Source organism: Cervus canadensis, chromosome 5 (genome assembly GCF_019320065.1).
Source record: "Cervus canadensis isolate Bull #8, Minnesota chromosome 5, ASM1932006v1, whole genome shotgun sequence".
Lineage (NCBI taxonomy): Eukaryota > Metazoa > Chordata > Mammalia > Artiodactyla > Cervidae > Cervus > Cervus canadensis.
The window spans coordinates 76580516-76652604 of NC_057390.1; the positions used below are offsets into that span (position 1 = coordinate 76580516).

At 45.1% G+C, this 72089-nt stretch overlaps 1 protein-coding gene across 1 annotated transcript; it reads right to left on the bottom strand.

Moving 5' to 3' along the window:
- Window positions 1-3450: 3450 nt before the first annotated feature.
- On the bottom strand, window positions 3451-41367 carry KCNS3 (potassium voltage-gated channel modifier subfamily S member 3). Its single transcript, XM_043469316.1, has 4 exons — window positions 41269-41367; window positions 29362-29462; window positions 19294-19477; window positions 3451-5449 (listed from the first exon to the last, which is right to left on the bottom strand). Exon 4 carries the CDS (start codon window positions 5388-5390, stop codon window positions 3915-3917), a length of 1476 nt encoding a protein of 491 aa, XP_043325251.1. The 5' UTR covers window positions 5391-5449; window positions 19294-19477; window positions 29362-29462; window positions 41269-41367; the 3' UTR covers window positions 3451-3914.
- Window positions 41368-72089: the final 30722 nt, after the last annotated feature.

A 72089-nucleotide genomic window follows, 5' to 3' on the forward strand; every position in this document is an offset into this window, starting at 1 on the left:
CTCATCAGCCTTTTAAAGACTCCCTGAGGCCAATGACTGTGTCTTATTCTTGTATTCTCAGTGCCTGCCCTGAGCACACACCCCAGTAAGCACTCAGGTCATGCTGAGTGGAGACACAAGAAACTAATAAAACTATTTCCAAAGGAGAAGGACTGGCAGGGAGGAAACCATGCTTGATGGGATATGTCCTTGGGTGCTCCAAGGACATTCCAAAGCAACATAGGAAATGCTATTGAGAATGATACAACAAATCCAAGGAAATGGAGGAAGTGGCCACAGGGTAGGGACAGGAGTCTGAAAGAACGAGAAGACAAAATTTCACGAGGTGGTCTGATCCCACTAGAACGAATGAACCCCAGTCGCTGGGATTGATCAACTCAGGGACAGGCAGTCTGAAAGAACTAGAAGACCAAATTCTGTGAGGTTGTCTGGTCCCACTGGAACGAATGAACCCCAGTGGCTGGGACTGATCGAGCCATGCCGCTTAGGGCAGGTTGCCTGGCTTCGTCCTCTGCCCTCAGCACCCACTCCACCTCCAGAATCCCTATGCAGTGGGCATTCAGCCACTGACTCAGCTCCTCCCTCAAGAAGGAACCCCCTTCTCACCACGTGGGGAGGACCAACAGGTGACCTGCGTGCATCGTGGGAAAGCGGGGAGAGGCATAAACACAAGAAGTCTGCAGCTCTGTGGCTACAGCCTTAACGACGCGGCACAAATGTCACCTGAAGCGCACGGCAGGGACTGAGGTGAGGCTCTGGGAGAGACAGTTCCAGCTGGCAGAGCCCACCGCTCACTCCACAAGCCATCACGTGCTCTGGCCAGCCACCCCAAGGAATCAACGCATGATACCAGTGGAGATGGCTGGATAGTGTCACCGATTCAATGGACATGAACTTGGGCAAACTCCGGGAGATGGTAGGGGGCAGGGAGGCTTGGCAAGCTGCAGTCCATGGAGTCGCAGAGTCAGACATGACCAAGCGACTGAACAACAGGCAGAAACACAAGTCCTTTACAGCTTGTAAGAACTCAAGAGTAAAAGGATCCAGAAAGCTCTTCCTAAGGACCCACTAATTGGGAGATGCTCTGGATTCTTGTAGAACCATAAGTTTCCCACTGCGTCCGCCACTCAGGATCAGGGAAGGACCCTCAGAGGCTGCTCCAGCTTCTAGAAAACCCTGCTCTGTCAACAACTGTGTCAGCTTTGTGAGTCGGCAGGAGGAAGGTACATGTGCCAGTATTTTCCCTTTCTACTCACGTACTGGAAAAATCAACATCTGACAGAGTTTGTTGCTTTCTGCCTCTTCAGATGCACATGGCCCTGACGCATCCTTAAATCCACTCCTGAACCCAGCGCAGCAGGAGGCAGTGCAGTGCAGGGTTCAAGGGACAGGCTCTGGAATCTGGCTCCCAGGGTTCTGAGCCCAAGCCTGTTACTTGCCATGAGAACTAGAGCCATTTTCCTACGACCTGTGTCCTCATTTTTTGTGGTAAAAGTCTCATAACAGAAAATATACTATTTTAACCACATTTAACTGTACAGTAGCACTAAACACATTCACATGGTTGTGTAATTGTCACCATCATCCATCTCCTGAACTTTTCCTACACTGAAATTCTGTCCCTATTAAAACACTCATTCCCTAACCCCTCCCTGCTCTCCCCCATCCCCCAGACCCAACATTAATCAAACCTTGCTGCTAGGGATGTTGTAAGGAAGAAATGAGATTATACAGGTAAAGCCTTTACATAGTAGCTTATTACTATTATTGCCATTGCTGTTTATTACCATTACTATTGCTATTACTATGACTACTGCCATTACTTGGAGAAGGAAATGGCAACCCACTCAAGTATTCTTGCCTGGAAAATCCCATGGACAGAGGAGCCTCTTAGGCTGCAATCCATGGGGTCGCAAAGAGTCAGACATGACTGAACAACTTCACTTTCACTTTCCCTGCTATTACTATTACTATTTAAGCAGTCTTCAATTACTTCATTACTATTTGGGAAGTCTTAAATAAAACTAGGTTTCAAATCCTATTGCCATGCCTCAAAGTCAACATAATTATGCCAACATAAACGGCATCTGGGGAAAAAGAAACATTTCTTCAAATGGCAGGCCCCATGGACCCACCAGGCTCCTCTGTGCATGGAATTCTCCAGGCAAGAACACTGGAGTGAGTAGCCTTTCTTTTCTCCAGGGGATCTTCCCAACCCAGGGATCAAACCCGGGTCTTCTGCATTGCAGGTGGATTCTTTATCAATTAAGCCACCAGGGAAGTCCCAGGAGATGATACACATACATGTAATAAGCCTCCAGATTTAAAAGTGATTATAAACCCTGTTAGTTGTAACCATCTCAAAAGTCAAGGAAACAGCAGGAGTGTGAGTCAAAAAAATTACCTTCATCAGATAACCTAGAGAGAACAACCTTCTTTCAACAAAACGCATCTGCAAACCTGAAAAGCTGGATCATAAATCCATGCAGCTCCTCCGTTTAGAAGATCTCATGGAAAGAACCCAGTCTGACAGCATGAGTTAGAGTCGCCACTGGTGGTGCTTACTCACTCAGTTGTGTCTGACTTTGCAACCGCATATGGACTGTAGCCCACCAGGCCCCTTTGTCCATGGGGATTCTCCAGGCAAGAATACTGGAGTGGGTTGCCATGCCCTCCTCCAGGGGATCTTCCCAACCCAGGGATCGAACCCAGGTCTCCCTCATTGCAGGCAGATTCTTTACCATCTGAGCCGCCAGGGAAGCCATACATCTCCAAAATTAAGATTTTAGCTACATTCACTCCACGTTGGATAGAACTGATGTCACTGCTATGGAAATGAGTATGTATTAATATGTCTTCTCCCATTAGGAAGAGTAGAAACATAAGAGGTGGACATGACTGCCTCTCAGGCTATTTTTAAATGTTGGCTCATTTCACAGCTGCTGGCATAGCCATGTTCAGTGAGTTAAGTCTCACGCCTCTGGCCACAGTGAGTCACATCTGTCAGTTTGTACAGCATTTCTCTTTCCTTCCAGTCACTGAATGTTATCTCTGTCTGTGAGTGTGTAAGTTTACTCTGCTCCATAATTTTCAGGTGATGAGGTTTTATTCTAGCAGTTAAAAATTAGAAAATAAATACGGGAAACAGATCTGTAGGGGCACATGTTTCATGCACATATACCAATTTGAGTATGTCCTAAACGTGTACATGCATAATCAGGTTACACTGCAAAGTGTGGTTTAATCATGAACATGACCCTTCCACCTGCCAACCTCCACCAACTCTACTGAATAGAAGAACTAGCCCACTGATGATGTATAGCCAAAATTCAAAAATATACAGAAAGGGCTCTTGATGTGCTAAAAAGAGCATTTTCCCTCCCACGTGGATTGTGAATGTATTGAAATATAGTTATTTTACATAAAAACATACCACCAAGACATTCTCTGTACTGAATTAGGCAATTTATTAGGCTCCTATTGTCCACGTCTAGAACGTGAACATGGATTGACATGCATTGTCTCATTTTGTGGATCTTACATGCATGTAGCCTCCAGCTGGGCCTTTGATTCTACTTGTTAGTTAGCTCAATGTGAGTAAATGATAAACACAGAATGATACAGAAGCCGCAGCAAGAAATCCCACCCAATACCATATACCATAATATTTTTTTGCAAAATCAAAATCATATCACAACTCTCTTGTAAAAAATAAATTTCAGAGCAAGGCATTTCATTCGCCTCACTGAGAAAAATAAAGACGTTTCTATCATTTCAGAGCAATGAAATGTCCAACTATGGCTGAAGAGTACACCCTGAGAAGTAAATGATTTTAACGAACCCATTAAGGTTGATAAAGCTGTGTTAACCTAACATCGGGAAGGGACACAAGGTCCAGGCACAAAGGTCCCTGCTCACGTTGGGGGGCAATTCTCCAAGGATGCTGTGTTATAAACATCCTCGTTGTCTTCAATGCTTGAAGCGTCTGTGGAGTCAGGGTCGCTCACCACAATTCCCACCGAAGAGAGACTGGTGATGAAGGCGTGCATCCGCTGGGCATAAATGTCTCTAATGTTAAAGTAAGGGAGCTCCTGACACTTCTCTGGTGGGTCCTCACTACACTGGTCCACATCGATGTCCTTTTGCTTCTGGTAGTACTTGGAGAACTTGTTGAAGATAATGGTGATGGGAAGGGCCACCACCAAGATGCCACAGATGATGCATGTGCTGGCGATCAGCTTTCCCACCAAGGTGACCGGGTGGGTGTCTCCATAGCCCACGGTCGTCATGCTTATGGTGGCCCACCACCAGCAGACGGGGATGCTGGTGAGGCTGGAGGTGTGGTCGTCTTTCTCCACGGAGTAGATAAGCACAGAAAAGATAGAGATGCCCACCGACAGGAAGAGAAGCAGCAGGCCAACTTCATGGTAGCTATGCCTCAGTGTGGCACCGAGAGACCGAAGTCCCACCGAGTGCCGGGCAAGCTTGAGAATTCGGAAAATCCTCATGAGCCTGAGGATCTGGACCACTTTGCCCATGTTCTCTATGTCCTCACTCTCTTCCTCCTTGGTGTCTACAGCCAATGTGGCATAAAAGGGAACGATGGACACGAAGTCAATTATGTTCAGAGGGTTCTTCCAGAATTTCTTTTGACAGGGAGCGGTAACCAGCCGGATGGCCAGCTCACCCGTGAACCAGGCGATGCACGCGATCTCCACACCTTCCAGCACGGGGTCGTCCACCTCCCCATCCTCGTTCTGGAACTCCGACATGCTGTGGATGCACATGGCCACGATGGAGGCCAGCACCACGCTCAGGGAGGAGATGGCGATGAGCTTGGCCGACAGGCAGTAGGCTGGGTTCTCCATCCGAATCCAAATCTTCTTCCGGAGCTGGCCGAATCGCAGCTTGTCAAACTTCTCCAGCTCCTTCTCAAACAGAGACGACTCTTCGAAGGAAGAGTCGGTACTCACGTCGTTGCTCTTCTGGTCCCAGTCCTTCTCGTGGTTCTCCTCCTTGCGCTCCTGGTAGCGATTACTGCAGCAGGAATCCAGGAAGAGCTCGTTGATGCCCCAGTACTCGATCTCCTGGCAGAATGAGAACACACACAGCTCCTCCATGACGTGCAGCTTCCCCGTGTAATAGAAGTTCAAGACGTATCTGAACAGCGAGGGGTTGCGATCAAAGTAGTACTCCTTATCGGCCACGCTGTAGTCATCGCACAGTTCCAGGATGGCCTCTTCCGAGTGGCAGCTGAGCAGCTTCCCGAGTCTGGTGTGAGGGAAGCGCAGGAGGGTGCTCTGGTCGACCGTCTGCTTAAAGCCCCCCACGTTCAAGTTGACAAGTTCCTCGTCTGGTCCAGGGCGATGGAAAAACTCACCAAACACCATGGTGGATCCAGGCGGTGGAGAGCTGGCTGGGAAGGGAGACGAGGGAGTTCACGCTGGCCCTGGAAGGAACACAAGACGGCATGAGCCCTGTTCCGAGCAGCCGTGCCAAGCTTATTTTTAATCTGCCCTTTCCAGGATGATGGGCTACATTAAAAGCAAAAACAGAGGGACTTTCCTGGCGGTCCAGGGGTTGGGACGCCACGCCTCCAACGCAGGGGGTGTGGATTAGATCCCTGGTTGGGGAACTGAGATCCCACATGACTCAACCAGAAAAAATAAATAAATGAAACAGAAGTAATCTTATTAAAAAAGAAAGACTACATACCATTAAAAAAAAAAAAAAGAAAGCAAAACAGAAAACAGAATAAAAAAGAATACACTATCCCCTTTTGACTAGAAGAAATTCAACATAAAATAGGTTTTGGGTTTTTTAAAAATGGGTTTATATATCCATTTTTTTGGAAAAGACTGCCATATAATTTTTATGAATTTCCAATTCCTATTTCTCTATTTTTGAAGCATTCATAATATCATGCCATACCCTAAAAGCAATGCATTTGAGATCACTTACGCAATACAAGCATCTCCAGCCTCAAGCACGAGGCTTCTTCATTTGGAAATGCTCAGTTCAGACATGGCAGGCTATTTGCTGCCTGGCTTGTAGCTCATCTCTCCTGGTCCCTAGGGCTCGGTCAAGCACCCTTAGGAACAGCTCTCTGCTCTGCACCTCGTACACAAGCCACACATCATTGGGGCTCAGATCAGCTCTTACAAAAGATGCAGGTTTCCTCTTACACTCCCATGTTTCACTCATTTTAGGGAAAGCTCTATTCCCCATATTTGGATGTGGGCAATCAAGAGGATATAATTACCTCCTTGTCCCATTAGTATCTTAAAGATACAGTTACACTTCCTGGGATGGGGTTTCAGGTACATCCACGAGGGAAGAAAGTGACTTAGGGAAACCTTTTTAAGTTAATTGCAGTATCAGTTTCCTGATACAACTATGCTCCTCTGCCATCTCCTTCCTCCCTTCACAAACAGTCTCCTACACACTCCCAATCTTTGATACTCAAGTCTATACTGGCCCAGCATATACAGGCTATTTTAGTCTTGACTCTAACCAAGATGTACCAAAACTGTTTCTCAGAGAGAAAATAATAGGTTTTGACCATCATCCAATACAATGCTGATTCCTCAGAGCTGATGATGCAAATAAAAGAAAAGTAGGAGACTGTCGTGTACTGAGTTCCAACCAAGTACTAATAAATTTCTGCATATATCATGTGATTTCATCCTTTCAATACTACACAGTAGGCATAGAGGAAAATAAACACTCAGAGAAGTTAAGTCCAAGATCACAAGATAAGCGAATGGTAAAGTCATGATTTAAACACAGGTTGATAAACTCCAAAGCCCATGCTATGTCCACTACACACATATCCCTCCCACCCCTTTCTGGTTTTTTTCCTTATTATAATCCAATAACCCAATGTAGGTAGTATTATGACCGAAGTGAGTCAAGCATCCTTGGGGTAACCGGGAAAACACCAATGACCTCTGTCTGGAGAAGCTTCATAGCAGAGGTTCTATTCAAGTAAATGTTAAAGGTTTAATCTGAGCTGAGCAATGAGAGCAAAGGACATTCCCAACATTGGGCATCAAAAGGTGGGGATAAGTCAGACTGTGAGGAAAATTGTGAATCAATCTAAAGAGTCTAGACATGGGACTTCCCTGGTGGTCCAGTGACTAAGACTTCTCCTTCTGATGCAGGTTGTGCAGGCTGGATCCCTGGTTGAGGAGCTAAGATCCCACATGCCTTGTGGCAAGAAAAAACAAAACATGAAAGAGAAGCAATACTGTAACAAAATTCACGTACTTTAAAAATGGTCCACATCAAAAAAAATATATTTAAAAAAAAATAAAATAAAGAGTCTGGACTTGATCCTGTAGATAAGATTGCTAAATCACCTTAATCAATAAGTAGACATGGCTGTATTTGTGACTATAACTTAGAAAGACCCCACTGACAGCAAGATAGAAGACTGTTGGCAGAAATGACTGGGGCTAAGGAGGTAGGGTTACAACAGAACAGGTGAGAGGGTGCAAACTTAGACAGCAGTGGTGTGTACAAAGAGGAGGTGACAAATTTAAGAAGTTTATAGCTGTGAAAGGGCTCCACTCAATATGCCAGCAAATTTGGAAAACTCAGCAGTGGCCACAGAACTGGAAAAAGGTCAGTTTTCATTCCAATCCCAAAGAAAGGCAATGCCAAAGAATGTTCAAATTACCATGAACTGCACTCATTTTACATGCTAGCAAGGTAATGCTCAAAATTCTCCAAGCTAGGCTTCAGCAGTATGTGAACATAGAACTTCCAGATGTTCAAGCAGGATTAGAAAAGGCAAGAGGAATCAGAGATCAAATTGCCAACATCCACTGGATCATAGAAAAAGCAAGGGAATCCCAAAAAAACATCTACTTCTGCTTCATTTACTATGCTAAAGCCTTTGACTGTGTGGATCACAACAAACTGTGGAAAATTCTTAAAGAGATGGGAATACCAGATCACCTTACCTGCCCTCCTGCGAAACCTGCATGCAGGACAAGAAGGAACAGTTAGAACTGGACAAGGAACAATGGACTAGTTCAAAATTGGGAAAGCAGCATATGAATGCTGTATATTGTCACTCTGCTTATTTAACTTATATACAGCATGCATCATACAAGATGATAGGCTGGATGACTCACAAACTGGAATCAAGACTGCCAAGGGAAATATCAATAACCACAGACATGCAGACGATACCACTTTAATGGCAGAAAGTGAAGAGGAACTAAAGAGCCTCTTGATGAAGGTGAAAGAGGAGAGTAAAAAAACTGACTTAAAGCTCAACATTCAAAAAACTAAGATCATAACATTCAGTCCCATCACTTCATGGCAAATAGAAAGGTAAAAAGTGGAAACAGTGACAGATTTTATTTTCCTAGGCTACAAAATCACTGCAGATGGTGACCATAGCCACAAAATTAAAAGACACTTGCTTCTTTCAAGAAAAGCAATGATAAACCTAGACAGGGTATTAAGAAGCAGAGATATCACTTTGCCAACAAAGGGCCATATAGTCAAAGCTAAAGTTTTTCCAGTAATCATGTATGGATGTGAGAGCTGGACCATAAAGAAAGCTGATTGCCAAAGAATTGATGCTTTTGAACTGTGGTGCTGGAGAAAATTGGAGAGTCCCTTGGACAGCAAGGAGATCAAACCCGTCAATCTTAAAGGAAATCAAACCTGAATATTCATTGGAAGGACTGATGCTGAAGCTGAAGCTCCAATACTTTGGCAATCTGATGTGAAGGGCTGACTCACTGGAAAAGACCTTGATGATGAGAAAGACTGAAGGCAGGAGGAGAAGGCGGTGACAGAGAATGACATGGTTGGATGGCATCACTGACACAATGGATATGAGTTTGAGCAAGCTCCGGGAGACAGTGAAGGACAGGGAAGGCTGGTATGCTGAAGTTCATGGGGTTGCAAAGAGTCGAACACGACTTAGTGACTGAACAAAAAATAAAGTAGAATCAAGAGGACTTGGTCATTGACTGGAAGAAAAAGATAAGGAAGAAGAAAGACTAAAGGAAGATGTGTTTTCAACTCTGCACAACCGGATGACATCATTAGAGGAAACATAAAGGTCAGGTAGGAATTTCTTGTCCTTATGTTTACAAAGAGACAAAGCTGTCAGCGAGACAAGAGATTCCACCTCTGAAAAGGACACTCCAGAGAACACAGTCTGAAAACTCAGCCCTCTGCCATCCACCCTAGGAGGAAGCTCACTGTGAGAGAGAATACAAGGCTATTTGCTCCATTTGCTCTGGACTCACCAGCACTGACAATGTTCCCGTGAAACCAGAGACCACAGCCTGGCATAGCAAAACACTTCACAGATGTGCTGACCTCTCTGAAAGACATGATTTTTTCCTGCCTCAGCTTTCTATTTTTAGTTAGAGATCTTCTTTGAAAGGCCTAAATCAGAGCTCATGGTGTGGTCCAAATATTTATGGAACCTCAGATCTCTGAAAGCAAGCTTATGTTCATGGCAAGTACAAGAGTAAAATGTTCCAAGGAACGAGTTTTAGCTAAGCTAGCATTAAAGGTTTCATGGACATTTTCTTCTGGTGGATTATTTTTTATCTCCTTGGCTTTCCCGGAACCCCACAATGGTTGAAAGCCACAGTCTCCCTTCATGATACAACCTGCTGAAGTCAGTCTCATAATCAGAGAGTGTGCCATCCATTTCCCAACTGTTCCAAAATCACTTTTCAAAAGAACATTGTTATCAACCATAATAGCTGTCTTCCTGTTCTGTCCTCCTTGCTTTGTATTCATCCTATGCCAATAAAAAGGAGCCTGTTCTGACGTCCACGCATTCCACAAAAAGTGTTAGTCGCTCAGTCATGTCCAACTCTTTTTGACCCCATGGACTACAGCCTGCCAGACTCCTCTGTCCATGAAATTCTCTAGGCAAGAATACTGGAGTGGGTTGCCATTCCCTCCTCCAAGGGAATCTTCCCAACCCAGGGATCAAACCTGGGTCTCCTGCTTGGCAGGCAGATTCTTTACCACCTGAGCCACCAGGGAAGCCCTCATTCCACAAAGCCTAATCACAATAGCAACACTTATCATAAAACCAGGGATCTCTCATTATGGGATTTTAGAGGAGAGAAAAAAGAAAGCATCTCTATATCAGATCAAATGCTTCAGCTCAGAGGACAAGATGAGATTCTCTACATCATGGCTGCCAGAGTACATTGTTGGTTTCCTTGGCTGCGTCTGGCCCACAGCAGCCTATGGAGAGCAGGGAAGAAGAAGACCTCACCTTTATAAACCATAGCAAGTTTCCCTTACATGAAGCTAGTCCCTGGCCAATTAAAATCAGTCCTTGTATCATCTGCTCCTCACAATTACCTTGAGATTTTGCAGGTGAGGAAGCAGGATTAGAAGAGATGGGCATCACACAGCTATTAAGGGTTAGAGCAAAACTCAAGCCAGGGCTCCCTGCTCGGCAGTGTGCTGGTTCACCCACTCGAAGAGGTAAGTAAGGAAAGCAGATGATGAACATTTGCAAGACTGCTATATTCACACCAGCATTTAACAGCATTGTTCACCCCCATTCAGAAAATACTGTGTCAAAGGTATATTTATACATCCATATATATATTTAATATATACTTATAGTATACCTTATATATAGTTATATATATTTTATACATGAAGCCATACATAAATGTACCTATAAAGGAATGTATATAATATACATATAGTGTGAACCATAGTTAGAGAATTATACACGTACTAAATAAAGATTTGGGTCAATTCCTCTATAAGTGAGACAAATCTCTTTAATTTTGACTAAAAACACACAAAAAAAGTTTTGATTATATAAAAGTAAAATTTTGGTATAGAAAACCATGCCATATGCAATGTTAAAAAAATATTTGCCACTTATATCACAGACAAGTGGTTAATATACCTAGCATATAAAAGGCTTTAGACAGAGAAGAAAAAGAGAAAAACAATATAGAAAAATGGGCCAGATATGAAGACAGTTTACCAAAAAAATGTCAATGGGTCTTAAAACAGGAAAACAATGTTCTACCTTGCTCATAGCAAGATAAATGCACATTAAAATTACGGAGCAGTATCATATCTAACAGGCTTCCCAGGTAGTTCAGTGGTAAAGAATTTACCTGCCAAGCAGGAGACGTGAGTTCAATCCCTGGGTCAGGAAGATCCCTACCTGCCAAGCAGGAGACGTGAGTTCAATCCCTGGGTCAGGAAGATCCCCTGACGAATGCAATGGCAACCCACTCCGTTTCTTGCCTGGGAAAAGGTGCCATGGATCAGAGGAGCCTGGAGGGCTTCGACCATGGGGTCACAAAAGAGTCGAACCATGACTTAAGCGACTATCAACACCAAATCATATCTAATACCCAAATTGGAAAAAAAATCAAAAAATTGAGGGCTACATACTCTCTTAGTAAGGTATGTGGGGAAGCAAGTTACTTTTGCATACTGCAATACGGAACACAAAAAATTGGAGGGAACTCTTATGAAAGGGGAATTTGGACTACTGAGCAAACTGCCCACAAATTAGGAGGAAAATATTTGTGCAAGTATATTGGGCTTCACCGGGGCTCACTCAGATGGTAAGAATCTGTGCCTTCAATGCAGGAGCACGAGTTTGGCAATCCTGGGTCAGGAAGATCCCCTGGAGAAGGGAATGGCAACCCACTTCAGAATTCTTAGCCTGGAGAATTCCATGGACAGAGACCTGGTGGTCCAAGAGGTCGCAAAGAGTCAGACACAACTAGTGACTAACACTTGACTTGACTCGATAGATCGTAATAGAGTCTAGATCTCCAGATAGATTTTAAAATTTTAAAACTTCTTTAAAACAGTAAAAAGAAATCGGGTCAAAAGGATCTTAATAGATATTTCTTCAAAGATATATATGGCAAAAAAATAACATGAAAAGATGTTCACATCATTGTTCACTAGGAAACAGATCACAAGTCAGAAATCCACAGTGGAGATACCATTCACAAAACTAGGATGGATATAATCAAAAAGTAATAATAATAGCAGTCTTATTGTTATAACACAGTAAGTGTTTGTGAACGATGCAGAGAAATCAGAATCTTCGAAGGTATAATGAGTTGTAGTGGAAAATGGGTGACCAATTTGGAAAACAGTGAAGGAATGATAGAATTAAAATCTCACCATTGTGCAACTCATAATAAAATAACAGATCTGCGTGTGCTCATAAACGGCTGCTAAAACCCAGTTAAAAACCGAATAGGGAACTCCACAATGGTTAGTTCAGAGGAACAATACCTGAACTCACTGCTCAAGCCAGTGTAACAAAAAGAGACAGGACAGAATGTGCCTCCTGATGCAAATGCATACACAATTCTAAACTATCCCAGCCAAAAAATAAAATAAGACATAAATTTGATCTAGCTCTAGGTCTAACAGTTAAAATCAAATAGGACATTTCAGAGGAACACGTTCAAAGACACTATAGGGATGCAATCAGCAAAAACCAGACTGTGGGAAATTATACAGGACAAATGATGGATCAAATAAATGACACATCAAATAGATTCAGTGTGTGGCTTTGTGTGGATACTGATTCAAGCTAGCCAAATGCTTTCAAAAACATATATATGAAAATCAGGAGTATCTGAACGCTAAACTAGACACTTGATAATGTAAAACTATAATTGTTCAATTTTTCAATGTGTTAATGGTATTGTAATTGTGCCAAAAGATAAAAATACCTTTATCTTTTGGAAATATATGCTAAGATTTTATGGATAAATTTTTACTGCACTGAGAATTTACTTCAAAATAATTCATTGGTGTGGGGATGGGAGGAGAGGGAGGAGTCACTGATCATACAGGATGGCTATGAATTAATAATTATGACAATTATTTTAGCTGAGTGACAGGTATAGAGGAATTTAACAAATTAGTCTCTCTTTTTTTGTACATATTAAAATTCTCCATCAAAAAAATGTTTTAAGAAAAATCTACTAAGTACCTTGTGTGGCTATGCACTGTGATACATGTTTTCAGATACATTATTGTGCACCCTTTAATTTCCAGCAACTCACGTAGTACCTCAGTATAAGCAATGAGTAATTATCATTGAATGAATGACTTCATTTACTTCTCCCGCAGTCCTAGCGGTAGATCTTATACCCCATGTCACAAATAGCGAAACCTGAGGCTCAGGATTTAGCCAACATTATACAGATTTATAGGGCAAACTTTTTCCACTATGCTTCAAACATTTAACTTTTTTAACTGGAAGGAGGAAGGTCTTTAACTGATTGGTCTTCAATTTTATATATTTTATCAGTCAGCCTCAATAAAGAATGCTATATACTCTGGTAAGGGATTTGGTACTAGCATGTCAAGGATACATGCGGTCTCTGATCAGGCACATCTATGTGTACCAAAGGCATCTGGCCACGAGGTAGAAAACTCAAGTGCTATTTTCACTTTCTTCCTCAAGAGCTTCATTTCATTACATCAATCCTCCTGTCTACTATCAATACAAATTACTCAGGGTGATTGTAAGATTGAAAAGAAAGAAAAAAGATGTCGAAAATCCAAGATATTTTCTGGCAGCTTAAACTAAACACCACGTTGATCTACTTCTCTCCAAGTGGCATCTATAAAGCCTTTCCAAAGCCATTAACCTCTTACCACTCTCTCTGCTTCATGCTCTCAAACTCACTTTATAAATGCTCTCAAAACTATGTCTTTTAAAGGTTGACACATGTCCATGCACAATGTGCATAGGTGGCTTTGATAACACACTTGATTTGCTCAAAAAAGTAAGAAAGGCATAATAAATACAAGCCATTTCTACTTGCTTTATTGGGCAGAACCATTCTTTAAAATCAATTCCATAAAAGTAAACAAACAAACAAACAAACAAAAAAAAACCCTAGATTCTTCTGTCCTTCCCACTTGTCCAAAATCTACATTAGTTCTATCATCGAGGGAGAAGGGGGGGGGGCATTTTTCTGCATAATTAATGTCATCTTTATGGAATAATCATCTGGAAAAGCTGTATTTCATTCTATTAACTTTCAAAGAAAAATCATATATGTTTTTTAAAAGGGTGCTGAAACAGGCGACCTTGGCCTTGGAGCTGGAGAGGTCAGCGCTGCTGCAGACGGTGGAGCAGCTCCAGAGGCAGATGGCGGAACTGAGCAGCTGGGAGTCTGACCCCACACTGCCCGAGCCCTCGGTTGACTGATGGCCTGGGGCCCAGCTCCTGCCAGCCCACAGCTCCAGAACAGGTGTGGCCACCGCCCTGACACTGTCCAGGCCTTAACTGAGAGAGACGAACATGCCGGAGGAGAACGGAGAACGAAGCGTGCTTCTCAGGGAGGAGACTGGCGTGCCAGCACACAGATTCTTCTGAACTGACTCCCAGTGCAAGGGACGGACGTCCCAGTGTTTTTGTTTTTATTTAGGTTTAATTCTTCCCTTTTCCAGTCCTGATTACTGTATTCAGTAGATTAGATGGCATGGATGCGAATAAATGCACCTTTATGTTTCAAAAAAAAAAAAAAAAAAGGGTGCTGTGCTGTGCTTAGTCGATCAGTCATGTCCGACTCTGTGTGACCTCATGGACTCTAGCCCACCAGGTTCTTCTGTCCATGGGAATCCTCTAGGCAAGAATACTGGAGTGGGTTGCCATGCCCTCCTCCAGGGGATCTTCCCAACCCAGGGATCAAACCCTGGTCTCCTGCACTGTGGGCAGATTCTTTACCATCATGCTAAATTCTATTTCCAGCCATGCTGTGTGGGAATATTCCAAATAAAATGAAACAAATGTAAACAGAAGTGAAAACCTAAATTCCATCCACACCCAAGTATTGAGCATCCTCTCAGCAGGAGCCTTCCCTGGTGAGGACCTTCTCCCAGAGCAAGCTCCCCATGCACTGGGGTGGGTAGCATGTAAGGAAAAGAAAATCAGAAGTCAGTGTTGGGTCACAGAGGAGCAGAAAGTATAATGAAATGTCAGAGGCATTGCATGGTCCACCTTGACTGTGGATTTGGAAATGGAGATGCTAGTGGTCCTTGATTCAGATCTTTGTGGATCAGAGTGTCTTTTTACAGCACAATCCTGAGAAAGAAATAACTCTTTAAGAGACACCTAGAAAGACATGCCCAGAGCCAATGTGCAGGCCATATAAAGCCTCAAAGAGCCTTCTAGATTTAAGTCTTTGTTTGCAGGGATCAGCATTTCCTGGGTTTCCTGAGGCTTCTAAGTGGAGCCAATCCCCCCAGTAGTCTTCCAAATGGTTCTTCCCAGCCTATGAGGAAGCCTGGATGTAAAGTCAGTCCCACTGGCCAAGCAGAGCAAGGAAACTCCCTCCTGGTCTCTTCCACATCCGTGTTCCAACAGCATTACGTGCAGCTGACAACACACCAGTGGCATAGGTCCCCGGTCACCCTAATTCAGAAGATTCATAACCCAAACCCAACTTTTAATTGTTGCACTGAAAGAAATCAACCCACCAGGTCCCCTTATCCAGGCTGAACTATCAGAAGCACCTAAAGAAAAGAAGACAAGGTTAAGACTCTAAAAACTTGTGCCTGAAGTGCCACTTCCCAGGTCTGTGACCTTGGATGGGAGGTTCTTGATCAATAAAAGATGATGGACACACTTTGATGATATGATAACAAACACAAAAGTCTTCTGAAAACACAAAGCATAAGATACATGTAAAACCTTATTTCAAAAATAAGAGAGTAAAATAAGAGTCCCCTGGAGATAGTAAAGTAATGCTCAAAATTCTCCAAGCCAGGCTTCAGCAATACATGAACCGAGAACTTACAGATGTTCAAGCTGGTTTTAGAAAAGGCAGAGGAACCAGAGATCAAGTTGTCAATATCCGCTGGATCATTCAAAAAGCAAGAGAGTTCCAGAAAAACATCTATTTCCGCTTTATTGACTACGCCAGAGTCTTCGACTGTGTGGATCACAATAAACTGTGGAAAATTCTGAAAGAGATGGGAATATCAGACCACCTGACCTGCCTCTTGAGAAACCTGTATGCAGGTCAGGAAGCAACAGTTAGAACTGGACATGGAACAACAGACTGGTTCCAAATAGGAAAAGGAGTACGTCAAGGCTGTATATTTGTCACCCTGCTTATTTAACTTATATGCAGAGTACATCATGAGAAATGCTGGGCTGGAAGAAGCACAAGCTGGAATCAAGATTGCCAGGAGAAATATCAATAACCTCAGATATGAAGATGACATCACCCTTATGGCAGAGAGTGAAGAGAAACTAAAAAGCCTCTTGATGAAAGTGAAAGAGGAGAGTGAAAAAGTTGGCTTAAAGCTTAACATTCAGAAAACTAAGATCATGACATCTGGTCCCATCACCTCATGGGAAATAGATGGGGAGACAGTAGAAACAGTGTCAGACTTTATTTTTTTGAGCTCCAAAATCACTGCGGATGCTGACTGCAGCCATGAAATTAAAAGATGCTTACTCCTTGGAAGGAAAGTGATGACCAACCTAGATAGCATATTAAAAAGCAGAGACATTACTTTGCCAACAAAGGTCCGTCTGGTCAAGGCTATGGTTTTTCCAGTGGTCATGTATGGATGTGAGAGTTGGACTGTGAAGAAAGCTGAGCGCCGAAAAATTGATGCTTTTGAACTGTGGTGTTGGAGAAGACTCTTGAGAGTCCCTTGGACTGCAAGGAGATTCAACCAGTCCATTCTGAAGGAGATCAGTCCTGGGTGTTCATTGGAAGGACTGATGCTGTAGCTGAAACTCCAATACTTTGGCCACCTCACGCCAAGAGTTGACTCATTGGAAAAGACCCTGATGCTGGGAGGGATTGGGGGCAGGAGGAGACGGGGACGACAGAGGATGAGATGGCTGGATGGCATCACCAACTCGATGGGCATGAGTTTGAGTAAACTGTAGGAGTTGGTGATGGACAGGGAGGCCTGGCGTGCTGCGATTCATGGGATCTCAAAGAGTCGGACACGACTGAGTGACTGAACTGAACCGAACTGAACTAGAGAAGGAAACGGCAACCCAGTCCAGTATCCTTGCCTGCAAAATTCCATGGACAGAAGAGCCTGGTAGGGCTGTAGTCCATGCAGTCACAAGACTGAGCACACATGCATTTTGAGGGGGATGGAGGGAGATGGGTTGGTAGCAATAAATAGGTAGAACTAACAAAAAAAAAAGGTGAGTCCCCCTACCTCCTTGTTCCTGCCCCTACTTACTCCTTTCTCTCTCTTGCCACCTTCATCTGGACAGTCATACTAGAGAGGTGCTCATTTCCTCCAGATTCCATTTAGAATGGCTGACTCCCTCTGCAAACTCCAGGGATCCCTGTAACTCACCCAGCTCATATCCAAGCGGGAGAGCTGCTTTAGAAGGCTAATTCAGTGAACCCAAAAGCCATAAATCTGTCCTATTTGTAAAAAGGAAAGAACTAGAGGTGAAAGATATTCAACCAGAAAGTGGAAAAATGTGGACTTTGCCACAAAACGGGAGACTTAACTCTCCAGTAGCTACTTCATTACATCTCCAACTGAGTCACATTACATAGAGGAACCCTCATGCAGACAGTTGGCCACCTGATGTGAAGAGCCAACTCACTGGAGAAGACCCTAAAGACCACTGTCAGGGTGACGTGGTGAGGTCCAGAGGTGGTGTGCTGGAGCACTGAATGCATCTGCACCACAGGAATCATTCCCCCTGCCCTTAATTCCCAGCTCTGTTCCCCTTCTTCCATAGCCTTTCAGGTGCACTTTTATCTGCACTGCCCCACCCCCAAGGGATTACAGTGCCTTTATAGATCTCTTTATCCTTAGTTATCTTTATATCCTTATAGTTATCTTTACCCTCTTTATCCTTCTCTTTATTGCCTTTATAGTTCTCTTTATCCTCCACAACTCTGACCATTACTGTCACCAGACTCCAAGCTTTTCCATGCAGGGGACCATGTCTTGTCATCACCACAGCCCCAGCCCCTTATGCTAAGTACTGCCCGTGGTCTAGTGAAAGATACTCATTTTGATCTGGAAGAATCAATAAAAACTATCACTGTGAACAGATTGAGCACAGAGCATTTGGGGACAGTGAAACTATCCTATATGATGCTGTGATGGTCCATACATGCCACTATATGTTTGTCAAAACCCATAGACAGTTCCACACCAAGAGTGAACCCTAATATGCACTATGGACTTAAGTCAATAATAATATGTCAGTATTGGTTATCAATTGTAATAAACACTGCACCAAGGCAAGATGTTAAAAGTAGGATGAACTGTGTGGATAAGAGGAGGGCATACATGGGAACTCAGCAATTTCTGCACAATTTTTCTGTAAACTGTTTTTAAAAAAACAAAACAACAACAACAACAAAAAAAAAACACTGTTTTTGTGAAAGAGCTAGCAGAAGGCTGTAGATCAGGCATGGTGAAATGACATGCCTCCAGTGACCAAACAACCGAACAAGTTACACAAATGAAGTGGGCTGGTTGGGACTGTGGTGAACCACCCAGGCTTATCTCAGAGACAAAGGCTACTCGGCATGAGTCCTTCTTGAGGACAGAAGGCCAAACTGGGTGTATCTTACAGTGTTCCTGGAAAACCCAGAAATCTTAATTTTCATGTGGGATATCTCAACATTAATCAGAATTGATCCAAAAAGCTTTTAACACTATAGGAAGTGTCAGTTGTGCAGTTGTGTCCAATTCTTTGGGACCCCATAAACTGCAGCCCACCAAGATCCTCTGTCCATGGGATTTCCCAGTCAAGAATACTGGAGAGGGTTGCCATTTCTTTCTCCAGTGGATCCTCTCAACCCAGGGATCAAACTCTGGTCTCCTGAACTGGAGGCAGATTCTTTTACCGTCTGAGCCACCAATATAGCTCAAGCAAAAATGTGTCTCCGGGCCCAGTACTGCCAATAAGTCCTCAATCTGGGACCAGAGTGAGATTCTTCTCAGCTCCAGCACCATAGCCCTCATTTCAGGCCAGGCTAACTCAAATGGACACAAATGGAGCCTTGTCACAGTAAGGAGTGTCACTTCTTCAAATCTGAACTACAAACCACAAAAGAAGGTGGGCCACGTGGACAACAGGATCTTCCACTCCTTCCAGGCCTGCCCTCTCCCCTCCTTCCTCATCATCTACCCCAACTGCCCCATGGATTTTTACAAACAGAAGAGTCTCCTGGATGTTTAACCCTCATTTCTGTCACTAGGTTTTTCTCCTCTTCCTTTGGTAAATGCTGACATCAGAGAAATCACCAGACAGCCAGCTCTTACCCTTGTGGTGTTGATGTCACACACTCTGCCCTCATCCTGCCCAGCGGAATGTCCATCATCATCCAAGAAGCTCCGGCCTTCTCCCCTCACCGGAAAGTGTGGGGTACAGAGGCATTTAGCGGCCAAAAAGAATCCTGTTCTCTGGTTGTACCAGCCGAAGCAATCGCTGGGAAATCACTCTCACCTGCAGAAGAAAGTATTGGTCATGTTGTAACTCCAAGGAGAAAACACATCCAAGAAGTTTTATCTCAGACTCAATCCCCTGGGCATTGATCTCCTATCGTAGAGCCCAGTGAAATTCCCAGGGACCCATCACTCCCCTTGGTCACATAGCTACAGAGACATCACAAAGTGATTCACAACCACTTTCAGGCTCCAGGACTCAGATCTTGACTGGAGTGGACACCTGGGGCATCTCCACTGACCCCAAGGCCAACAAAACATCCATAACATGAGGTCCTAGAATTAGGACATTAGTCACTCACCTCCCACACTGTTTCTTCCAGGAGCATCATTTTCCTAGCTAATTCATCAAGGATATACTTATAAAAAAACCCTGATGTTGGGAAAGATTGAGGGCAGGAGAAGGGGGTGACAGGGGATGAGATGGTGGGAAGGCATCACCAGCTCAGTGGACATGAGTCTGAGCAAACTCCCGGAGATAGTGAAGGACAAGGAAGCCTGGCTTGTTGCAGTTCATGGTGTCACAAAGAGTCAGACATGACTTGGCAACTGAACAACAACAACATTTATAAACTTATAATTGAATACCTTTAATCCATATTAGAGACCAAGTTTTGAGTGTGACTGCAGTAACAGAATGAATACTGCTTCTCTAATTTGAAATCAATAGGTTTCAAAGGCTGGCCAAATTCAATGTTGCTTCACTGGTCACTGTCATCTTTTGCAGATCAGAAATGACTATACATGCTAGATCAAAGTTCTCTAGTTAATGCGTGTGTGAGTGTGTGTGTTATGTATGAGGGAGAGTTAATATGAAAATAAGAGGATAAACTTCATTTTTTCTCTCTGAATAAATTAAAGAAAGCCAAAAAAAAAAAAAACTTTACTTACCAACAAGGTAAGCCTTGCCTCATGGTGGTGCCTTCCCATGGTAGTATCTAAGCATCTACCTATTGATTTTCATGTTTTCCAATCAATGCTAAGTTCAAAGGGGAAATGGGGAAGATAAAGAAGAAAGGATTGATCCTGAGCTTCAGAAAGAAGTGAAAGACACGCTTCCAGCTGTGTCAGTCACTGCAAACTTTCATTATAGCCGAAGCGCTGCCTGATGTTATCCAGGCATTGGGATTACAGACAAGATGCAGCGCCTGCCCTCTCCCCCATCTCGGAGCCCACAGGACCCAAACCAAAGAACAAACACGTGGAGGTGTCCTACCAACATCCAGGGGGCAACGGGGTGGGAAGCAAAGCAGGAACCACAAGCCGGTCCCAACAAGGGCCAAAGCAACCCTGCAGCAAATTTCCACCTCTAATAGAGATGACAACGAGGAAGGATACAGAAAAAGTGCAGCTCTACCCACACTGAACTTCTGTGATTGGGACCTTTGGCAAAGAGGTAGAGAAATTTCAACACGGATAAATAAAATTCAGGAGCTAGCCTCCTCCTCCTTTCCTTCCGCCCTTCACCTCCTCCCCCCCTCATCTCCCCCTCCACCTCCTCCTAACTCTCCCCCTCCTCCCCCTCACGGTCCTCCCCCTCCCCCTTCTCCTCCTTTCCCCCCTCCCCCTCCACCTTCTCCTCTTCCTTATTCTCCCCCTCCTCCCCCTTACCATCCTCCCCTTCCTCCTTCTCATCTTTCTCTTCCTCCTCCTCCTTCCTCTCCCCCTTCTCCTCCTCTCCCCCTCTCCATCTCCCCCTCTATCTACTCCTTATTCACCCCCTCCTCCTCCTTACAGTCCTCCCCCTCCTCCTTACAGTCCTCCCCCTCCTCCTCATCTTCCTCTTCTTCCTCCTCCTTCCCCTCCCCTTCCCCTCTCCATCTCCACCTCCTCCTCTTCCTTATTCTCCCTCTCCTCCCCCTTACCATCCTCCCCTTCCTCCTTCTCATCTTTCTCTTCCTCCTCCTCCTTCCTCTCCCCCTTCTCCTCCTCTCCCCCTCTCCATCTCCCCCTCTATCTACTCCTTATTCACCCCCTCCTCCTCCTTACAGTCCTCCCCCTCGTCCTTACAGTCCTCCCCCTCCTCCTCATCTTCCTCTTCTTCCTCCTCCTTCCCCTCCCCCTTCCCCTCCCCCTCTCCATCTCCACCTCCTCCTCCTCATCTTCGTCTTCCTCTTCCTCCTCCTCCTCCTCCTCCACGGCCTCCCAGCAGCACCTCAAAGGGTTAGTCTCAGATATTTGTGTTCCACATGAAATGTAGAAATGTCATGCCTTTTTTAAAGGGTACAGCACACAAATATAGGCTTGCTTTCCCTAACAGACACCTTTCCAAAAGTAGCACATTTTAAAGGAAGGTAAGATTAATCTGGCTAGGAGATAATTAACTAACTACAAACAGCTTTGATACGACTACATTAATTACTGAAGAAAAAAAATCAACAAAGCCCTTAGGCTATTCAGCACTTCTGAGAAACCTCAGCACTGCTGGGCACTGGCTCATCACCTTCTCAGGATGGAGCTGGTCCAGAGACAGATTGTGACCTTACCCAAATGTATCATTTTTACAGAAACTGGTGCCCAGTGGGCATCAATGTCTGCTGCATGAACAACATCCTAGCCTGTCTTTTTCTCTCTTCTTTCCCTGAAAATCAGAATTCTTGTACCTTGCCTCATTTCCCCTCACCATGATTACTGTCCAAAAGACTAGGTTTTTGGAAAACACGTAAAATCAGTCAATTCTTCTCTATATGAATTTATGTAAGTTCTGGCAGCTCTATACTGGGGTTAATGGCGACCTCGTCCAAGAGGACTTATGCCATACCCACACCCAGAGCCCCTGTCCCTGCGGCAGACCACTGCCGACCCGTACCTCCACAGGAGATGCTCAAACATAGTTCTGTCTCAGTCTTATTTGAATGCAGAGTTTCAAAGAATAGCAAGGAGGGATAAGAAAGCCTTCCTCAGTGATCAGTGCAAAGAAATAGAAGAAAACAATAGAATGGGAAAGACTAGAAACTTCTTCAAGAAAATTAGAGATACCAAAGGAACATTTCATGCAGAGATGGGCTCAATAAAGAACAGAAATGGTATGGACCTAACAGAAGCAGAAGATATTAAGAAGAGGTGGCAAGAATACACAAAAGAACTATACAAAAAAAATCTTCACGATGATCTTCCCAGATAATCGCAGTGGTGTGATCACTCACCTAGAGCCAGACATCCTGGAATGTGAAGTCAGGTGGGCCTTAGGAAGCATCACTATGAACAAAGCTAGTGGAGATGATGGAATTCCAGTTGAGCTATTTCAAAGCCTAAAAGATGATGCTGTGAAAGTGCTGCACTCAACATGCCAGCAAATTTGGAAAGCTCAGCAGTGGCCACAGGACTGGAAAAGGTCAGTTTTCATTCTAATCCCAAAGAAAGGCAATGCCAAAGAATGCTCAAACTACCACACAGTTGCACTCATCTAGCAAAGTAATGCTCAAAATTCTCTAAGCCAGGCTTCAGCAATACATGAACCGTGAACTTACAGATGTTCAAGCTGGTTTTAGAAAAGGCAGAGGAATTGCCAACATCTGATGGATCATCAAAAAAGCAAGAGAGTTCCAGAAAAACATTTATTTCTGCTTTATTGACTATGCCAAAGCCTTTGACTGTGTGGATAACAACAAGCTGTGGAAAACTCTGAAAGAGATAGGAATACCAGACCACCTGACCTGCCTCTTGAGAAATCTGTATGCGGTTCAGGAAGCAACAGTTAGAACCAGACATGGAACAACAGACTGGTTCCAAATAGGAAAGGAGTACATCAAGGCTGCATATTGTCACCATGCTTATTTAATTTATAGGCAGAGGACATCATGAGAAACACTGGGCTGGATGAAGCACAAGCTGGAATCAAGACTGCTGGGAGAAATTCAATAACCTCAGATATACAGATGATACCACCCTTATGGCAGAAAGTGAAGAAGAACTAAAGAGCCTCTTGATGAAAGTGAAAGAGGAGAGTGAAAAAGTTGGCTTAAAGCTCAACATTCAGAAAACTAAGATCATGGCATCCAGGCCCATCACTTCATGGTAAATAGATGGGGAAACAGTGGAAACAGTGGCAGATTTTATTTTCTTGGGCTCCAAAATCACTGCAGATGGTGACTGCAGCCATGAAATTAAAAGACACTTGTTCCTTGGAAGAAAAGTTATGACCAACCTAGAGAGCATGTTAAAAAGCAGAAACATTACTTTGCCAACAAAGGTTCATCTAGTCAAGGCTATGTTTTTTCCAGTGGCCATGTATGGATGTGAGAACTGGACACTGAAAGAAAGCTGAGTGCCAAAGAATTGATGCTTTTGAACTTTGGTGTTGGAGAAGACTTCAGAGTCCCTTGGACTGCAAGGAGATCCAACCAGTCAATCCTCAAGGAAATCAGTCCTGAATAGTCATTGGAAGGACTGATGTTGAAGCTGAAACTCCAATACTTTGGCCACCTGATGTGAGGAACTGACTCACTGGAAAAGACCCTGATGCTGGGAAAGATTGAAGGCAGGAGGAGAAGGGGACGACAGGGGATGAGATGGTTGGATGGCATCACCAACTCAATGGACATGAGTTTGAGTAAACTCCGGGAATTGGTGATGGACAGGGAGTCCTGGTGTGCTGCAGTCCATAGAGTCGAAAAGAGTCAGACACTACTTAGTGACTGACCTGAACTGAACTGATGTGAATTTATGTCAGTTCACCCCCTGCTTACGGCATTCATACACTAGGTGTGACCTCTCCATGTAAAATGATAACTAGCATTTTCCGAGTCCCTAAAACACACCAGGAACCTTCCCATTTTACTGGTGGAACACTGAGGCTCAAAGACACTGTTTGCCCAAAGCTCCACACCTGTGAGTACCAGAGATGGGATTCAAGCTCAGGTAGGTCTGCCTGATTTCAGTGAGTATAGAAAATCAAGATCCTCTTCTAGCCTTTGGGGAAAATTAAGGAAGGATTGGGAGAGAGGGCAGACATGGCCCAAACCAGCAGGTTTGAGGGGAAGAAAAATGTGTACATCTGACACATTCCCCTCTTCCTGCTGAACAATCCCACTAAAGGTTCTGTTTCTATGTTCCCATCATCCCTATCTGTGTGCAACTGTTCAAAAAAAAGAAGACTGGAGCATTCGTGATTTTGCACTTATGCTGGTTTCTGACTTTGTTGAGTGATTCAGTAGGATCCTGGCAAAACACATCAAGCTCATTCAAGTATCTCCAGCCTCCGCAGAATTCCTCTCTTCACAGGACGAAGGGAGACCCTTAGTGGCATCCTTGGGCTCCCGTCCAGCCTGGCTGTATTTCCTGCTGGTTTGACTACAGCTTTCAAAAATGAACACGATGACCGCCTCCAATACTGAGAGGGGAAAGGTGAAGATTAAGTGGCAGATCAGACTCTTTCATCACCCGGAGGCCTGACATCCAATCTTGGAACAGAACGAGGAGCATCAAACGGACGAGCAGACGGTACACAAGACTGATAACAATGCCCTGCGTCATTCTCCCAGAGAATCACAGGAATAATGTTGCTCTCCCAAAATTAAACTTTAAAACCAGTGCCTAAGAACTTAAAGCAGACACTCCAAGTGATATTGCAGCCTAGGTCTGTGTCCTCTGCGTTTTTAGAGAATGCTGAGAGCACCTGTCACTGCCCTGCTCACATTCTTCTGAAATGTTGTCACTTCAGCACCACCCACAAGATTGAGAAGCCTGCAGTTAGGGACAGTATCCTAATATCAATCTTCAAATTAATTGTCTCTGTTATACAATGACACCTGACAGGTTTTTGTTTTTGTTTTTAGCCAATTCCTCTCCCCCAAACCAACAAGACTAAAGAGTAAATTAATTAAAAGAATCAATATGGATAATGAAAGGCAGAGGATCAGCAATGGAAGCAGAGAAAGAAATTTTCAAAAATCAAAATTGGTTGCCAAGACCCATTCCAGGACTTTCTACAGGAGAAGAGTTTTATCCTGAAGACACAGCATCTCCAACACTGATATGATGTATCTTGAGTGGGGTTTTAAGTCTCCAGAGCTCAGAGTCTCAGATATCATTGAAAGTGAAAAAGTGAAAGTGAAATCGCTCAGTCGTGTCGGACTCTTTGCGACCCGTGGACTGTGGCCTACCAGGCTCCTCCATCCACGGGATTCTCCAGACAATGATACTGGAGTGGGTTGCCATTTTACATACCCCCAAATCTCCCCTTGTTCTGACTCTCAGCTCCTTGAGGCACCTGCTGGTGATTTCAGTTCCCAGGTTCCTTGTCAACACAGAGCAAATAAGCTATGCAGCTGACACAAGTGTCCACTCTGTCCACCACTTCTATTTAAAGAGTGGAACTTAGTAAAGCAAACAGAAGTTTATTTACTCAGCTCTGGGACACCTGAGTTTCTGAAGTCGCAAGTCTGAGACAGAGCTGACTCCAATCCGTGATAAGGTTACCAGGTAAATGACACCCTGAAGCACCCTCCTAGCAACCTGCCAATTTCCCTGGACACATGCTGACCTTGCAAACTTCTATAGCAGGGACTCTTAGCCTCAGCACTAATTACATTTTGAGGCCAGATAATTCTTTTTTCCTGGGGGATGTCCTATGCTCTACAGGACATTTAGCAGCATCTCTGATCTCTACCCGAAGGCTTCCCAGGTGGCTCGGTCATAAAGAATCCACCTGCCAATGCAGGCAACACAGGTGTGATCCCTGGGTAGGGAAAATGCCCTGGAGGAGCAAGATCCTTCCTGGAGAAGGGAATGGAAACCCACTCCAGTATTCTTGCCTGGGAAATTCCATGGACAGAGGAGCCTGGTGGGCTACAGACCATGGGGTCACAGGAGTCAGGCATGACTGAGCGACTGAGTATGCACACAGGCACTGGACTCTACCTGCTAGATGCCAGCAGTATACCTCCTTCCTGCCCCCCAGGGTGTGACAATCACAGTGTCTCCAGATGCTGCCAAATGTCCCCTTGAGAGCAAAATCAACAAGCAGAGTGAAAAATACCTCAGACTCCTACCTATATGGGAGCTGGAAGTTCAGAAAGGTCAGAACCACAGATTGTACTAATACTTCATCTGCTGACAGGGGCTGGGGAAATTTCCCCCAAACACTTATTCCTTTAGAATTCAGTCCTGGCATTTCTGGTGTCAGACAAGCAAAATTTTGCAAATGAGGAAAGATAAAAGCAAGGTTAACCTTTTGTTGAAAGTCAAAGCATGCGTCACACAACTTGAATCTTGAGTCTAGTGTAAAGATTAGTGATTTTCTCTGTGAGTCGGTCTTCTGTTTGCTAACATTTTCAGCGCTAGGATAACACCCAGGGCCACACATTCATACAGTTTCAAAGATGTGGCCTACTTCCTGTGGGGGGCGGCTCCTGCTGGCCACACCCACTCCTAATCAGATCTGCCAAAATTGTGGAAACGCTGATCTTCCACAAAATCAGTTTGGTAGTCTTGCCCCTATTCATCATCTACAGACCAATTCCCAATAAAATCTAACAGTAATGATGCAATACGAGTACAAAGAAAAGGTAAAAGTTGACCCTACCTCTAACTTGCTTCATTAGTAAGAACTGTGGTCAAGGGTTTTGCTTAAATAAAGCTAAAATAAGGCAATCAGGCCACCATAGTAGAATTTAATGTGCCAGCAAAATCATATTTAAATCCCATAATCCAAAGCAATCAGAATAATACAACCCTGTCTAGTTAATTCAGAAAGTAGTTTACTAAGAATATCCCCAAATGACTTATTTTTTCCAAATTATCAAATTTCAGTGGAGAATGAACATGTGGAAGGGAAGGGTGGGACAAACTGGGAGATTAGAACTGACATATATAGACTACTATGTGTAAACCAGCTAGTGGCAAGCTGCTGAATAGCACAGGAAGCTCAGTTGGTGCTCTGTAATGAGCTGGAGGGGTGGGATGGGGGAAGCAAGAAGGAGGCTCAAGAGGGAAGGGATATATGTATCCACATAAATGACTCACTTTGTCATACAACAGAAACTAATACAACATTATAAAGCAATTATACTTCAATAATAAAATAATAAATAAATAAAATATGAAAGTGATAGTGAAAGTCGCTCAGTCGTGTCTGACTCTTTGTGACCCCACGGACTATACAGGCCATGGAATTCTCCAGGCCAGAATACTGGAGTGGGTAGCCTTTCCTTTCTCCAGGGGATCTTTCCAACCCAGGGATCAAACCCAGGTCTCCCACATTGCAGGTGGCTACTTCACCACCTGAGCCACAAGGGAAGCCCAAAATATAAAATATAGAAGCCATTAAAAAAGAAATCCCTTAAGTCAATAGGAAAAAATCTTTAAATTAACAAAGTTTTTTTTTCTTCCTTTTGCTCTGTCTCAAGAAGAAAATGAAAGCTTCCCAGGGTCTAAAATATTCAGGAATTAAAAATAAATTGATAGGGATTCTGGTATTCAGAGAGAAAACCAGTAAGTGCTTGCTAAAGTAAGGCCTCTAAATGATATCTGAAAGGTTAATACAAATTATACTTCTCTTGGCCATCCAGAATGAGTGAATGCAATTCCATCCCCAGAAACCCCAAGGGCTACAAGCGTGGTAACTGAACACCACTGTCCTCCCCCGGGGTTCTGTTCCTAGACGACCTCCCCTGGGGAGCAGTAAAAGGCAGCAGGCCGCTGCTGAGTCATCTTCAAACACAACCCACAGACAGGAAGGTAAGGAGGGTCCTGTGGAAGGCTGTGCACCTCATAAGGAAAAGCAAAACCACACGGCCACTGACCCCAGTGCGGTCCTCCTCCACGACTGCCACCATCCCACTGGCCCCAGGGAGGAACGCCCTGGCTCCCTCCACATTGCAGGAGTCCCCCAGCTTCATAGCTGACAAGCAGGGGTTCAGCCTGCAGCCAGGAAACAGGAAAATCATCCCACCTGGGGACTTTAGACTTTGAGTTCAGTCTTTTCTGTCCCCACGTTTGCAATGACATGACTGATGCATCCAACATGTGGGTACGGGGCGGGGCGGCGGGGAGGGAATCTATCATGCAATGACAGTAGCGGTGTCAACTGATTAAAGGAAATCTTCTGGAGGACACTAGTAATGTATATCACAAAATACCACAGTTTCACCTTTTGGAATGTATCCTGAGGAAATAAATCAGACACATGTCCAAGGATGTAGATACAAGGATGTCACTGCATCATTAATTATTCATAAGAGTAAAAAGGCAACCTAAAAGTCCATCGATAGGGGAATGATGAAATAAGACTAGGAGGTGGCCATGCCAAAGAATACTCTGTGGCCATTAAAAATGCTGACATGATCGTAACAGCTCTGCATAGCAGGTCAGGTTCCTCTCTAAGTGTTCTCACCTGAACCCATTTAATCCTCACAACACTTGGACTAGTGGTATCTCCATTGGGTTCATTTTACAGAGGGAGCAGCTGGCAAACAGAGAAGTTAAACTAACTCTCCAGAGTCAGTAGCTCCTAAATGATGGTTTGACAGTTTAAATTCAAACAGTAATGCTCTAAAGCCCTATTCATCCACTGAACTCCACTGCCCAGAGATTCATGGAAAGTAAGTCACAAAATGGTAAGCAGGAGAAGAAAATAGTTATAATACAACAGCATCATGATCTGATCTTTATAAACTATGTCTGCCTTTATGAAATGGAAAAAAGAAAAAAAACTATACAAATATGCCCCAAAATGTTAAACACATTCTCTCTGAATGATGGAATTTGGGGTGATTTTTGCCTTCTATTCTGTACCTCTCAGCATTCTGTGAATTTCTTTAAAGTATTACAAAAACACTGAAGAAAACAATTATTTCTGGTTGGGAAAATAAAAGGTCATAAGCAGCCTTGGTCAGTATTTGGGAAGGGAGGAGAGACAGAAGGGCAGACATTAAGTTAACTCACAGGTCCGGGTGAGACAGAGCCCTCCACCGACATGCTCTGGCATCATGTGTAGGATTAAAAGCTTCTGCTGTTCATGCCGTCTGCTTTAAGGAAGGCCTGTCCTGGAAATAAAGGAAGACAAAACACAACATGGCTCTTGCCCTCCACGCTTAAGGAGCTTAGAAAATGTTAGAGGAGAGTAAATAGGTAAATAAACAACTGCAACCCAAGGCAGAATATCAACACAAGAGGAGATGCTGAGAAGGTGCTGCAGTTGACAGGAGGTAAAGGGTCCCCTGGGATGGGGAAGCAGGGACACTACCTGATCAGGTGTATCAGAGCTGAGCCCGAAGAGTTGGGTCAAATATGAACAAGTAAAGAACAGGGGAGAGAAAGGCTGCTCTCCAAGTAGAGGAAAGAACTCGTGTAATATGCAGGGACTAAAACACCTATAGTAGGTAGAGAGCAGAAAATGGCTGGACTCACCCAAGATGTAGCCATATGACCTAGACTAATTGATTTTACTTTCTTTTTTTTTTTTTTTGGCTGTGCCTTGCAACTTGTGGGATCTTAGTTCCCCAACCAGGGATTCCCCAGTAGTGGAAACTCAGAGTTCTAACCATTGGACTGCCAGGAAAGTTCCTGGACATATTTAAATAGATTCTTTCTTCTCAGAATATGAAGAAATTGTACTGTCCACATCTTGGTGAGCTGGGAGTTACCCAGGTGAGAGAAGTCTCTATGGAAGCAAAATGGATTGCATGTGGCCATACAGAGAATCTGCTGAAACATGAAACCACACCCCAAGTCTCCCGAAGTATTCAGCCACAAGGAACAGCCGGAGAAATTTAGTTTTCAGTTCAGTCGCTTAGTCATGTCCGACTCTTTGTGACCCCATGGACTGCAGCACACCAGGCTTCCCTGTCCATCACTAACTCCTGGAGTTTGCTCAAACTCATGTCCATTGAGTTGGTGATGCCATCCAACCATCCCATCCTCTGTCGTCCCCTTCTGCTCCCGCCTTCAATCTTTCCCAGCATCAGAGTCTTTTCAAATGAGTCAATTCTTTGAATCAGGTGGCCAAGTATTAGAGTTTCAGCTTTAGCATCAGTCCTTCCAATGAATATTAAGGACGATGTCCTTTAGGATGGACTGGTAGGATCTCCTTGCAGTCCAAAGGACTCTCAAGAGTCTTCTTCAACACCACAGTTCAAAAGCATCAATTTTTCAGCACTCAGTTTTCTTTATAGTCCAACTCTCAAATCCATACGTGACTACCGGAAAAACCATAGCTTTGACTACGCCAAAGCCTTTGACTGTGTGAATCACAACAAGCTGTGGAAAATTGTTAAAGAGATAGGAATACCAGACTACCTTCCCTGCCTCCTAAGAAATCTGTGTGCAGGTCAAAAAGCAACAGTTAGAACCAGACATGGAACAACAGACTGGATCCAAATAGGAAAAGGAGTATGTCAAGGCTGTATATTGTCACCCTGTTTGAGTACATTATGAGGATGAACGAAGCACAAGCTGGAATCAAGAGTGCCGGGAGAAATTCAATAACCTCAGATATGCAGATGACACCACCCTTATGGCAGAAAGTGAAGAAGAACTAAAGAGCCTCTTAAGGAAAGTCAAAGAGGAGAGTGAAAAAGTTGGCTTAAAGCTCAACATTCAGAAAACTAAGACCACGGCATCCAGTCCCATCACTTCATGGCAAATAGATGGGGAAACAGTGGAAACAGTGACAGACTTTATTTGGGGGGGGGCTCCAAAGTCACTGCAGATAGTGACTGCAGCCACGAAATTAAAAGATGCTTGCTCCTTGGAAATAAAGTTAAGACCAACCTAGACAGCTTATTAAAAAGCAGAGATATTACTTTGCCAACAAAGGTGCATCTAGTCAAAGCTTTGGTCAGAGAAATTAAAACAAAACAAAAAAACCTTTGGCATTATCACTGTTCTAGAATATCTGAAAAAATTAGAAGCTACCACTGGGTAGAACAGTGCACCAGAAACATGTGATCCAAAATGGCTAGATCATTTTTAATGAATTAATAGAGAAGAACATATATTGCTAAGTTATAAATTGGTTTTAATATTCTGGTAACTATATTTCCATACAGTTGGATTGTTTTATATTCTGTGGCTTTTTTTTTTTGACATTTAAAAATGCTATTCTAAAAAGTGGTCCACAGATGTCCCAGGACTGCCAAAGGATTCCATGGCACAAAAAAAGTTAAGAATGTAAAATTGTAAATCACTTCATGTTACACCAGTAGTAACTTCCATCTTACTCAGAGTAAAATTTCCCTTCCCTGACCTGACTTATCTGATTTCATCTCCTACTCCTCTCACTCTCTTTCACTGCCATCTGGCACACTGGTCTCTGTTTGCGTGCTCACTCAGCTGTGTCCAACTCTGCGACCCATGGACTGTAGCCCGCCAGGCTCCTCTGTGAGTGGGATTTTCCAGGCAAGGATACTGAAGCGGCTTGACATTTCCTTCTCCAAGGGATCTTCCCAATGCAGGGACTGGTCTCTGCAACAGTCCTTAATCCTACCTCAGGACCTTTGCACTGGTTGATCTTTGTGCCTCAAATGCTCTGCATTCAGGTGATTGAATCCCACACCCTTCTTCCTCACATCCTTCAGGTCTTTACTCAAATGACAGCTTCTCAATGACGCTTTCCTTGTTTACCCTATCTAAAATATCCCTCGATGAAACTCCCAGCTCCCATGCTTACTGTATTTTTTTCTCCTTAGCATTTGTTAATCCCTAAAATACATAGAGACATATGCTTTGTCTCTTTATCTTATTTATAGTTTGTTTCCCCACTTGGATATGAGCCCCATAAAGGCAGAAAGTTTTATCTTGTGCTTCACTGTATCCCCAGCACCTTGAACCTCACATGACACATATGAGGTTCTCAAAAATTACATACTGAATTGATTGATGAATCAATTAGTTGGTTGACATTTATCACATATCTTGGCTACTGGCTGCTTCCACACCGTGTCAAATTTGAAAGTCTCTGTTGCCCACTGGGAGGAAAGAAAAATCACACAAAATGTGCTTTTGAAACTGTGGTCACCACAGATGAAAAGGAGCTTACTTATCGGCCACTGCAGATGGGAGATACATTTTATTCCTTAATAAAAAGGGTTTTACATCAAAGACAAAACAGATAAGTTCTAACACACACAAGTTATGGATCAAGTTATAGCATAACAAATACAGAAAAGTAAATAGAAAAATTGGCATGTGGCATACAACCAATAAAAGCACACTAACTCAGAATGTAGTAGAAGTGATGCTGGTTGATATGATCATCATACAGATTTCACCTGGCAAATGATTTTAAAAAGGAAGTGGACAGCTTACAAAGGCATGAGTAAATACACGTAAGAAATCACTACATGGGTACTGCTTGACTTAACCTGCTGCTTTTAAAATGCAGAATTACCCATTTGAAGGCTTTGCTGCTTACCTATTAAAATAGCAAAGCTGCCTTTAATATTGATAAAGTCTGAAGCTCACAGCACTATCTTCATAGATATATAAAACACCTCACTCCATGCTACACACCAGGAGCATGTGGTTTTAATAAGAACAACCTTCTTCAGGTAGGATAATCTGCCAACCAGGCAAAGTAGGACTGGACTTCTTGTAATTATAAAAGGTAAGTCAAGGACAAATAAAGGAAGTACTATTTTTTATCACATACATCCTTATACAGACATGCTCAAGTCACTCACATATTAAAAATTTACACAAAATAGGGACTTCCCTGGTGGTCCAGTGGGTAAGACTCCACCCTCCCAAAGCAGGGGGCCCGGATTCAATCCCTGGTCAGGGAACTAGATCCCCTGTGACTAAGACCAGGAGCAGTCAAATAAATAAATAAATAAAATACAAAAAAATCTTCCAAATTCCTCCTTGCAACACAGCTTCTAGAAAACAGTTTTTACACTCATCCTTCCTTCTCCTACAATACTTGTCCTAATGCTAAGTGTTTTGCTAAACACACCTCCAGACAACCAAAGCCGAAGTTCACGTCCCATCTCTGCGTGACTTGCTTGTTTAAGGCATTTGTCACTGCCCACCTCCCGGCCCTTGCAGTTCACTGACGCCACATCTCTGGCTACTTATTCTTGGTTTCCTATGAGACTCTGCTTCCTCTTCCCGAACCTTAAATCTGAGTTCACAAAATAACATAGCTGCAGGGACTAGGTAAGATGAGAAAGGAGGTCATCTGGCCACTGTGACAACCTGGAGAGCACCAGTCCTGCCAGAAAAGGATCACTGCCCCTCATCTGCGAGCATCAGGTGGCCAGATGACCCCACACTGTCAAGGATATCCATTAATCTTATTTTTACGGGAACTTTCCCAACTTTTTCAATGTCATCAATTTCATGGTTAATGTTTTAGTACCATAAGCCAAATCAACAGATCTATAGCCTGGATACAGCCTATGGACCTCAAATTTGTGTCATTTCCCCCATCCTGTGGGTTTCTCATCTTGCTTCAGGTTCTTCTCCCTGAAAATTTAACTCGACTCAAGAGCCCAGGTGTGGATCTCCAGCCCAGAGCCCCCTCTACCTGGTGGATTAACGGAAATGCCTCCTGGATATATCCATTCGAATGTCCTAATGGGCCCTTGAAATAAAACACGTGTACACTTTCCCTTCATCCTCTGTTCCCAAACATCTCTCAAGTCCCTTTCCTTCCCCTCTCTCTTCTGCCTCCGCTTCAATTCAGACACACAGTGTTCCCCATGGTTTACTCAATGGACCTCTGACTGCCCTCCCCACCCCAGGCCTGTCCACATTCTCTACTCTCAAATTCACTCTCCCATCCAAGCTAAAGCCACCTTCTAAAAGGCACAGCCTTGTATAACACAGGGAACTCAGACTGGTGCTCTGTGACAAGCTAAGGGGGTGGGATATGGGAGGGAGGGGAGGGGAGTTCAAGAGGGAGGGGACATATGTACACTTACAGCTGATTCACGTGTAGCAGAAACCAACACAACATCGTGAAGCAATTATCCTCCAATTTAAATTAAAAAAAAAAAAAACAGGAAAAAAGATAGATAAATAAATAAAATGCACAACCTTAACACGCTCTGATGGCTCCCTTGGCCTTCAGGATAAACTCTGGATCCACACTGCTTGAGTCTGAATCTGCCCAAAACTTAATCTAAGACCAAGGCCATGCATGCTCAGTCATGTCTGACTCTTTCATGACCCCATGGGCTGCAGCCCACCAGGCACCTCTGTCCAGGGATTTTTCAGGCCAGAATACTGGAGTGGGCTGCCATTTCCTTCTCCAGGGGATCTTGCCCACCCAGGGATCAAACCCATATCTCCTGCATTGACAGGTGTATTCTTTACCATTGCACCACCTAAGAACAGCACTATATAAATACTTATTATTCTAGCATTAAGCATTGCCAGAGCCCTGAGTGTCATCTGAGTAAGACCTGGAATTCTAAGTACACGGGGACTGACCCATCTCTTTGATGCTACTTTGACCCCCACCCCAGCCCCCCAGGTAGACACACCTGCATCAGGTTCACTCACAGCAACAATGAAAGATCAGCAAAACTCACCGGCAGGCCTTTAGTCTCCTGTGTCTCTTTCAGTACACCCCTCACTCACTTCCAGCCAACACCGTTCTTGCATTTGCCCTGTTCCCCTTTCAAAACCAGTAGGAAATGCTGTGAGGTTAGTCTTCGTGCTCAGGTATGAAGTGAGGCCTCTAGACACTTCTCACAACACCAAGGGCTCTTTGGATACAAACAACAATAACTGGGGTGGCTCACTAATAAATCCAATCTGTGTCCGTCAGAAGGCTCTCTGAAGCTCTCTGGGCCAAAGAGAAGCCTGAAGATCCACACGTGGCAACAGATAGGAGCCGGGGCACTTCTGAAGGACATGGAGACAGAAACAGCTGACAGAAGAGGTCTGGTCAGGGAGAGCAAGGAGTACACCAGTGGAATCCTCCACCCTTCAGTCCCTCCACTGACAGACGCCTGACAAGCTGGGCGAACTGTCTGTCCATCCCATGGCTGGACTGGGGCAGAAGGAATCTCAGGGGAATCCTTAACACCCACCATCCCACCAAGACAACAACCACACAGGGAGGAATAATTACCCAAAGGAAATTAGAGGGCTGCAGGAAGAGGAAAGTGATGTGTGGCTGAAAATTCCATTCAACTTTCCCCCAGAGTTCTCTATTCTTGACCTTAGAACATAAATACGAGGATGAAAAATGTTCAGGCTTCCCTGGTGTCTCAGTGGTAAAGAAGCTACCTGCCAATGCAGGAGACTTGGGTTCAATCCCTGGGGTGGGAAGATCCCCTGGAGGAGGAAATGACAACCCCCTCCAGTATTCTTGCCTGGGAAATCCCATGGACAGAGAAGCCTGGTGGGCTACAGTCCATAGGGTCACAAAGAGTGGGACAGGACTGAGAGACTAAACAACAATGACATGAATACTGTAGAAGTCTAAGGGATTTCAGGTCTCAAGGAACAGGTCAGATTACCTCTGTGGGTGACTGAGGTCCCTCTCTAATGCCCCAAATTCCACTTGTAGTCAAGTCAGTGACATCATCTCTCCCCTACTTCTCACTAACACCCCTTCCCTCTCCACAGGCAGCCAGAGACTTTTCAAAACTAAGGGTCAGAACGTGTCTACACTTTCCATAAACCTACAGTAGCTCCTCAGTGTGATGTTCGGGACAGAGTTCAAATTCCTTTCCACAGATGTCAAAGCCAGAACATTCCCGCCTGTATCTCTGACCACTGTCTCTACCCATCTACTTCCAACCCTCTTCCTGGGCCAAGACATATTCCTTCCCATCCCCAGCCATGCGGTATACTCTCTTTCCCAAATCTCACTGAAGTTACCCCCTTGGTTCCCTCCTTTTTCAATTAATTCCTGTTTGGCCTTCCAGAAACGAGCTCCAGAGTCATCTCTTCAGGACACTCTCTTGTGAGGACTGCACACACGTGCACGCACACATCTCTAGCTACACAGGCACCATGCTCGGGGCTTACAGGTCTGTACTTCTCAGCAATATCACCGACACACAGTGATATCATCACCCAAAACACGGCAGGCAAGTGGGAGAAGTCTGGTGGGATCCTGACTAACGAATGTTCCACCTAACGGTAAAAAAACAAGGATTTTCCTGCTCAAGAGTGGAGAAGCCTGCTTGGAGGGTGCCTTCACACCATACAGTCTTCCCTGGAGGCTCCAGGATATGGGATGAGAATGTTTGACCAAACTATCATTTCTGCCTAGTCTGTGCCCCTGATACATCAAGGTCTTTCCAAAGTATTGTAGAAAAGCACCTATTGCTGCTAGGAGTCACAGATTTTGCTAAATCATAAATCCTCAACATATTTACAACAAAACTCTCTGAGACAGCCAAATGTCTGTTGCTGTAGTAAGCTGTCACAGAGACTATTTATTTCATGGAGTGAAAAAAGAAGTTTCACTTAACATTTTAAATATGATGGTTTATGTAACATCTAATCCATTATTTGGAAGGGAGAAAAAATGTTTTTATGTTTCACAAATATCCACATCCAGCTCCTGGAAACCAAGCTGGGAGGACTTTTTTTTTTTAACGCTTTGCCCAGAACTATCCACTATGACTCACTCCAAACTTTATCAATATAAAAAAATTATAAAATAATGAGATCCCCAGGGGATGCGAGTCAGAATCACGTGACTGAGTGGGAGCTGCAGCTGGCTCCCACTGCCCAACATCATGAGAAAGAATCTAATGGCATATCCTGAGCCTAGAAAAAAGACAGAATTCAAAATTCAAAGTATAGTTTCTATTGAGTGTGTATTGCTTTCACACCATCATCAAGTTGAAAAACAGTAAATCAAAATATCATGTCAGGACCACTTATAGATATAACCAAAAATGCACGGTCCTCAAATTCTAAAATACTACTATCATGCCCTTCATAGAAAATATTTGCCAACCCTTGAGTAAATACTTAACACTCAAATAACAAAAATGCCAACAACATAGAGATCCCCATATTTGATTATAAACTCTTCCCTTTGATCATATGCATTCATGCTAAGTCACTTCAGTCATGTCCAACTCTGTGTGACCCTATGGACTATAGCCTGCCAGACTCATCTGTCCACAGGATTCGCCAGGCAAGAATACTATAGAGGGTTGCCATTCCTGCTCCAGGGGAATGTCCCAACGCACTGATCAAATCTGCGTCTCTTACATCTCCTGCATTGGCATATGGGTTCTTTACCACTAGGGCCACCTGGGAAGCCCCAGTTTGGAATTCTCCAAGCAAGAATCCTGAAGAGGGTTGCCATTCCCTTCTCCAAGGGATCTTCCCAACCCAGGGATTAAAACTGTGTTTCCTACATTTCAGGCAGATTCTTTACTATCTGAGTCACCGGGGAAGCCCTATGATCATGTATACCTGTCACAAATTCAAACTGTAGACTAGCATAGAAATTAAAAATTCCTAAAATGCCCTAGAATTTCTTTTGTCAGATATGGGTAGAGCAAATATTGTCTCCAATCCTGTGGTTGCTTTCATCAATTGTTATTGTTACTGTTGCATTAAAAAGTGAGTTAAAAAAGAGTTTTCAATTTGACTTATTAAAATTAATTTGCACACCTCTCCTTTCTCCAGTCTATATCCTAAGGGTGCTCATTTCTCTCTGAGTTTCAAAGTTTTCCATACAAGGAAGAACAAGGTGGGGTAGAACAGGATGGAAGAAAAGGAGAGACCCCAAGCCCTCCGGCAAGCACAGCAGTGATGTGGACAGAGCCCCAGAGATGGCTTTCAGCACCATCTCTGGACCAGTGCAGACTTTCTTCCTGACCTTCTAAGCAGAAGTCCTCACTCCACAGTAAACAGGAATGCACGCTTGAAAACAACGAATGATATGATACTTCTCTTTTTCAGGAGCCACCTAGTTTTTTCACTTGAAATCATAGATAAACAATACAGGGAATTGTGGAGGTCCTAAATCAGACAGTATGACACGAAAAGAAACAAAAACATATAACATAACCAAAAGTTAATTGGCTGTGGATTTATTCTGTAGCAGTAGTTCTCAAGTGATTCCCCGATGGCTCAGTGGTAAAGAATCCACCTGCCAGTGCAGGAGATGTGAGTTCGATCCTCAGGTCAGGAAGATCCTTGGAGGAGGAAATGGCAACTCACTCCATTACTCTTGCCTGGGAAATTCCATGGACAGAGGAGCCTGGCGGGCTATACAGTCCATGAGGTTGCAAAGAGTTGGACATGACTGAGCATGCACGCAAGCCAGCCAAGTAGTTCTCAAAGTGTCGTCAGGGACCTCTGGGGTTCCTAAGATTCTTTAAAGGGTTCATGAGGTCAAAACTATTTTCATAATAAACTAAGATGTTATTTTCCTATTTCCTTCTCATTCTCTCGCAAGTGTCCTATGTTTTCAGATGATATATGATATTTAAGAACATAACAGAGAAACAAATCTAAGCATTCCATTGTGTTCTATTAATCTAGACAAATCAATTTGTAAAAGTGAAAGACAATGTCACTTATAATTTTGTTAATTAAAAAAGGTAGTTATTTTTCATAAAAATATGCCATTTGTGTTAACATGTTATGAGATTATCATTACTTTAAATGAATTAATAATTAATTTGAAATGTATCTATTTTCATTTCTAATATAAACATTACCTGGTAGCTCAATTGGTAAAGAATCCACCTGCAATGCAGGAGACCCCAGTTCAACTCCTGGGTTGGGAAGATCTGTTGGAGAAGGGATAGGCTACCCAGGCCAGTATTCTTGGGCTTCCCTGGTGGCTCAGCTGGTAAAGAATCTGCCTGCAAAGTGGGAGACCTGGGTTCGATCCCTGGGTTGGGAAGCTATGCTGGAGAAGGGAAGGGCTACCCACCCCAGTACTCTGGCCTGAAGAATTCCATGGACTACATAGTCCACGGGGTTGCAAAGAGTTCAACACGACTGAGCACCTTTCACATTAACAAAAGCTTAAAACAAAACCTTTTAAGCATATAAAGGTCCTGAGACCGAAACATTTGAAAACGCAATTTCACAGCAATGCAATCTCAATTTTTTTTTCTAATTTTTTATTGTGGTAAAATATACATGACCTAAAATTTACCCTCTCAACCATTCTGAAGTATACAGCTCAACAGTATTAAAAGCATTCATAATACTGTGCAAACCTCATCTGAAACTCCAGAACTCTTTTCATGTTTAAAACTGGAACTCTCTACCCGATACTGTACTTTTTGTGGATCTGTCTACTTTGTCCAATCAGCTAATCAGCCCACACTAATGGGACCCTTCCTCCTCTAGAGTGTGTAGGGTGTGTGTCTGTGTAGATTGATGTGTGGGGCAGGACCCTGTACCCTGGAGAGACAACTCCATCCCCTCCTGCTTACACCACACTGTCCCAGATGTCCACGGCTCAAAACCACCTCCAGTTCCACTCCTTATGATTTAACTCTGCCTTCATGGGGCATTCTGAACCTTAACCCCAACATCTAATAGCATTTCAGTTCAGTTCAGTTGCTCAGTTGTGTCAAACTCTTTGCGACTGCAGCATGCACGCCTGGCCTACAGGCATGGACTGAAGCATGCCAGGCCTCCCTGTCCATCACCAACCCCCAGAGTTTACTCAAACTCCTGTCCATTGAGTCGGTGATGCCATCCAACCATCTCATCCTCTGTCGTCCCCTTCTCCTCTAGCCTTCAATCTTTCCCAGCATCAGGATCTTTTCAAACGAGTCAGTTCTTCGAATTAGGTGGCCAAAGTATTGGAGCTTCAGCTTCAGCATCAGTCCTTCCAATGAATATTCAGGACTGATTTCTTTTAGGATTGACTGGTTGGATCTCCTTGCAGTCCAAGGGACTCTCAAGAGTTTTCTCCAACACCACAGTTCAAAAGCATCAATTCTTTGGTGCTCAGCTTTCTTTATGGTCCAATTCTCACACCCATACATAAGTACTGGAAAAACCATAGCTTTGACTAGATGGACCTTTGTTGACAAAGTAATGTCTCTGCTTTTTAATAAGCTGTCTAGGTTGGTCATAGCTTTTCTTCCAAGGAGCAAGCTCTTTTAATTTCATGGCTGCAGTCACCATCTGCAGTGATTTTGGAGACCAAAAAAAAAAAATAAAGTCTGTCACTGTTTCCACTGTTTTCCCATCTATTTGCCATGAAGTGATGGGACCAGATGCCATGATCTTAGTTTTCTGAATGTTGAACTTTAAGCCAACTTTTTCACTCTCCTCTTTCACTTTCATCAAGAGGCTCTAGGGGCTTCCCAGCTGGCTCAGCAGTAAAGAATCTGCCTGTGATGCAGGAGCCTTAAGAGATCTGGGTTCGATCCCTGAGTCAGGAAGATCGCCTGGAGCAGGGCATGGCAACCCACTCCAGTATTCTTGCCTGGAGAAGCCCATGGACAGAGGAGCCTGGTGGGCTACAGTCCATGGGGTAGCAAAGAAGTCAGACATGACAAGCCACTGAGCACCAGAGGCTCTTTAGTTCTTCTTCACTTTCTGCCATAAGGGTGGTGTTATCTGCATATCTGAGGTTTTTCATATTTCTCCGGGCAATCTTGATTCCAGCTTCCACAGAGACTGAGACAGAACTGTTTTTTTTGTTTGTTTGTTTGTTTGGGTGTCTCCTGAGGAGGTACAGGTCAGCAGTGGACCGCTGTGGGGGTAGGGGTTCTGGGTGCAGTAGAGCTGGGTATGGCATAAGCCCTCTTGGAGGAGGTCACCATTAACTCACCATAGAGCCACTAGAACTTACACAAGACTGGGGAACAGACTCTTGGAGGGCACAAATAGAACCTTGTGTGCACCAGGACCCAGGAGAAAGGAGCGATGACCCCACAAGAGACTGACCCAGACTTGCCCGTGAGTGTCCAGGAGTCTCAGGCAGAGACGTGGGTCAGTGGTGGCCTAGTGCAGGGTCGGGGGCGCAGAGTGTAGCAGTGCGTGCATGAAGGAGGTCGCCATTATCTTCCTTACCTCCACCATAGTTTGCCCTCCGGTCAAATAACAGGGAGGGAACACAGCCCCGTCCTGCAACAGAAATAGCATTTAAGTGGGGATTATTTCCAAGTTGCTGATACTAACTTACAAATGAAGGGTTTGCTGGTGAGCTCTTATCTGCTGATGTGGGTGAGAGAAGCAACTGGTAAAAAAGCAAGTAAAAGCTAACTCAGGAGCTGTGAGGGTCACGTTACATAACTGTACATCCTACTGGATACTCTCTACTTCAAAGCCCCGAATAAAAGACGTGAGATGAAAAGACAAAGTGTGCTGCAGCTTCCACATTTTAAGTCTGGAGGAGCTGGAAGAAGGGAATTCAGGGCTCATCACCAAAAAGAGGCACCACGCTGACATTTGATTTCTAATTAGATCCAGAAGCTTGGGGAAACGGCTTAAAGGTAAAGCTCTCAGGCACCATATGAACTTTCATGAGATTCCTATTTTTGCATATCCAGAGCGCCTACACCGTAGGAAGTATGACTTAAGGAGGTGATGAGAAGGTATGAGGATACTGATACCTTTTTATACTTCCGCAAAGATAGATAAACACTCTTACATGATGACACTTTTTATTTACACATTTAGGGATGAGGAGACAAGCTTCACCAAGAAGCTTCAACCCTGAAACAGCCGAGGGGCTAAGTCTTAACCAGGCAAGAGCTCATCACCAAGAGGAGGAGGGTGGGCAGGGTCCTCATGAGCTGGTGCTATTGTTTAGTCGCTAAGCTGTGTCCTACTCTCTGCGACCCCGTGAACTGTTGCCCACCAGGATCCTGGGTCCATGTATTCTCCAGGCAAGAATACTGGAATGGGTTGCCATTTCCTTCTCCAGGGAATCTTCCCAACCCAGGGATCCACCCCGCATCTCCTGCATTGGCAGGTGGATTCTCATGACACCCCCTCATGAGGGTACCACACTTAAAAACTGGGATCTTAAGAACCCACAAGAAAAACACTACCCAGAAGGTATGATTTATTGACCTCAAAGACCAAAACGCAGAAATACCTTTGCCAGAATCCAGGCATCTCTTCTCAGTCCAAATCTGCAAACTACAGTCTTTAACCCTGGAGTTCTCCCATCTCTTTAGCCAATAAATTTGTTAAAAAATCTTAAGTAAACCATAAGTGTTAACTGTTAGTTACTCAGTTGTGTCCGACTCTTTGCGACCCCATGGACTGTAGTCCTCCAGGCTCCTCCATCTATGGGAGAATACTGGAGTGGGTAGCCCCTCCCTTCTCCAGAGGATCTTCCCAACCCAGGAACTGAACTGGGGTCTCCTGCATTGCAGGCAGATTCTTTACCACCTGAGCCACCAGGAAAGCCCAAGCACGTGATTTTAGGTTCACCTTGGCAGGCCAATCAAGACTTAGGAAAGCCAAACCAGATGACAGAAGAATGAAAGCAAAAAAAAAAAAAATGCAAACATGTTCAAGCCCAAAATGTTAGTCTGCTGGCATTCTTTCATCTGAACACACTAATGATTTGTCAGGATATAAGTCAGCACCACTGAAAGCAGCCTTCAAGAGGCAGATGCCTCTTCACTGATCTTTGGAGGAATTTTCAATTCCATGGTCCTGTTTATACTGTCATTCCCTTCAATGATTGATTGGTCACTGGGTAGTCCATCACTTCTTCAAGACTCCATCAGGCTCCCTGTGATGTTCCTTGTTGATCTTCAGGCCAGCATATTCTGCTACATGTGGGTTCCCAGATGATAGACCATATGTCACTCTCTTGCATCTTTTTACGGGATCCCCATGGGTACAGAGGAAGAGTCCCATGTGATGAGGAAGACCCGGTAAAGAAGGATTCCACTGAGATGCAAAAAGTTGGCTTCTAGCCATGCCTGACGCTCCCCATCGGGCCTCGCCCCCATACATCTTGGGAGAGGCTCCGCATCTCCCCGGCAGCACGCTGATCACGGATGTCTTTCCATTTAAGTCAATTTGAAAGCAGCTTGCTGGTGATCATCAAAGAGCAAATGCTTAGAATCTCACCACAAATGTTCCCACATACCCACTCACAGTTCTCCTAATTCAATTTATAAAAATGATCCAAATTAACACATCTAAATGACTCTATGGAAGAAGAATATTTGTAGAAAGATCATCTATTTTTTTTAATCATAAAATTGCCAGGTTGTGGGGAGAAAAGCAGGGAAGGACAAGTAACACACTCAAACTTACTCAGTGACTGGAGACAAAGCCAGAGGAACGTCTAATCTTCTAGAAGTGCTAAGTAAGTAAGTGAAGTTGCTCAGTCGTGTCCGACTGTTTGCAACCCTGTGGACTATAGCCCACCAGGCTTTTCCGTCCATGGGATTCTTCAGGCAAGAATACTGGAGTGGGTTGCCATTTCCTTCTCCAGGGGATCTTCCCGACCCAGGGATCAAACCCAGGTATCCCACATTGCAGGCAGACACTTTAACCTCTGAGCCACCAGAGAAGCTAGTATTGTGTAACTCCCCATTCAGAGATGTGTGCGCGCTGGTTTACAGAGGAGCTGGATTCAGCTCCCTAACCTCAGCTACAGTCGCCTTCCACACAGACAGACATAGACGCCAGGCCTCCCCTGCCCTCACCCCATGTCTGTTCCCTTTCATAACTGACCTACACCTGTACGATCTCTATTTCCTCACTCCCTATTCATTCTCGCTCAGTCCCAGCTGGCTTGAAGTCTCACCTCTCCAACATGCCTCTAACCAGCCTCCCAATGGCCATGCTATTGAACCTCTCCAGTCTCTTCATCTCTAATCTCATTTTCACAGCCTTCACAGGTGATCTTCTAGAACCATAAACTGGCTCCTGACACTCCCCTGCCACAAATCCATGAACTCCTCCCCCAGAGCCCTGGTGATAAACTCTTAAGATCCTGAACTTGGCCCTAAGTGCACAGCGTGACCTGGCCCCTGCTTTCCTCTCTGAACACCCCCCCCCACCACCACCACCACCTTGGCTGATTCTCCTAGAGTACCTCCAACTGTCCAGGTTCATTCCTGTCTTAGAATCTTCACACCCTCCACAGCCCGGAAATCTCTCTCTCTGCCTTTTCAATGTGATAAAGTCCTCTTCACCTCTCAGAAAGAAAAGTCTCTTCCTCAGTAAGGTCTTCCCAGCTCCCCCACCTAAACTAGCGCCCGCACCCCCATCCCTGCTCCTCTCCCAGATGCAGTTCTTTAGAACTCTTGCCACTACGTAAGTCTTGCATTCATTTGTCTAACATCTGTCTCCTCACCAGCCCCAGCCTAGTACATAACACAGGGTAGATACTCAAACACCTGTTGAATAAATGCTTGTGCAAATTTGTGTATGTAAAGAGGATAGATACACGACCACAGAAGCTAATCATTAAGTCAACATGGGTGAGCATCTGCTGGGTGCTCAGTTGGGCTCAGGTGATCCGCTCAGGACATCAGCAGGATGCTTCATTTGTTGGGGACTTCAGCAAGCACACTGAAGCCAGCTGCTATAGCACTAACTGCTTATCTATACTGCTAAGTCGTGTCCAACTCTTTGGGATCCCACGGACTGTAGCCCGCCAGGCTGCTCTGTGCATGAGATTCTCCAGGCGAGAATATTGAAGTGCATTGCTTACCTGTAGTGTTACTGGCTAAAAGGAGGTCTTGGGTCATTATCATCCAACATGTGTGCAATTAAAGACAATTTTATAAGGTATCTACTCCAAACAAACCATGGTGCAAAAAGGAACTCTGCTCAATATTATGTAACAACCTAAACAGAAAAAGAATTTTTAAAAAAAGAATAGATACATATATATGTATAACTGAATCACTTTGCTGTACACCTAAAACTAACACAACATTGTTAATCAACTATACAACAGTTAAAAAGCTTAATAATTATATTTAATTTTTTAATAAAAGGTTGCTTTCTTTCTCTGCCTCTTACACAATTCTGGCCAATAGGATGTAAGCAGAAACGTTCTGGAGAAACTTTTGAAAGAAAAAACAAACATCAAGCAAGGCTCTGCAGGATCCCAAGGAGAGCAAGACCCCCTTGTCTACAAACAAAATAATACTACACACTAATCTAGGAACTACTTAGAACTTTGCAAGAGGAGTTAACTTTTATAGCACATAGATGTATGTTGCAAAGTTGCAAAGGCTGATCTTCAGAAATGATAAAGGAAGACAAGGATGGACTTTTTCTAAACCAGCTTCTACACTGGACAGCACACTCCAAATATTGTTGTTGTGTTCATCACAATTGTGATTTCTCTCCAAGTTTCACCTACGAGGTCACTGAAAGCAAAAATAAAACAACAACAGTAAAAGGTTCTTTCTTCTTCTCCCCTGCCCCAACTAAGCATTCTAGCTAGCCAAGAGTAACAGCCAAATTCCAGCTCCAGGATGAAATTCAAACTCCACCTCCTCCAAGACCCTCCCCACCCACTGTCCTTATGAGACACAAAAATGATGGCCTAGAGTCAGAAGACTCCTGTGTGTGTTGCTAGCTCAGGCGTGTCCAATTCTTTGCAGCCCCATGGAGCCTGCCAGGCTCCTCTGTCCATGAGATTTCCCGGGCAAGAATACTGGACTGGGATGCCATTTCCTAGAAATGGCCAAATCCAAGTCTCACTCACTTTGCCTTATTTTTTTCATCTGTAAGTTGGACTTCCTAACCTTCCCTCAGCCTGTCACTTATTGCACTCGATTACTGTGAGAAGTGAAATGAGATAACCGTGTGCCGCTGCTGCTGCTAAGTCGCTTCAGTCGAGTCCAACTCTGTGCGACCCCATAGACTGCAGCCCACCAGGCTCCTCTGTCCCTGGGATGCTCCAGGCAAGAATACTGGAGTGGGTTGCCATTTCCTTCTCCAGATAACCTTGTGAGGTTTCTGCAAACTGCAATAGGCTAGACAAGATGACAAAGTCAATGTGATTTTTATCAGGACTCATATTTAGCATCTTGTGTGGTTCTGTCTTATCCGTGCTAATCTTGAGTCTCCAAGTCCGCTGTAAGTTCAAGCTTGCAGAATATATCTTAGATTCTGCCTGTCCTTAGTGCCTGCAGTACTGGGCACAAGGTGGTTATTGTTGTTGTTGAGTCACTAAGTCATGTACTCAGTGATTCTTTGTGAAATGGACTGTAGCTCATCATGCTCCTCTGTCCTCCACCATCTCACAGAGAGTTTGCTCAAATTCACATCCATTGAGTCGGTGATGCTATCTCACCATCTCATCCTCTGCTGCTTGCTTCTCCTTTTGCCTTCAATCTTTTCCAGCATCAGGTAATCACACAATAACTTTTTGTGACTTGGTTACTGGCTGGCTTTTTTAATGGATTTGACAGAAAGTGCAATGTCCTGTGATTTTCCTGGATTTCTCACTGATAATAAACATCCTTTCTGGAAATAGCCATAATGTTTACCTACCCCATGACCTTTATGGTCTGTTTCCCTTTTTCCCTACCAGCTGGGCAGAGTTCCATTGGAGAGAGGATAACACTGGCTAAAGAAAAAAGGATATTTTTTCTAGCATAGTTTTCAAGTTTCTTTTCAAGGGGATATGGGGAGAAAGGGGAAGGGGAGATGGGGAGTTCAAGGGGAGAAGCAACCAAAGAGTTGCTTCGTAACAGCAAGCCACCTCTCAAGGTCACCATCCAACAAGCCCAGCCTGAGTCCTACTAAGCGCAGGGCACAGGGTCAGGGCGACAGTGATACACAAAAAGGGATAGAGCAGTGGCTCCAGCTCCACAGCCAGACTGCCAGGGACAGAATTCTAGCTTCCCATCATCCTCACTATGTGACTTTGCACATGATACTCAATTGTCTCTTTATTCTCATCTACAATAGGGTGATTCACGGGGGCAGAGATCAGAGTTATGTAGCAATAAGCCAAGGGATGCCTGGAGCCACCCAAAACTGGACTAGGCCAAGAACAGATTCCCCACAGAGATTCTGGAGGAAGTATTGCCTGTGTGCAAACTTGATTTGGGACTGCTAGCCTCCAGAACTGTAGAAGATTTTTTTTTTTCTGTTGTTTAAGCCAATAAAATAAAAAATGGGGTGTTATAAGAGCCTATCTCGTAAGGTTGTCATCAGGATGAAATGAGTTAATGCATCAAGAGCTTTCAGCATAGTGCCTCATTCAGGGTAACAACAATGTCCAGCATCAAGATCCTCACAGCTAAATGAGAAGCAAAGTAAGTCTAGGAGCCATGAGCAGGTAGAAATCAGGCTGGAGCCCAGGACCCCAGTCTTAGTAGGTTTTTCACACAAGTGGTACTTGGGCAGATCTACCTTTTTGACACCTGATCAGCAGGGACAGTAAGCACGCCCACCCTTCCCTCTGCCTCTAACCTCCCTGGGTAGCTGTCCTTGCCTGCTAGTGAAACCTCAGATCCAGCCCCATCCTGCGGTCTCCCATCAGCTCAGGGCACCCCCTGCAGGGGCTCCATCTATTGCTGGTTCCCACAGAAACACTGTGACCAAGAAGGGAAGCCACACTTCCCAACGGGAGTGTTTTGAGGATTAAATGAGATAATGCCTGGAAAAGTGCCAGGCAGAGTAGCTGGCATATGGTATCCAGCCAATAAATGCTATTGTTTATATAGATAGATATTGTGATGAAAAGTGAAAGTCGCTCAGTTGTGTTCTTTGCAACCCCATGGAATTCCTTGCGACTCCAGGGAATTCTCCAGGCCAGAATACTGGAGTGGGTAGTCTTTCCCTTTTTCAGGGGATCTTCCCAACCCAAGGATTAAACCCAGGTCTCCCACATTACAGGTGGATAAAGAAGAGGACTTCTCTGGCAGTTCAGTGGTTAAGACTCCACACTTCCACTGCAGCGGGCCTGGGTTCCCCCTTGTCTGGGGAACTGGAGAATGAAGATCCCACATGCCTCGAGGCATGGCTAAAAAAAAAAAAGAGAGAAAAAAAAAAAAAAGAGGAGGAGGAAAACCATTGTGATGCCTGCTCTCTTAGAGGTGACACACATCCCAGCCCCAAATGCCAGACACAGGGCAGATGGAGAACTCTGGTAGAACAGGGAGGCAGTCTCTGAAGGATGACAGTGAGAGGCAAAATTCACTGAACACAGAAGAGGTGGCTGAAGTGCCCACTCTTCCCTCCCTTTCTTTAAAATTATAAGGAAGAAGAAAAAACTTAGCCGGTGCTTTGCTGGCAAACTCAAGCGTCAGAGCATTGGCTTTTTAATATTTTAATATTTCTGAACAGAACGAAGATTGCTTCCAACCTCCCCATTTGCTCTCACATACTTGACCAGCAAAATCTTAGCTTTGCTGCATTCATTAAGGGCTTTTCTTGTTCAGGCTGATTTTCCAGGTAATGATGGCTCAGACACAAAACAGAGGCAAAACAGATTCTGCAAATCTCCTTAAAATATTCACAGCAAGCTCTGGATCCTGAGTTTCTGAGTACTTCATGATCATCTTCTCCCTACCCCAATACTGATCATTCCTAGTTCTGAAATGACTAATTTAATATTAGAACAGGAGAAGAAAGGAATCTGATGAGAAATGAAAAAAAAAAAAAAAAAACTAGGAGCAGAAACTTCACCTTACTGCGTATGACCAAGGCCTGGCCCATCCGCAGTGATCTGCTTGTAAACACAGAATGAGTGACCCAATGTCCTTAAGCAGTTTATCAGCCGGGTAAAGAATGAGACCTACCTAGTACAGCAAGTTCAACCACAGAATCAATGCCACCCTCTCTCAGCCTGAGACATGTGCAGAAAGAAGGACTAGGGCATCTGCCCTTAGCAAGATGGCAGGTGCTCAGGAAAACGCTTGCATTCTGTTTACCTGGGCAGGTATTTGCAAGTAGTCAGAAAAGGGAGCAACAAGGGGTAACTTACCCAGTTCTAAGCGAATGCTTATGCAAATCCCTTAAGCAAATACTTGAAAAGGGATGGGAAGGTTTCTGATCTGGTTTTTCTCACCTGCCCCACTCTGGAGGCCTGTGAGATGAAAGACAAAACTCAAGTCAGAGGGCGATGAGAAACACCCCCTCCACGCCCCAGCCTCAAACCAGGACTTCCAGGGTCATTCTGGCGGGTAGAGGTGCTTCTCCGTTGCCCTCCACCCCTGTCCTGGGTTGCCTGAGCTAGGCTACCGTCTCAAGGTCCCTAGCCCAGACGCTCAGACACCAATGGCGCAAAGGGTGCTCCTTTCCCAAAAGAGACCACAAGAGGCAGAGCAGGAGAAGCGCGCGGGGGTGGGGGGGTACGTGCGGGGGGTAGGTTGTTCGAAATTATCCCTGCAATGCGAAAGGCGCCCAGCCCGGCTCGCCGGGGCCCCTGCCAGCAGGTCTGGCTCGTTCGCCAGCCGATTCACCTCGAGAAGTCGGGCAGCCAACCAGCCGGGCGCGGGAAATGGAAGTTTGCGACCCCGAAGTACCCACTCCCATCACGACCGCTGATCCAGACGCACGGTCGGCGGGCGACCTGACAAGGGCCCTGCCAGCCCCAAGCGGCTCCCAGCCGGAGCGTGCCAGCAGTCCCCGGGCGCAGCGCGGCACCGGAGCCAGCGCCCTGCGCCCGGGGTGCGCTCATCCCAGCAACTGTCGCGGGGCGCCCTGCACCGCTGCGGGGCAAAGGGGAGGGAAGAATGACAGGGAAGAAGGCGGAGCAGGCGGCCAGGGAAGCACTTACAGCCGTCCGGAAAGCGCCTCCTCCTCTTCTCTAGGAAGAGAAGGAACGGCTTCCCGGCTAAGGAAACGCCCCAGGGCTGCCCCTCCGCGAACTGCCTGCCGCCTTTACGCCGCTCCTGGATTCTCCAGCCTCCATCCGCCCCCCCAGCCGGCGCCCAAGAATGGATTCTAGACACCCTCCCTGCGGCTTTCCGAGGGACCAGACACTGTCTCGGTTGCCGGCTGCCCGCGCAACAGGCGGATCCTTAGGGGTCCAGCGACGACGGGCTCTGGGGACCGGAGGATGGAGCGGGCCGGAGACAGGCGCACCCCGCAGAACGCCAAGTTCCCTGCAGCTGTAGGTCTGCGGGGGTCGTGCACTCGTGACCTGGGCCACGGCGGGGCTGGGCAGCAGACGATGGGGAAAGTTGCGGGGTCGCACGGAGAAGTCTCCAGAGCGCGCGGGGAGGAGGGGACACGAGCAAGTACCTGCAGGCGTCCCGGCGCCTTTGGCTGGTTCCGCTCCGCGCTGCCGCCCGCCCGCGCTGCAGCGATCAGGCGTCCCCGCGCGGCCCCGCGCCCGCCGCGCCGGCGGCGAGGAGAGCCCGGTGGCCCGCGTCGGTCGGTCTGTCCGTCCAGTCCGGCAGGAGCTAGGCGCCCGGGAGCCGCTGGCGGGGCGGGGCGGGGCGGGGCCCCCCTCTCGGCCGCCGCCCCATTGGTCGCAGCTCCGCCCGCCGCCTGGCTTCAGGCTCTCAGTCGGCGCTCCGGGCCGAGGGCGCGGCGCGGTGCCGCGGGCGATCGCCGGCTGCGGGACTCGGGCCGCGCGACGAGCGGACTGTTGGATAGACTGAGAGGCGGCCCCGCAGGGCGCGCGCCCCCGCCCGGACCCAAGTGCAGAGTCACCCCCGGGGCGGCGCGCCGGGTCCGGGCGGGAGCAGCAGGAGCGCGCCCCGCGCCTCCCACCTGCGCGCCCTCCGGGGATGGGTGCACCTTGACCCTGCGGGAGATCGATGACCTCCTCTACGGGCCCGGCGGCTCCCGGCTCCCGCAACGCCTCTTCGCCCCCAAGCACAGCTCTGCGAATTTGCCGGAATTTTATTCCCGAGGACTGGGGCCCCCAAGTTGTTTTAAAACAAAGTGCGAAGGAAGCAGCCCCAGATCCTGTCTGTTTACCACCAGCCCCGCTGCCTGAAGACTCGTGCACAGTGTCTTCAAGATTGTTTTATACGCTCCGTTTCTCCACTTACCAAGTCAGAAGAGCTGGCGGACGTGTGCACTGAGAGGAAGGAGGACGAGTCTGTCCCCTTCCCGAAGGATGGACGAGGGGTTCGGAGGGAGACGCCTCGGAACAAACCCAGAACCCCGGCGAGGGCGGCGTGTGGGCCAGAAGGCCTCGCCGGCCCGTCAGCACTGAGCTAGGACGCTCAGCTAACCGCCCGGAGGCGAAATGGGATGCTCGGGGACCCACCCCCGCGCTCCCCCTCCCGCCCCCAAACTGCAGATTTTTAAGTTGTGCAGACTTGCAATAATTCTTCGGAGCCAGCTGCTCCGAGCTGTAGGCGCCCAGTGTTCCTCGGATTCCCGCCCCATATCTCGCAGTCTGCCAACCGCCCCCAACCCAGCACCCTCTCTCCCATCACTTGTCCCAGACCAGCACCTAAGCAAGACCACACACACATTGTTAAGTTCCAGGCCCAGAGCCAGGCCCTCGGGAGGGGGTGGGGGCAAAGGGGTGTGAAGAAAGAGTGAAAGACACTTTCTCTGACCTCACCGAAGTACCCCATGGTGTCTTTGGGGGTTTTCTCAAGTTATTTTTGGTTGATCAAAGCCCACAGTGGGAATCAGATAAGGGAGCAGTGCTTATAAAGTCTGGTAGGCTTCTAGAAGGAGGTCAAACCTGAACCTTACAGGGCGGTTTGGCTAGAGGAGAGGATGGTGGCCAGCAGGAATGGCGGAGGAGAAGAGAAAGTCGTCTGCCCTCAGCCTCCAGCATTTTCATTTGGCAAGGAAAGGATGCCGGATTCATGGAAGGCGAGATGGGCATGCAGGTGACTAGAGAACAGCTGTTTTTTGGGGGAGCTCTCTGACCCTGATCCCATCACTCTTTGAACCCTCTAGGCTGCCCCATCTCTTGTGGAAGAGGCTTCAAAGCATTTATCTACACTGCCTTAGCAAGTGGGCTGGAAAGGTAAATTTTCATGCACCATCTATCATCTATCATCAAAACTAAGATTATTCTAAAAATATGTTTACTTTGTATCAGCACCTGAGAGGAATGCTTCCAGGTCTCTCCCAGCAGTTAGCCGTTTAATCACTATTGCCAAGTTTATCCCCAAAGTCCAGCATTGTTTACTTGAGAATGAAGTATGTTCCGTATCTCTAAGCACTGCAGAAGGCATCTGCAGTGCAGAAGAGTCTGAGTGAGGTCCTTCCCATGGGGTCTGGCTGGCACATGTGAACTGGAGGGATGGCACACACAGGGGGCTCAGAAGGAGCCCCTACTTGGCATCTGTGAGACCTGGGGACAGAAAGGACAGGCCTCCACTCTGGGCATATTTAGGGGGAAGGGGTAGGGTAAAAGGGGCACAGATTTGAGAGCCAGACTGAGTTCTCATCCTGCTGTATCCTGTGGGGAGCCCTGAGAGCAAGTCACTTGGCTTTTCAGCCCTGGTTTATTCATCTATAAGAAAAGTTTCTCCCTCAAAGGGTGATCATGTGAAGCCAATGAAATAATAGGAAAGCTTTGCGTGGACCATAAAAAGTATGTCTATTTCCTATTCCAAGGTTGAGCCAGGCCAAGTGGTGAATGCGCACACACACTGAGCCACACACACACAGCCACACTCTCACCACCACCCCCCCCATCTAAAGCCCTTTCCTCTGACCACAGTCTCCATCACTGAAGTCCATGCTCTGATCTGTCTGACCCCTTCTTTCCTCCCACACGCCCACCTCCCACCCCACCAAAATGCCTTTTTGCCCCATGATATGACAGCCCATTTTCTTTTCACTAGCCCTGCCCACAGGGAAGCACCTGGACAAGCCGTGCATCCACCTGGAAGGGGTTAATCACCAGCTGACGCTAGTACTCACCCCTCCATGGTTTCAGAGAAGATTCCCAGAGCTCGTGGAGGTGTCTTAAGCAAGTGGGCCTCATGCAGCCTGTCTTCCAGGGCTCCATATCCTCCTTGCTCTTGATACCTCGCATTTTCAGGGTCTCCTTCTCTCACCCGCTCACCCACAAGTCTATGTGATCTGCTCCCTCTCCCTGCCCAAAGCTGTCCTTGACCTTCCATTCTCAGGAAAGTATAAAGGACAGAAAACAGCTGGGTGGCATCCCTGGAGGCAAGAGCAGTACTCATTTGTTTTTAAATGGGGACAAGTCTACAGGTGAAAAGGAAGAGGCTCTCATCTCTGGCAACAAGGTGGAGAGTGAGAGGGTATTAGTAATGATGGGCAACATTTACTCATTTGGGGGCTGTTATTTGCTAGTCTTTATCCAGCACTATGAATGTCAATCCAGCCAATCTGAGCACGTTGAACACTTACAATTCCTTAAACTCACCAGCCTTTATCATGTTGTCCCACCTTCACAGTGGTGCTTCCTCTCCTTAAACCCTCTACCAAATCCTTCTTTGCTCCACAAACTCCCCTTCTGTTAGCACACCATTCAACTGATAATCACTACCCTCTACAGGAAAACCACCCCTTTCCTGTCCTGAATGATACATCTCCTCTCTCTTTGGAAACAGTGGCAGACTTTGTTTTCTTGGGCTCCAAAATCACTGCAGATGGTGACTGCAGCCATGATATTAAAAGATGCTTGCTCCTTGGAAGAAAAGCTATGACCAACCTAGATAGCCCATTAAAAAGCAGAGACATTACTTTGCCAACAAAGGTCCATCTAGTCCAAGCTATGGTTTTTCCAGTAGTCATATATGGGTGTGAGAGTTGGACCATAAAGAAAGCTGAGCGCCAAAGAACTGGTGTGTTTGAATTGTGGTGTTGGAGAAGACTCTTGAGAGTCCCTTGGACAGCAAGGAGATCAAACCAGTCAATCCTAAAGGAAATCAGTCCTGAATACTCATTTGAAGGACTGATGTTGAAGCTGAAGCTCCAATACTTTGGCTACCTGATGCAAAGAACTTACTCATTGGAGAAGACCCTGATGCTGGGAAAAATGGAAGGCAGGAGGAGAAGGGGACAACAGAGAATGAGATGGTTGGATGGCATCACCAACTCGATGGACATGAGCTTGAGCAAGCTCTAGGAATTGGTGATGGACAGGGAAGCTTAGCGTGCTGCAGTCCATGGGGTGGCAAAGAGTCAGACACGGCTGAGTGACTGAATTGAAGTCTGGTGACTAATAACTGCAGTCACCACCTTCAGTGACTTTGGAGCCCAAGAAAATAGTCTCTCACTGTTTCCATTGTTTCCCCATCTATTTGCCATGGAGTGATAGGACCAGATGCCTGCATAAACAGGCATCCCAGTGCACCAGCCCTGAGCACCCTGAGCACCCTTTCTCATGCATCAAACCTGGACTGGTGATCTGTTTCACATATGATAAAATACATGTTTCAATGCTATTCTCTCAAATCATCCCACCCTAGCCTTCTCCCACAGAGTCCAAAAGACTGTTCTTTATATCTGTGTCTCTTTTGCTGTCTCCCATATAGGGTCATCATTACCATTTTTCTAATTCCATATATATGCATTAATATACTGTATTGGTGTTTTTCTTTCTGATTTACTTCACTCTGTATAATAGACTCCAGTTTCATCCACCTCATTAGAAGGATTCAAATGCATTCTTTTTAATAGCTGAGTAATATTCCACTGTGTATATGTACCACAGCTTTCTTATCCATTCGTCTGCCAATGGACATCTAGGTTGCTTCCATGTCCTGGCTATTGTAAACAGTGCTGCAATAAACATTGGGGTACACATGTCTCTTTCAATTCTGGTTTCCTCGGTGTGTATGCCCAGCAGTGGGATTGCTGGGTCATATGGCAGTTCTATTTCCAGTTTTTTAAGGAATCTCCACACTGTTCTCCATAGTGGCTGTACCAGTTTACATTCCCACCAACAGTGTAAGAGGATTCCCTTTTCGTCTGCACCCTCTCCAGCATTTATTGTTTGTAGTCTTTTTGATAGCAGCCGTTCTGACCCGTGTGAGATGGCACCTCATTGTGGTTTTGATTTGCATTTCTCTGATAATGAGTGATGTTGAGCATTTTTCATGTGTTTGTTAGCCATCTGTATGTCTTCTTTGGAGAAATGTCTGTTTAGTTCTTTGGCCCATTTTTTGATTGGGTCGTTTATTTTTCTGGGATTGAACTACAGGAGCTGCTTGTATATTTTTGAGATTAATTCCTTGTCAGTTGTTTTGTTTGCTATTATTTTCTCCCATTCTGAAGGCTGTCTTTTCACCTTGCTTATAGTTTCCTTCGTTATGCAAAAGCTTTTAAGTTTAATTAGGTCCCATTTGTTTATTTTTGCTTTTATTTCTATTACTCTGGGAGGTGGGTCATAGAGGATCCTGCTGTGATTTATGTCAGAGAGTGTTTTGCCTATGTTTTCCTCTAGGAGTTTTATAGTTTCTGGTCTTATGTTTAGATCTTTAATCCATTTTGAGTTTATTTTTGTGTATGGTGTTAGAAAGTGTTCTAGTTTCATGCTTTTGCAAGCGGTTGACCAGTTTTCCCAGCACCACTTCTTAAAGAGACTGTCTTTTCTTCATTGTATATTCTTGCCTCCTTTGTCAAAAATAAGTTTTAATTGTTTATGCACAATCAGGCAATGAGGGCCTTGAAGACTGAATTTCCACAATCTTCTCTAAGGTATGCATATTTGTGAAGTCATTTACAGTGGCTCTGTCATAGGATTGCTCAACTCATCTGCTCCTAGTGGGAACTGACATTCTGTTTTTCCTCTATTAGCTTTTATCAGGTTAAAAGAAACATATAAACTTTCACATTGATGTCTTTGCTTGGATGCCAGGCGGCTCAAGACTAAACCTTGTTAATTAGCTAGAATGCTTTTATTCCAGATTATTACTACAATTACTGCTTTTCTTTCAAAAAATCACTTGTATGCTTACTTTAAATGCCCTCTGTTATATTAATTTTGAAAATGCCTTAAATATTTATAGCCTTAAAGTTCAAAGACTTGAATTCTAATCCACTTCTGCCTCTGAACAGGATAGTGATATCTCCTTTTCAGTTCTCTTTGGACTTGGATTAGATGATGTCCAAAGTCCTTGTGAGTTCTAAAAGCTTACCATTCTACAGATAAAGGGACGCGGTTTATACTTTATTGAAGGAAAAAAACGCTGTGACAGAATGTGACTTAAATCTCTAGGCACAAAGGAATGCTCTCCTAGGTACTTGGAGATTTCCTCTGAGAACCCCCAAGGTGAGTTCCATGGAACATCTCTGCCTTGGTCAAAGGCTTTGGGCAAATGCATACTGCATCCCACTTGTCAATACACACAGTGCAGTTTAGTACAGTAAAGGCTCTGTCAGAAAAGTTCATGTCTGTATAAGAATACTGCAAGGGATGGACTTCTCGATGGCTCGTAATCTGCCCAAGGCCTACCTTTTCAGCCAGTGTCAGTGGCACACTATTTTCTCTGCCTTACCCAGTCCTACACATCTTCCCCCACTCCAACACACTCCTCACTCTTGCAATCCAGCCTCACACGTGAGCTCCATCCTTCCCCTGGGCTCTTGATGCGCTCTCTGAGCCTTCACCCTACCTACTCTATTTTGATAATGCCCTCTTCTCTATCTGGCAAATGCCAATTCAACCTCCAGTATCATTATCACCCATTCTCTGAAGCTTTCCTTTAACCCACAAATCCAGTTTAGTTGTTCCTTCCACTGGGTCCCATTTTACTTTGTACAGTTATACTCCTGTACTTCTATTGCCTCCTTGGATTGAGTCTCCTCTGTTAAACTGTGAGCCCTTGAAGATTGACATTATGTGGTATTATTCAGCTCAATACCACAAAGCCTGGCCCATTATAGATGCTCTGTGACTGCTTTAAGAATAAAAGAATGAGATGGATGGATGGATGGATGGATGGATGGATGGATGGATGGATGGATGGATGGATGGATGGATGATGGATACAAGGATGGAATACAGGCTTTCAGGCTTCAGGGAGGGTTCAGGAAAGCAAATTCAGAGGCACCAAAGACCACCTCTGATGAGTGAACCTGGTAGGTTTTCCTTCGGGGGAATCCTGCACCTGTTTTAATAATCCTTCATTTGTATGATAGAACTTAGGGGTCTAGCCTTCTTTTCCAACCAGAAAAAGGAAGATTTTCTCTGTGATGGAGACTGCTAGGAACAACCTTGTGATCTTTTCTCTTCTGCTTCCTCAGTAGTAATATCCCCAATGGTTACCTGGGTCATAAGGTAACCAACTCTTCCTGGTTTTCCTGGGATTGTCCCAGTTTTAAAACTGAAAGTCCAGTGTCCCAAGAACCTCCCTGGTCCAAGCAAACCAGGACAGTTGATCATCCTACAAGTTACACTGCTGGCCAGGGATAAAGTCTACATGTCCAAGCCTCTAGGACCACTAAGGGAGAGCATACAACTGAGGTCTTTCCAATGGGACGTCAGTGGAAGTGACCCATTCAGTCACTGTGCTTAGTTGCTCAGTCATGTCCGACTCTTCACCACGACATGGTGAAGCCATGGAGCCCACCAAGCTCTTCTGTCCATGAAATTTCCCAGGCAAGAATACTGGAGTGGATTGCCATTTCCTTCTCCAGAGGATCTTCCTGGCCCAGAGATCAAACCCACGTCTCTTGTGTCTCCTGCATTGCAGGCAGATTCTTTACCCACTGAGCCATTTGGGAAGCCACATTCAGCCACCACTGGGACAGGAGAAATTTTCTATAAAAATTTATTTTGGAAAAAAAAAATCACAGCTTTTTACCATAATAATAAGGCAGTCCTACCCTAACAAGATATGGTGGTGCAAAGGAAACCAAAAGATCTTTTTGGATCTTTCAAATACACCCATGCTTCCTCTTTAAATTCATCTGCAGTCACCTATGAGCATTGGTCAGCTCGACTGACTAGTCATCTTTCTTTCCTCTTTCTTTTCTTCCCGTGGTTACAGAAAGCTAAATTGCTCATACTCCTCAGTTACATCATATTATCATCATTAGCACGCAAGGCCTCTCTCCTGTTCTAATTGTTTATTTTGCCTTTATCCCCCCTTCCACACTGCCACTGCCACCTGCTTTCGTAGGCTGCCATTCTAATGAGCTTATTGATCGCCTTCGTTTCCATGTGTCCTTGCAAAATATGTATGGCTGTTTTGAATGCATACATTTAAAATTTATGCAAATAGTCATTTGGCCTTTATCTCAATCTTCTCATGTGTTTCATTCCATATGGTGCTGTGGTTTTTACCTCCATCCCCATTGGTCTGTGTGTATCCCCATTTTATTACTGTGTACATTATCCACTCTCCAATGATGGGCACCCAGACTAGCAGAAATTCCCCATCACCATAAACATCACTGGGATGAAAAACCTCTCTCATGTCAACCATATGAACCCAGGAAAAATTAAGCATGGTAATATATTACCAGGGTTTCTAATTGTAGAGTACAGAGAAGACAGATACAGAAATACTGAAATACTTCTATGCTGGTTGGTAAGTAGTTCTGCCCCCAGGATCCCTGAATATCCTTCCTGTTCCCTAGGAGCCCTTAGAAATTTCCACCATCTGCCAACTAAAGGGTTAATGCCCGGGCCAGTGAGAACTGACAGCCTCTCTAGCAATTGATAAGTATTTTGACTATCACCCCTGGATATACATATAGTTAATTTAATGGTCCCCAGCCATTATTCTTTCATAGGGCAACCAAAACAAATAAAAACTCCTTTACCTGGGGCCCTCACCACTTCACAGAGCTGTTATATCAATATTAACGGCTGCACTTCTTTTACCTGAGAGAAAAATACATAATTTATTTGTATATCTATGTGTGTGTCTGTATTAATGCAACAAATTCTAATCTCAACTGAGACAACAAATATTTAGTATTAATAAATATTATTCATAGTTACTATTTTGTTCAGTTCCTAAAGAACTGATGAGATTTTTTTAAAACATAAGACTCTTCAAAGATTCAAGAATTTATTTTAGCTTCTGAAATGCCAAGTTTCATGGTGGCATAGCATTGTATTGCAAGTATTTTCACAACCAGGAGAGCCAGATCAAGGTTTGGGTTCAGGTCATTTTAAGACTGAAAAATCTGGAAAATTCTGTCTACTGAATTAGGAGTAGATTTCTGGGACCACAAATCTGCTGTCCAGGACTTGGGGCCACAGGCACTGTCATCCACATGCCTATACGCTCACAGGCACACGCCTGCATGGACACACACATATTCTCAGGAAATTGCTTACATGCATCACACACACTCAACAGCCACACACAGGTAACATCCTCATATCCACACCCAGTGACAGCTCCAGTGGTTCCCTGAGATTGTGAAAGCCCCAGATTTCTCCAGAGCACTAAACTATTATATGAGTTAGTATTTTCAATAACCTGTATCCTGGGCTGGAAGTGTGATGCTGAGTCATAAAGAGGAAGAAAGCTCGAGACATCGGTCCTTGACCGTGGAGGTGCACTCATGGTGAAGAAGCAAGAAGAGGCTCCCCTCCCTCACTCCAGATCAGGTTCAGAAGGGAAATCCTGATGAGCCAGGGGCAATCTGGACTCCATGAAGCCTTACCTTCATGGAGGATACTTCCTTGAGCCTGTGAGTTAAGCTCCTACCTGAGTCTCCATCCTTCTTTCTCCAGAGCTGTTCCTCTAAATGAGCATATCGACTGAGTCAACCCCAGCTTGTATATCTAAAGGCCACCCTCTGGCTCTGATCCCAGTCCTCTGAGAGCCTGCTCAGACCTGCACATTGTGCGAAGGGCTTCGGAAAACACAAGATGAAGAAACAGTAGCCCTTGCTCTCAAGAGGCGGACATTCTAGCCAATAGTCAACTGAGAAACGAATATGGAGAACAGACTCCATAAAAATGGACAGGTAATTATAGACATTGACGTGAATCTAAAACACCTCTTAATACCTTTAGAAATGGGGCTTCCCTGGTGAGCTCAGACAGGCTCAGAATCTGCCTGCAATGTGGGAGAGCCGGTTTTGATCCATGCGTTGGGGAGATCCCCTGGAGAAGGAAATGGCAATCTGCTCCAGCACCCTTGCCTGAAGAATTCCATGGACAGAGAAGCGTGGCAAGCTACAGTCCATGGGGTTGCAAAGAACTGGACATGACTGAGCGACTAACACTTTTCACCTTTTTCCCCTTTAGAATCTTGAGAAATTCTTAAGTTTTCTCATCCACAACTTGGGGATAATTTCTGCCCTTAGAGACATGTGAACTGAGTAATTCCCCATACAAATTATTTTGGGATTCCCCCACTAGTGCTCAGCAAATCTTTCATTCAACTCTAATTTTATCTTAATTGAAATATAGTTGATTTACAATACTGTGTCAGCTTCAAGTGTAACAGCAAAATGATTCAGTTAATTATATATATTCTTTTTCAGATTCTTTTCCATTATATAGGTTACTACAAGATATTGAATATAGTTCCCTGTGCTATTAATCCCAAACTTCTATTTATTTCTTCCTTTCCCCTTTGATAACTACAAGTTTGTTTTCAATATCTGTAAGGCTATTTCTGTTTTGTAAATAAGTTCGTTTGTAACATTTTTTTAAGATTCTATATATAAGTGATATCATAAAATATTTGTCTTTTACTTACTTCACTTAGTATGGTAATCTCTAGATACATTCATGTTGCTGCAAATGGCATGATTTCATTCATTTTTATGGTTGAACAACATTCCATTGTATATATATACTGTGTCTTCTTTATCCAATCATCTGTCGATGGGCATTTAAGCTGCTTCCATGTATTGACTATTGCAAATTTAACTCTAATTTCAAGCAAATCTCATAGAACCCCCCTCCAAATCTTCTCCAACCTAAGTCCTAGAATGTTTCAATCCCAACCCAATCTCTAGGTGTTACCCTTAGCATATGACCTGGCCACCTTAATTAATGAGAAGATAGAGGCCATGAAGTTGTGATCCCTCAACTTCCATCTTGCCCACCTGGAAGTCTCTCTGAGGCTTCATGCATCTTCCCTTTCTCTCTTGCTTTCAGGAAGGATGCTTAGACCCAAATACTTTAGAGACAAAAGAATGATGACCAACAGATCCAAGATTACAGAGAAAGAGGGTTTTAATCATCACCAAGAAGTTAATTTACAAGCAGAGGATGTGCAACATAGTGTCGTGGAAACACTGGTTTCCAAAGTGTTTCCAGGCTCCACAAATTAACCACCTGCGCTGCCTTAAGCATGTGACTCAATTTTCATTTATGAATTCCTTCAAGCAACATTTGAAGGTCTATTGAGTGCCAAGGGTACTCACCACAGCTACAATTTAACTATTATAAAATAGGGTGATAATAGTGCCAACTTCAAAGTGTATGGTGAGGCTTTAGAGCCCTCCAAGTATAAGAGGAAGTAATAAATGTGAATTATCTTCCACTTTCCCTCCTGGTCTTTAGTACCCATGCTCCTATTCTGTATAGAAGAGGAATTTCTCATAAACAAAATAAATTCTTAGTTGGATAAGGAGAAGAATCAATATAAATCCCACATAAACCTCAAAGCATACCATTCCATTCTCACAATAAAGTACTAGGTTGTATGTAACTAGTTGAGCTACATTCTCATTATATGCAATCCATCTCAGGGCAGAGTTTGTGAGTCCTGCCAAATGACAACAGGCGGGACCCTTTAGTCAAGAAGGCTGGCAGCATGTCTTCCAAGTGTGCTCTCCCTGACAATCAGAAGAGCTGAATTTTTATTCCCTCATTTCCTGAGTCAACAAATGTTTTCTGAACACTTATGTTGTACCAGGTTCAGGGCAAAGAACTAGGATTATGGGATGTGAATTTCAAGAACTCAGATTCAGAGTTTGAAATTCTTGCAAATTTTTTTTTATTTTCTCTATTTCTCTATCATTGATTTAACTCTTGAGAATCCACTTCTGCCTGACAACAGAAAACAACCTTTGTAGTTCTGGGACAACCTGGTGATTCCCAGAGTTAAATTCTGTAAATTCAGGCTTCTCTCCCACCTTCCTTCCCTTGTCCTCTGAGGCACCTGTAATCTCTGGAGGCTGTGTATCTCCTCGCAGTGAGGGTAAGTGGAATAAAGACTCCACAATGGGCTTCCACTGGGATGGGTTTCCCACTGTTTAGTATTCCTCTTATATCACCACTCATCACTGATATCCACGTGTTCACTGGACCCTCTGTTTCTTGTTGAATCTACTCTGTTTCCCCATGGACCTGACCCGAGTGGTTTGGGGCCATCACCCCATTTATAACACTTCTGTGATACCTCTGTGGGGTTCAGAAACTCTCAGCCCCTTTTCCTGAACTACATGGAGTAAGTGAGGCATCCTGGAAGTTACCTTTGGCCCACATTCTCAGACAACTGACTGAGATGCACTACTTCTTGACTCGAAAGTCATGCTGGGAGGAGATATCGCCATGTGGTTTGCAAAAATGAATATTGATACCTTCTGATCTCAGATCCTTCCAGGCTAACCTGGGACGTCCATCTTCCTCCCCTTCTGAGGGTCTTTACTAGCCCTCTCAGATCTAAGTCCCAGAGGTCTTTCCACCATCTCATAGCTGGCAGTATCAACTCTGAGCAGGAAAATCATAATTCATCTACTCTCTTTCTCATCTACTGTTTATGCCAAAACCTTGACTCCTGAGCTTCTATAGTTAATTCCTTTCCCTGGAAATCATTGTTATGGGCTTTGAGAGCCTATTTTGCAAGTCAAAAGTGAAACTCTGACATTTCTTTCTCTTTGCATTCCTTTAACAACAATGCTAGCCCTAGCCTCTGACTAAATAAGGGGAAGATTGTGTACACAAAATATAGAAGGAAGAAGCACTTTGACTAATATTTTAGAATATTATCTCGCTACATATGCATAACCATATATTGTCCTTGCCATTGAAAAATCTCATAGTCAATGGAAAACTTTCACCACGTGGCAAGTTAGGCCAATGACTAGATCCAAAATGAACTCCAAAGATTGGCTATGATGAGCAAAGCTGGTTGGTAAAGTAACCCATAGATTCAGCTCTACCCCTACCATTTGTGGGACCAAGACAAGACTGCATGGAGGCCCCCAGACACCCTTGCCCTCCCATTCTGCCCTCCCATCCTACAGAATAAGGGAATCTCAGGTTCACCCTAATGAACACACTAACTCACTCATCCAAAATGTCTGTAAGGCCTGCTGTCAGGGTACGTGCACGCTCAATCGTTTCAGTCGTATCCAACTCTTTGCAACCCTAGGACTGTAGCCCGCCAGGCTCCTCTGTCCATGGGATTCACCAGACAAGAATACTGGAGTGGGTTGTCATGCCCTCCTCAGGGGATCTTCCTGATACAAGGATCAAACCTAGGTCTCTTATGTCTCCTGCATTGGCAAGCAGGTTCTTTAGCGCTAGCACCACCTGGGAAGCTTGTTGAATGGTATACAGCTATAAAATTCTCTGCACAGGTCAGTAATTTATTTCTCCCAATTCTGGAGACTGGAAAGTCTGAGATCAAGGTGCTGGCAGATTTGATATCTGGAGAGAGCTGTCTTGCTGATTTATAGATGGCCGTCTTCTTGTTGTATCCTCATGTGATAGAAGGAAGCCAGATAGTTGGTGTGTGTGTCAGATGCTCAGTTGTGTCTGACTCTTTGTGATCCCATGGACTGTAGCCCACCAGGTTTCTCTATCCATGGAATTCTCCAGGCAAGAATACCAGAGTGGGTCACCATTGCCATCTCCAGGGAATCTTACAGACTCGGGTCAAACCTGGGTCTCCTGATTGCAGGCAGATTCTTAACCATCTGAGTCATCAAGGAAGGCAGTTGGTACCAGGATTGAATTGGCCCAACTGGTGTCTGCAGAGCACTGGAGAATGACTCAGAGTGGAAAACCCACACATTTGGTGTCAGAAGTGTTAAGACAATGAAAAATAGTTCATAGAAAGAGCAGGGCAGGGGAGACAAGGGACTAACAGCCCTGCCTTCTGGGGTTTGTTGTGTCAGGGATGTGGGGTCTCCGAGGAGGTCAAGCAGACACAACAGAACACAGCTCAGCCTGGGTGACTTTGCAAGTAACCCCCGCCACTGGGAGGGACCCCACCAGCAAGAAGCTCTGAACTGGGCACCGGTGGCAGGAGCCAAGGTGGAGGAAAAGTTCGATCTCCTATAAGCAGGAGCTGAGCAGTGGGGAGCCCAGGGACCCACTAAAAACCCAGCCCACCAAAGACATCAGAGCCACTGGTGTCAGCCAGAATGGCAGTGGGAGTCAGCAAAGAGCAGCCTGTACCTGCGCTCACTCAAGTGGAAACCAGCCCTCTATCCTTCACCCCGGGGTGTGCTCACTCCAGCTCACATCTCTTCCCAACTCCACGCATAGTGACTCAACATCACTAACTTGAAATCAGCCAGGGCAGGGGGAGGTGGCAGAGGGCAGTTACCCTGTGGAAATGTGCAAACACTACAAATCAGGCAATATTTTCCAGGAAGCTGGTTGTCAAACAGTCACCAGCACACCACTGCCCCACTTCTGCCTCCTTGCCCAAACACTCTGTTGGATTCAAGACTGGAGCAGGCAGGAGAAGCAAAGGAAGAGAAAGAGGAGGCAGGAATGTGGGCTACTCCCCACTCCACGCCCTTTGAACATGACAATGGCCTAAAACAGGCAAGGAGAACAGTTTTGAATCGCATATGAGGTTGGTATCATGAACTGGACTGGACTAGTTTGAATAAAAGGAAATAACCAGAGCCTATGAAATCTGCCCAAGAGGTGGGAAGGCAGAATGGGTCATATTCCCTTTGGGGAAGCCATTGTAAGAAACACTCAAGGGCACAAAACAGTCTGTATGTGTGCCCTTGAAATAGAGGGTCCTTGGACCCTCCAGATGGTTCCATCTATCTGCCCATCACCCCTAGTAGGGCACTGAGCCACGGTCACTCTCCAAAGCACTTTCAGGTAACAGTGACCTGGTCCTCACCTGGCTGCAGGGCTGCTGATTAACTCGGGGTTAATTGCTTCCCTCTTGGGGCTCCAGGTTCTTACAGAGGTGACTGGAGATGTTTTCTCCTCTAACATATGATGCCCTCCATGAAACACACACACACAGACACACACATTGTAGTACCCAAGTTAGTCATCACTGAGGCTGACAATCCTGTCTCCTCTGGGGATTATACAACCAACAGAGAGGACAGGAAGCCTGAAGCTGAGCCAAGATGCCTGAGGGAGGGGGTTAGGCAGCATCTCCCATGTGCTGGGAGTCTGCTAGGGGGCTGGGGAGGGGTAGTTGGGGGTTGGGGGGTTGGAATAAGAGTCTCTGGGAAGCTATAATGTCCTCTGCATTCTACTTCCCAACTTATGTGGTTTTTTAAGAGCAACTGTCTGCAGCTAATACCCAGGGCTATATTTATTGATCAACAGCACCTGATAATGGACCGTCTAGGACAGGGGCCTTAAGAGAAGGGTGGACTGTGTCCTGTCACTGCAGTGTACCCCTGAGCTGCCCCTCCCCACTCTCCTCTCCTCGGTTCTGGGGGGCAGAGGGAAGAGCACTGCCCAGCCAGGGCTAAAGAAGGGAAAACTGAGGCCAGGAGGCTTTGTTGACCAGCCTCAACTGAAAACGTAGTGCCCCTGAACTATATAGTTGTGGTTAAAATAGTATGTTTTATATTATGTGACTTTTACCACAGTTAAAAAAAAAATTAAGAAACCCTTTAATATATTTGTCATTGTACCGAGTAGTTTTTCAAAGAATCTATCAGTTATCTTTGCCATTTCCATGTTAGCGGATTTGTTTCCGGTATTCCGGTGTGGAGCTATCCCGAACAACATTGGCATAAACATCTTGTAAAATATCTTTCATTTATAATTATTGCCCCAAAATAAACTTCCAAGAATAAAAAAAAAAAAAAACTGAAGAGGATTTCTTTTCCAGTCACCAATTTCAACCTTGTCCTGTCAAGTGGCTCGTTTTGCCCTTACTGACACCTGGGCAGATGCCACCACCTGTCAGGTTGTTTGTTAAAAGTCCAGGGTAATTTGAAATAAAATTGCATATGCCCTGTGCACAGCCTTCACTCCCCCAGGTCCCAGCAGGTCTTGAGGCTGAAGGGACCCAAGTCAGAGAGACCCCTGGGAGTGGAGAGAGGTGACTGCCCTCTCACAACACCCCCTTTCTTCTCTGGGAGCAAGATCTCCCTATATTGGGGCAGGGAGGAGAGAAAGGGGCGGGGAAGCCAGCATTCTGTGGGGTGTGTGTGTTATTTGGGGTTTTCTCTTTGTTTTACTGAGCTGGCTCTGACTGCGGTCATCTCTCAGCGGTCCTGGCTCCCCTCGTTCCCACCGTGGGAGCTCCTGTGTGGCAGGTGGGTCCGGGGCGGGTTCCTCTGGTGTGGGGTGAGGGGCATGCACACCTCAGGGCCCCAACAGGCCCTTCCGCACATCCCACTAAGGCGGGAGCTTCCGGTTCTGACGCAGCCTCTTCCTTCCCACTCCCCGCCCCCTTCCGTTTGTAAGTAAGAGTCCCTCCCCCGTAGACGCTGTCAGCAGGGGCGAACATGGATGCCTCAGGGCCTCCATGGTATCCAGTAGGCCCCAGAAGTCTCTGGTTCTCACGTAGCCAACAAGGTGGAGAGAGACTGCTTCCCCCGACGCCTCTGCCCGGGCTCTTCCGGCTCGGGTGCCTCAGGCCGGGTCTGCAGCATCTCCGCTCAGCCAGGTGCGCAGTCTTCCCTTCACTGGTCTCCTCCCTGAATCTCCTGCTCTGACCCGTGTCCGGGGAGAGGTGGGGCACACTTGGCTCTGCTATGAGACTTTGCCTTTCGCTTTGGTTCCTAGAGATGCGTGGGGGCCAGAGGAAAAGCCCTAATTGCCCCAGTAGTCCTGGATATTCATTGGAAGGGCTGATGCTGAAGCTGAAGCTCTAATACTTTGGCCACCTGTTGCGAAGAACTGAGTCATTGGAAAACACCCTGATCCTGGAAAAGATTGAAGGCAGGAGGAGAAGGGGACCACAGAGGTTGAGATGGTTGGATGGCTTCACCAACTGGATGGACACGAGTTTGAGCAAGCTCCGGGAGTTGGTGATGGACAGGGAAGCCTGGCGTGCTGCCGTCTATGGGTTCATAAAGAGTTAGACACGACTGAACTGAACTGACCTGAGGAAGGCGGGTGGCTGGGTTTCTTGCCCCTGTCACACCCTTCAGACTCGAGAATGCTTTTGTGAGTACCAGCCTCCTTTTGCACTTCGCCCTCACGAAATGGGGTCGGCGAATGTTACAAAGGAGGGCTTAGGACAGGTTTTATGTCGGGTTGGTTGGTGGGGGGTGGGGGGGGGGGGTGACTTTCCAGGAACTACGACTGTCCAGGTCTCACTCTGCTCATTCTGCACTCTGCGTTCGAGTTGTTCACTAGCACCTCCTCTGGGCCTCCGAAAAGTCATCGGAGGGGCACAGGCTCCCCCCTGTGGCCGGATCCTAACATTGCATCTGTACAGAGTCACAGCCTCGGAAAATTCACGACTTTTAATCCTACAGGCAAAAATTCTCACACTACCATTCTCTTGTATTTACTTCCAATTATCTTCCCATGTGCACAGAAAGTATGAAGATAAAGAAGTGAAAGTGTTAGTGGCTCAGTCGTGTCGGACTCTTTGCCATCCCATGGACTGTAGCCCACCAGATTCTTCTGTCCATGTAACTCTCCAGGCAAGAATACTGGAGTGGGTAGCCATTTCCTTCTCCAGGGGATCTGCCCAGCTCAGGGATAGAACCCAGGTCTCTTGCATTAGCAGACAGATTCTTTACCGTCTGAGCCACCAAGAGTATGAAGATATGCGTCTTTTTTTCCCCCACTTAACTGCCCAAACAATAATATTGCTACTCTTCGGCATTTTTTAATGTAAGAAATTCATTGTGAAAAATAGTTAAAGAATTGTTAAAATACAGAGAGACGATCACATGTTTTACACTCAGTAGTTTTATCTCTCTCACTCTCTTAGGGAATCTTCATTTTTCCAAGTAGAAGCCGGGGCAGAAGGAGAGGAGGGAGTTTCTTACATGCTTTCCTGAGTGTGTGTCCATACTTTCCCAGGCACTTTTACATGAGAACATTGTGACATGGTAAATATTTCACAGATTAAAAAGAAATCAGTTCAGAAGAGTTAAGTAATTGTCCCAGGGTCACACAGCTGGTGAGTATCAAGACCAGAAATGAAGTGTTTTCATGACCACAAAGTCCAATTACCTTTGAGATACTAGACTTGCTGGATTTCCTTCCGCAGGAAATCCTATCATTGAGTGACATCAATTAGGACAGCGTTCAGAGTGTTTTGGATCTGTTTTGCACATTCATCCAGCATGGCTCCAGCTCTCTCACAGGTTCCCCGGTGGGCACTCACCACCTTGCCCTCAGGGCAGAACATACTCGCCCCCTCCCTGCCCCTGGAATGTATGCTCTGCCCACCATGCCCACAGTGAGAATCCTTTCCAGGGATGCAGCCTTGACAGAGCCTTGTGTTGTTGAGAACCACCTGGATGATGTACATGACTGACACCGGTAAGGCCTCTGTATAAACTTTTAAGATTCTTGAGGACAGGCGAGGGAATCTACTTATATTGTAACTGCCCAAGACAAGCCTGGTATGTAAGTTTCCTTCATATTAAACCTGCCATCTGTGGTCTGCAGAGGTGTGCTTTTTTCTTCTCTCCCTGCCCTCTGGGTACTGGGGCCAGTTTCAGCTCTCACACAACAGCCTGGGGGCTGGTTACCAGGGGAGATTAATTCACCCCCACATCCCTGTTCTCTAGCACTGTCTTTGATAAATAGTAAGTCCTCATTAAAAGGGTCTTACCCCATAACATATTCCTTCCATGGAAAGTTCTTATTCCCATAAGAAGAGAGGTGTTCTCGACATGTTCACGCATAGTCAGGTTCATTCATTCCCTGGCTGATATCACTTAGTTTTGGCCAAACATCTCAAAGGCCTTTCCCTGGTAAATTTAATTTATTTAGTATAAGTTTAATTTATACATTGTGCCAAAAATGGCAGAAAAAAGAAAAAGATTTTCTGGAAAAGTAGGTAATTTTTCTCAGCCTGGTTTTCTTTTCCTACTCAGCAAAACCAAGACCTTGCAATCAGGGCTCCAGGTTTAGCACATGAACATACAGAATACCTTGCTGAATTTGAATTGCAGATAAACGATGGATAGTTTTTTACCATAAGTAAGTCTTAAGTATTAAAAATAATTTCAATATTCCCCAGATCACTGGAAATTCTAATTTAACAGGGCATCCTGTGTTTTATTGGCAGCCCTACTTGGGGACCTCTTTTGGCATGTTTGTGGAACATTCTGGGCCGAGCTGGAAAGGGAAGCCTCAGGAAGGAGTCAGGAGACGGTGGGGGCCTCCTTGCAGGGCAGCTGTTCTGAATCCTGCCTTCTTACTGGGAAAGTGAGGCAGGGCTGCTGTAGTGGATTCTCCCGGTGAGTGCAAGCCCAGCTGAGGCCAGGGCCATGCTGACAGGCCGAGCAGCAGCAGGACAGGCTTGTCTGCAGAGATGAACGACCGAGAGGCTGAGCTGGGCTTCTGCTTGTACCACGACTCTGCGTCTTGCTGTGAGGTGAGCGATTCCACCTTAGAGTATTAGTCACTAAGACCTAGACCTTGGCCATGGCATAATCGGTAGACTTCACATGTGAGTGGATTTACACTTATCAACACTTGCCTATGGGTTTCCCTGGTGGCTCAGCAGTAAAGAATCAGTCTGTAATGCAGTAGATGGGGGTTCAATCCCTAGGTCAGGAAGCTCTCCTGGAGGATATGGCAACCTACTCCCATATTGTTGCCTGGGAAATCCCCATGGACAGAGGAGCCTTGCAGGCTACAGTCCATGAAGTTGCAAAAGAACTGGACACAACTTAGTAACTATACAACAAACAACATTACCGATAAGAAACAGCTCTTTGAGGGTGGCCAGTACTTCGGAAATGAGCTGTGTGTCCTACAGAAGCCACAAAAGATCATGGAGAGAGCTAAGAACTGAGTTTAACTTCACCTCTGTTCTTCACGAGCTGTGTGACCTTGAAGGGTTCTTAACCTTGCGACCCTCAGTTTCCTGGGTGAAATACTGAAGCGTCCAGCGCAGCCCCTGCCACATTGCAGTAACGTATTCCTCAACAGCCATCACTGGGCATTTACACTATACCAGGCACTTCCTGGAGGCTGGGGGAGATGGGGTCAGTGAGACAAACTACAAAAATTTCTGATTTTATTTAAAAAAAGAAAAAAAGAGTGCAGGCTTGAGTCAAGTTGCCTGAGTTTCAGGCTGGCCCCAACTCTCCTCAGCTCTGTAATTGAGGCAGATTTGTTTTCTGTAGAGTGGGGGCTGCTAGATTGGCACCTGGAGCTGAATGGGGAGAAGGGCACTTGGTAAGGCTCTGTTCAAACCAGTTTGGCTCAGAAAGAAAAATAGATGAGGTCCTGGCTGCCCAGTGTAGCTCCACCATCCTCTCAGGCCACGTGGGGAATGTGCAGCTGTGGGCATCTTCCCTGTGTATAGGTGCATCCCAGGCCCTCTGGGGGTGACTTCTTTCACTGGAGCACAGTTAGCCTTGGAAGTGGCTCTAGGCTTGGAGTTTAGGATCCTCCCCAGGTTACTGATAAATTGAGAGTCTTACCCTTGGCTTTCCCACACCCTTTCTTAGGCGAAAGGATATCAGCTGAGTTAGACCACTCAGTGCTGGAGTTGGATCCCTACCCAAAGGGTCTTTGGGATAAAGGTTGAGATTTGGTGGTTCCATTTTAACTTTTTAGTCATCCTAAGACAATTTAGTCAGCAACAGAAGCTTCTTTCTTCCCTGTCAGATTGTCGGCATTATCTATACTTGAAATAATTTATGGTCAAAACCGTTTAGCCAGAGGCTTTCATTGAGCCACTAGAAGGAAAACTACAGAGTTAGATACATAATATGGAAATACCACCTAGGCTCAGATCAGCTCTAGCACCTAAGCTAAATAGTCAATTTTCTTGATATACACATATAGTCTAGACTCTGAATCCTATTGTATGTATATATTTGTAATACTTTTTTAAATTATTTATTTATTTTTATTTTAGGCTGTGCTGGGTCTTTATTGCTCTGCACCGACTTTCTCTAGTTGTGGTCAGCAGGGCTACTCTTCATTGTGGTGCACGGGCTTCTTATTGTTGTGGCTTCTCTTGTGTGTGTGTGGCAGGTGGAATCTTCCTGGACCAGGGATCAAACCCATGTTCTATGCCCTGGCAGGCAGATTCCTATCCTCTGAATACTAAGGGCATCCTCTTGAATGTGTATTTTTGTTTGGAGTCAGAACTAACCCCACAGCCTACTGGCTCTTATTTGCTCACTTGCCCTTGAAACCAATTAGACAGCAACTGTGAAGACTTTAGAACATGTATAAGTGGGTAGGACAGGGGACACAATAACCATAATATAGAAAGTGATATTTAACCCCTCTCTTTCATTACTCATAGGAATGAATTCCTAGGACATAAGTTCTTCCAGAATCACTGCTTCATTATAGTTACATTTGAAAGACAGTCAAACCCTTGCTGATATGAAGATTTTTCTAAGACTTATCTCTTCTCTTCTGAAGAATTAATAAGTAAGTTTTTTTTAACCTTTGTAGCTTAAAGCTCCATGCTTGATATTCTAGATATATCACTCTATGAATGAGGAAAAAAAACAAGGACCAATCAAAAAAAAAATCTCTGGATGAAAGCTGATTATTAAATATATCATATTTTTCTATTTGGGGCTTCCCAGGTGGTGCTAGTGGTAAAAAAAATTCTCCTGCCAGAGGTGTAAGAGACGCAGGCTCCATCCCTGGGTCAGAA

Bases quoted from the DNA above. Each gene is read 5' to 3' on its own strand.
- KCNS3 (XM_043469316.1), bottom strand. From the start codon at position 5,390: ATGGTGTTTGGTGAGTTTTTCCATCGCCCTGGACCAGACGAGGAACTT.